At 54.1% G+C, this 68410-nt stretch overlaps 3 protein-coding genes across 5 annotated transcripts; 1 reads left to right on the top strand and 2 right to left on the bottom strand.

The window, feature by feature from the left end:
• Positions 1 to 20985: 20985 nt before the first annotated feature.
• CNTN2 (contactin 2) lies at positions 20986 to 41398 on the top strand. The gene is made up of 22 exons (XM_054396009.1): positions 20986 to 21040; positions 25779 to 25923; positions 26440 to 26615; positions 27143 to 27238; positions 27510 to 27719; positions 29000 to 29099; positions 29341 to 29516; positions 30141 to 30277; positions 30830 to 30959; positions 31799 to 31949; positions 32238 to 32365; positions 33102 to 33277; positions 33405 to 33525; positions 34349 to 34507; positions 34633 to 34782; positions 35713 to 35783; positions 37096 to 37330; positions 38701 to 38816; positions 39187 to 39373; positions 39970 to 40082; positions 40171 to 40339; positions 41289 to 41398. The coding sequence occupies exons 1-22, from the start codon at positions 20986 to 20988 to the stop codon at positions 41396 to 41398; spliced, it is 3111 nt and encodes a 1036-aa protein (XP_054251984.1).
• A 10127-nt stretch (positions 41399 to 51525) lies between these two features.
• On the bottom strand, positions 51526 to 52320 carry TMEM81 (transmembrane protein 81). Its single transcript, XM_054395787.1, has one exon. The coding sequence runs from the start codon at positions 52318 to 52320 to the stop codon at positions 51526 to 51528; it is 795 nt and encodes a 264-aa protein (XP_054251762.1).
• Positions 52321 to 55078: 2758 nt separating this feature from the next.
• On the bottom strand, positions 55079 to 67882 carry RBBP5 (RB binding protein 5, histone lysine methyltransferase complex subunit). 3 transcript variants are annotated; one of them, XM_054395983.1, is made up of 14 exons: positions 67864 to 67882; positions 67650 to 67675; positions 67353 to 67525; positions 66599 to 66739; positions 65563 to 65725; positions 64647 to 64756; positions 64386 to 64505; positions 63322 to 63475; positions 63136 to 63207; positions 62301 to 62418; positions 60510 to 60579; positions 60181 to 60410; positions 59244 to 59438; positions 55079 to 56830 (listed from the first exon to the last, which is right to left on the bottom strand). In XM_054395983.1, exons 1-14 carry the CDS (start codon positions 67880 to 67882, stop codon positions 56802 to 56804), a joined length of 1620 nt encoding a protein of 539 aa, XP_054251958.1. In that variant the 3' UTR covers positions 55079 to 56801. The 3 variants fall into 3 exon arrangements, with proteins under 3 accessions (XP_054251958.1, XP_054251959.1, XP_054251960.1); XM_054395984.1 differs by having other exon boundaries at positions 59361 to 59438; XM_054395985.1 differs by lacking the exons at positions 67353 to 67525; positions 67650 to 67675; positions 67864 to 67882 and having other exon boundaries at positions 55079 to 56827; positions 66599 to 66619.
• Between the last annotated feature and the right edge of the window lie 528 nt (positions 67883 to 68410).

Raw genomic sequence — 68410 nt, 5'->3', positions numbered from 1 at the left:
GGAGATGGGGAGGAAGGCACACGGTGGGAGCGCAGGACCTGAGGTCCACACCTCCCACAGGCACCAGGGATGAGCCAGCTCGACAGCATTTCCCACTGACCTCCCCTCCTCATTTCTGACAGTGGCCTTTCCCCCCCACACCCCCTCCAACCCTTCTCCATCAACCAGCCTGAGCAAGACCCTTCCGTGAGCGACCGCCTGCGCCGTGGGACCGCCCTGCCCTGCGCCGTCTTTCTTCACATATCAGGACACAGTGACTTCAGCCCACCCCTTCCCAGGCTGGAACAAAGCCTCTCAGCTAGGAGTGCTCCTTCACATGCCTTACACAGCTTGGAACTTCCCATGAAGTTTAACAAACTGATATTATTGCCCCCTCCTCCTCCTCTCCTCCCACCGCTTCCACACCCCTAACGCCACCATGGTCTCTTTCGATCCACCCAGCCCAGTAGGAGTAGGATGCTCGGGTGGCTCTCCCAGTGGAGCCAGCATGGATCACTGTAGAAGGTAGAGTTTTCTACTAGACCATAATTAGTGGCTAATGCCATGTTGTATTCTCCCACTTCCTGCACTTTTGAAACCAAAGGTACCTTCCCTGAGAGACTTGGGATGGCTCCAGACCCTTTCACCGACGTTGGGATGGAATTTTTTTTTTTGTTTTCCCTTTTTCTTTGCTTTAGATTTTGTATTTCCTTTTTTTTTTTTCCTTTTTCTTTTTTTTTTTCTTTCTTTTTTTTGCTCTAAGGAGGATGGTTTTGGTCAGCAGAACAAATGCAATAGGATGAATGCAGTTACTCTTTCAGCTTTCCAGCTGGGCTGGCTGTGAAGATAGGTTGCCAAGCGGAATACTTGGACTGACAGGGATTGTTCAGGTGGACTTTGCCACATCCTTTCAAGCTGCTAATGGCACAACTGTCCTGTGCTTTGGAGATGAGCCTGGACCTGCTCAGCACCTGCTGCTGCATCACATGGAGAGAATGGGACAGAGCTGGATGCAGAGAATGCAAGGGGTTGGAAGGGAGCTCAGGAGCGCATGGAGTCCAACCCCCCCTGCCAAGGCAGGGTCACCTAGAGAAGGTCACACAGAAACATGTCCAGGCAGGTTTTGAATGTCTCTGCAGATGGAGACTCCACCATCTCTCTAGGCAGCCTGGTTCAGTGCTCCATCACCCTTAAATTAAAGAAGTTCCTCCTCATGCAGGAGTTGCGAGCAAAGGAGCTGTGTGCACCACAGGAGCCAAGCCCTGGGCTGGTGTTAATGGGGTGAGCCTCATTCTAGAGCTGGGGGAGCTGCTGGTACCCCAGGGCAGTGCAGGGATGTTCCCTCTCCACACACAAAAATCCATCTGCTGAGGTCCTCCACCCATGCCACCTCATAGAGCAGGAGCTCTGGTACCATCACAACAAGCCTGTTTCTGCTGCTGTCACCCTCCACTGAGCTGCTCTAAGGAGAGCATCTCCCAGCCCATTCCCAGGACATGCAGGGATAATCACTTCCCAAGCCTCCAGCTGCCTTTACAATACTGAATTTGCTTAACTTGCCCAAACAGTGGTGGAAATGAGGAGAGGAAGTAACAACAGCCTCTGCCATGCCTCTGCCACCAGAGCTGGGCATCTTCACTCACCCCCCAGCACACCACATCCTCACTGCTTTGTGCCCCAATCACTAATGGGGACCACAAGACCCTTGGCTGCCACACAGCACCTGCAAACCCCAAGGCAGTTGGGCAGGCACAGGTGGCAGCAGGGCAGCCTGTGTGCCACTCACATCAGAGGCTGCCTTCATAGAATCATTGAATGCATCAGGTTGAGAAGGGACCTTTAAAGGTCATCCAGTCCAACCTCCCTGCAGCCAGCAGGGACACCTCCAACTCCATCAGGTTGCTCATAGCCCCCTCAAGCCTCACCTTGAATGTCTCCAGGGATGGGGCCTCCACCACCTCCCCGGGCAACCTGTTCCAGTGTTCCACCACCTCACAGTAAAGAGCTTCTTCAGCTGCCCCACCTAGATCTACCCTGCTGTAGTCTCTCTCCTGTCATTAAGCAGCAGTTCACTGAGCAAACCTCTCAGCATCCATCTGGAAATGGAAAAAATATCTCACCCTGGAGCTCTGCAGCGTGTGCCCCAGCAAGCAGGGAAGGAAGGAGCTGGCCTCAACCCAGCCAGGTCTATCCTTGCCCCCCAGAAAGTCTTCTAGAAACATTTAGAGTCCTACCACCAGGTTACTTGAAGTAACCAGAAAAGGAAGGAGCTGTCTGCAGAGGGCCCAGTGGACAGCTGGCTTGGTGTAAGTTACTTGTAGCCTTGTATTAACTGGGTGTAAAACTGACTCACAAATGATAAAGCTCTATTAAAAAACGTCAATATTTCTTGGAAACCTTCCTGAGAGTTTTGGAGCCCATAGAAAGTTCTCACTAAGCTCAAAACTCCTCCTGAGCTCAACAATTTTACTCCCTTTAGCAAAAGCTGAGCAGCTGTTTGAACGTGGGGAGCAAAGCTGTGCTGTGGGGAGTGAAGCCACTACAGCTCTGACCACCAAAGCCACCACAGCCCTGAGGGGGTGACCTCATGCCACCCCAAAGTGGCTTCACCCACATGGGCATCACAGCCATGCTGCTGCTGGGCAAGCATCCTCTGAGCACTAGGAGATGGATGGAGGTGAGGGGCATGAGGAGTGCTGGTGCTGAGGGCTCTTGTCCACCCATCTCTGCCTGTTCAAGGCTGGAGGTTGAGTCTGCCTGTCCCCAGTGTCACCCTGCAGGAGCTGCTTTGCTTCTCCATCCTCAGCTGTCCCTCTCTGGAGGGGCCAGAGCAGTCACCTCATCTCCCACTGCCTGGAGTGTAACCCCCAGCAGTAGGAGCTGCTCAGGAGGGCCCCAGATCAGCCTCCCTCTGCTCAAAGGGCAGGAGCCCTGGTTGGGTCCATCAGAGGGGGTGACCATTCCCATTAGGATCTGCACAGCCTCTCTGGAGCAGGGCACACCTTCACCTCTTCTTTTCCAGAAGAGAGATCTTCATATAAGGTTTAAATTAGAGGCCAACACAATAAATAAATAACTAAATAAATACCAAGAGAAAGAAGAGCCAGATCCAAACCCAAGTGCTCCCAGAAGCTGGAAAAAAGAGCTGGGGTCCAACTCCCAACTTGGTAATTCAAGCCTGTTCCTAAAAGAGCCTGAGCCAAACTCTCATCCGTGTTGTGGAGAAGGATCCAGAATCCAAGTGCAGGACATATCCTGGCTCCCTGGAGAAGGATCCAGACTCTGCTGGCTGCATCCAAGCCCAGGACTCATCCTGCCCCTCCTGGATACTCAGCCTTTGTGCTGTTTGGAGCCCTGCACTTGTCCAAGAGCTGACACAAGCCACAGGAGCACAGGTGTGGGCTACAAGAGGACATCTGCTGCGTTTCCATGGTCTGGAGGCTGCTCCTCTTCTCCTCAAGTGGTGTTGCAGTAAGGGACAGAAAAGCATCGAGGAGGAAACAATGGAGTTTTGGCACAACCCTGAAACCCTGCTCACAGAAACCCCAACTGTCTGTCCTGCCTGGACACCCCATCAGGGTGTCCTCACCACACCTCTCCTGCCAGCTTTGCCTTCTCACAGGTGACAGTCCCCAGGTCCATGGCTTGTGGTCACCTCCAATCCAAGAGCTCAATCCGGATCAAAGAGGAGCCACGGCTCCTGCTGCCACCACAGAGCCAAGAACAGAGCCACACAGCAGCAATCCCCTGCCCCTTGCCATGCCTTAGCTGGCACACAGCACCATCCATCCCCCCATCCTGGCACATGCCAGCAGCTCTCCTCAGCAGGCAGGTCCCAGCAGAGCTGTGAGCTCCACCTGCACCTCTCCGTCGGTCGTGCCAGGCTCAGCCTCGGGCGAGCAGCAAACTTTTCAGTTAAGCAATAAAAAAAAAAAAAAACAAAAACAAACCCCAACTCTTAAAAACCAACAAAACACCAAACCAAACCCCACCTTCCATTTCTTGCACTGAGACCTCTTATTAATGACAAGAACAAAAGCTTTTCTGCTCCTAACCACACTAACCCCCTGCATCAGTATCTCCCCTGGCCCGGCAGCTCCGGTGCCTCCCGAGCCAGCACCAGGCTTTGGTTGCCACACGCAGCCTGAACCCCATCTCAGCCCCCACACAACCTGCTCCTGCCTTCACAGCACACAGTGCAAAACCTTTGTCCCTCCTGCTCACAGCAGAGAGAAAGTGTTGGGCTGGTTTGGTTTGGTTTCCCTTTGGTTTGTAAATATATCCCCAGCCAGCTGTCCTCTCTGGAAGACCTCCTGGTTGTCCGTCTGTCCGCTCTGTATAATCTCCTGGTTGCCCATGAATCCTTCTATCCTCCACCCACCCATCCCTCCATCCTCTGGCCCTTCTGTCTACCCATCCTCCTATCCTTCATCCATCCTTTCTCTCTGTAAAACCTCCTGGTTATCTGTCTGTCCACTCTGTAAAATCTCCCTGTTGGCTATTCATCCTTCCAGCCCACATCCATCCATCCTTCTGTCCTTCATCCACCCTTTCTCTCTGTAAAACCTCCTGGTTATCCATCCATCCATCCTCTATAAAACTTCTGGTTGTCTATCCATCCATCCATTCTTCCATCCTGTCTGTAAAGCCTCCTGGTTGCCCATCTGTCTATCCATCCATTCCTCCCTCTCTCCCTCTATCCTTCATTCGTCTTTCCATTCTCTCCGTAAAGCCTCCTGGTTGCCCATCTGTCTATCCATCCCTCCCTCTATCCTTCCTCCATCCTTCCATCCTCTGTTAAACCTTCTGGTTGCCCACCCATCCTTCTATCCCCTCATCCATCCATCCCCTCTGTAAAGCCTCCTGGTTGCCCACCCATCCTTCTATCCCTAATCCATCCATCCCCTCTGTAAAACCTCCTGGTTGCCCATCCATCCATCCATCCATCCATCCATCCATCCATCCACTCTGTAAAGCCTCCTGGTTGTCCTCAAATATTCTATGCATTTATTTGCCCCCATCTCTTATTTGTTTCCTTTTGTGGTTGTTGTCAAGCAAACCCCTCCAAGCTTTGTGCTTAAGCCACTTGTCCCCATGAGAAACATAGAGCTGAGGCTGTCAGGTTCACAGTTTACAGCCAGAAGATTTATGGACTACAGAAGGGAAAAGAAAAGAGGGGGGGAAAAAAGTTCAATATAAGGACTTATATTTAAAAAAAAAATGACTGCATGAGAGATGAAAGAAGGCCAAAATTACTCAGATTTCTTTTTCTTTTTTGAATCACTGTAAAAAAAAAAAAAAAGATTTTTTTTTTTGTATAGAGAACACTAAACATATAATAAAACATTGTTCAAAACTCATCCTCAGCCTGCAATTCATCTCCAGCAGCTTCTAGAAGGTGAGAGCTGCTCAGCACCAGTAACCCCCCCCCCCAAACCCAGCTCCCCCTCTCCCAGCACAGCACATCCTGGGGAGTGCTGCCTCCCCCTAGGACCAACCCTACCCCTCCCCACCCCCTCCAGTCCTTCCTGCCCCCGAGGCTCTGAAGTGCTCTTGAGGAGAGTCCCTGGTGCAAAGAACGGGCTGGAGGAGGGGGGAAGGCAGCAGAGCTGCTGGCTAATGAAGATGTAATTGCTGTGGTCCTCCCTAATGGAGGTCTGAGTGCTTCCTACTCCGGTGCTGCAGGGGGGGCTTCAGCTGCCCCCTCCCCAACCACTTAACAGCACTAAGAAGGAAAAGAAAAAGCACCTCTTGCCCAGTATAGAGGTTCCCAGTGCAGACTGGGGCAGTGGAGGCACCAACCACCCTTGGTCCCTGCTCCAAGGGTGAAGAATCCATACCTGTGGCCATGGATTCATAGAAGGGTTTGGGTTGGAAGGGACCTCAAAGCTCATCCAGTTCCAACCCCCTGCCGTGGGCAGGGACACCTCCCACCAGCCCAGGCTGCTCAAGGCTTCATCCAGCCTGACCTTGAACACCTCCAGGGAGGAGACAGCCACAACCTCCCTGGGCAACCTCTTTCAGTGTCTCCCCACCCTCACTGGGAAGAATTTCTTCCTAATCTCCAATCTCAATCTCTCCTCCTCCAGCTCAAAGCCCTTGGCCCTCATCCTGCCACTACAAGCTCTTGTCAAAAGCAAAAGTGAGATGAAATCTCATTCCATGCTGAAATCCAAGCCAGATAAACCCTCACGACCCCTCCCCTCCCCCAGCCCCACACACCTCACAACAACAGGCAGCAGGAGGTGCATGGTCTCAGTCATACCAAGAGCTGTGCTTCCATCATTCCCATGGGACACAAACAGCATCTTCATCATCCCAGAGAGAGTAGCAATGGACTCATCCTCACAATCGATGCCAGGGCAGACACAGAGCCATTAGCACTCATCCCTTTTTGATGGCACAATAATGGCACCCACTTCTGCCCTGACCTCTGCCTGCCCCCTGGGACAGCAGGGTTGGGTTGATGTCAGCAGGCTGCCTCCAATTAGCTTCTTTCTGCTCCCCAGAGAGGCAGCTGCAGCCTGTTGCCCATTAGTGCAGCTGAGAGCCATCCACTGCCAGATTGGGAATACCCCAGTGAGGCCCCCCCCAAGAGCTGCTTCCTGCCCCAGCTGTGGTCTTGGTACATGTCTGCACCAGGACAAACAGCCAAGAGGTCACCAAGGTCCTTGTCACCATCAGAGAGACCCTCAGGGAGCTGTTGGTGGCAGATACATGGAGGAGGAAGGGTAGAGGCAGGTCCCTCTCCCTCCACTGGCTTCATCACTTCTTCTGGGTTTCCAGCTCTGGAGCTGGCTGCCCAGAGAGCTTGTGGAGTCTCCTTCTCTGGAGGGCTTCCAAACCCACCTGGGCAAGCTGCTGGGGGAGGCTGGACTGGATGATCTCCAGAGGTCCCTTCCCACATCTACCATTCTGTGATTCTTTTGCTGGAGGCCAGGATCCAGCCCTGTCCTTCCTTTCTGTCCCAGGAGAGGTCTGTGGGGAGGGCTGTGGCCAGTTTCTCCCAGTCTCCCTCCAAAAATCCCAGTGGAGAGCTAAGAAAAGAGCAAACCAGGGAAAGGAGATGGGACCAGTAACATCCCTCACTGCCCCCCAGGCACTCCCCTGCCCACACCCATTCACTGGAGGAGCCTGGACCTTTGCCGATCAATAGAGACACTAAAGCCTTAATTACTCCTCTCTAATTGCAGATCATTAACCTGTGGCCAGCCCCAGTGCCCACTGATCCCCCTGACATCATTAAGAGGTCTGGGCTGGGGCTGGAAGGGCTGGAAACCACAGAGAGGATGGTTCCTGCCACCCTCTCCCCACTGCTCCCCACTTTGCTATGCACAGCCTGGCAGTGACCTACCCACCAGTAAAACCCCACACTGGCGGGGGGTCCCTTGCACCCCAACTTGCTCAGCAGCGATGGGATCAGCAGCATCTCTGTCCTCCAAACCTCAGTGCCTGCAGGCTGTCACGGAAGAGGTTCTGGAGTGTCCCTGTCACATCTCATAGCATCACTCCACCGGGACAGACCTTGCCCCAGCAGTTAGAAACCAGCAAAGATCTCCTGGCTGCAGATCCTCACTGGGAAGGGCTCTGGGTGCAGCTTCATGGGGGGGGCACAGCCACCCTCCAGTCACCAGAGTGTTACCAAACCTTTGATTTTGGTAAGGGAAAAGCTGATTTAGAGTCACAGAACCATGGGACTGTTTTTTAGTGGCCAAAGCCCTTTAAGTTCATTCAGTCCAACCAGTCTCTAACCCTACCAAGTCTGGTGCTAAACCACATCCCTCAACAGCTCATCTCTGAGGCTTTTCAGCACCTCCAGGGAAGGGGATTCAATCACCTCCCTGGGGAACCTATTATGTCGTCTTTAAACAAGGATTATTTCCCCCCTGCCCCTCCTCCCCTTCCCTCAGGACACTGGTGGTCAGCAGCCTGCTTTCCTGCTGGGAAGCTGTGGGATTGCTTTGGCCACTGAAGTTTGTCTGAAAGGGCTTCCAAAATAAATGAATAAATAAAAACCAAACCCAAAAGAGGAAATTGTGCAGTTTAAAGGTTAGATTTGTAATGCCCTCATTTGCAGAGTGCTGGCAACCCAGGCAAACCCAGCCCTGAGCACTCTGGGCCACAGCAACAACCAAAGGTGGGTCTGGAAGACCCAAAAAAACCCAAAGGTAACTCTGGAAGACCCCAAAATGAACCTCCAAAAGTGGCTCTGGAAGACTGAACATCTCCCACCCACCCCAAATCCTCTAAGGTGGCTCTGGCAGACAAGAAACCCAAAACTCCCAAAGGTGGTTCTGGCAGAACCCAAAAAAACCCAAAGCCCCCCAAAGGTGGCTCTGACAGACCCCCCCAAAAAACCCAAAACCCTTCAAAGGTGGTTCTGACAGACCCCAAAATCCCCACAAACCTCCTAAGGTGACTCTGGCAGACCTCAAAAAAAAAAACCCCAAAACCCCCAAAGGTGGCTCAGCAAGACCTAAAAACCCCCAAACTCCCCAAAAGGTGGGCAGACCCCCCAAAAAAACCAAAATCCCCCAAAGGTGGCTCTGGCAGAATCAAACCCCCCACAAACCCCTCAAAGCTTCTCCCCTCCCCTCCCCTCCCCTTCCAGGCTGAGCTGAACACCAAGCAGTGAGCAGAGCCCCCAGCTTGGTCACACACTGCAACCCCTGCTGTGAGGAAACTCCATCCTCCCCAGCAGCTCTGCTCAGGTACCCCCTCCAGCAGCCACCCTTGGCTTGATGGAGCTTCCCCAAATCCTTCTAGGAACAATCTCCACAGCCTGGCTACGAAGTGCAGCTCTACACAGAGATACCTGTAGGGAGACAGAGACTTAGGAACAATTTCTGTCCTGCAAGAGTGGTCAGGGTTTGGAAGTCCCTGGAAGGAGGTTGGAGCCAGGTGGGTGTTGGTCTCTTCTCCCAAGTAACAAGGGAGAGGATGAGAGGAAATGGCCTGAAATTGTGCCAGGGAAGGCTTAGGTTGGACATGAGGAGCAATTTCTTGGCTGCCAGAGTGGTCAGGCACTGGAAGAGGCTGCCCAGGGAGGTGGTGGAGTCCCCACCCCTGGAGGGGTACAAGAAATATGTGGCCATGGCATGTGGGGATGTGGTTTGGTGGCCATGGAAGGGTTGGGTTGATGGTTGGACTCAATGATCTCCTGCAACCCAAACCATTCCTTGATTCCATATCCAAGCACAGCTTCCCTACACAAACACACTGTGCAGAGGTGGATGTCTCTGCTCAGACACCTCCTTCCCAGCTGGGCTTAATCCTTTTCCTCCTTCCACTCCACAGACACAGCCTTGGATCCCCCCCACCTCCCATCTCACCCCCCACCAGCCTTACACCTGCTCCAGCCCCAGGGATGGGGCGAGCCGGCGGCGATCGGTGCCTTCGTTTTGTTTTTTTTTTTTTTTTTCCTGCTGGAGGAGCGGTTGGAGCAGGAGGTTTGAGGAAGAGGATGAATTATGCATGATGCTGCGAGTCACTCTGCCTCCCTGACTGGTCCTTGGACCGTGGCAAGTGAGGTAAAAGGCAGAAGAGAGGAGGGAGGGGAGGGGGGGGGTAAATTAAAGGAAAATAATAAATAAATCCAAATTGTCCTCTCCAGGGAGCGGGGTGGTGGCTGGCGGCGAGCGAGGGAGCGCGCACGCAAGGAGGGAGGAGAGGGAGGAGCACATCCTAATGCAGAGATGCTGCAGTGGCTCCGGGCACACACATCCCCGCTCGGGCAGCCACCAGCCCAGCTCTGCCTCGCAGCCGAGCCTCCAGCACTGCTGGGGCCTTGCTGCTCCCCGCTTGGTGCCCACGCGTCCGTCCCACGCCAGGTAAGAGCCTTCCCTTTCCTTCCTTCAGCCGAGAGGGGAGCAGAGAGGCTCCGGGTTTCAGGGCACCGTTCCCCCGAGCTGAGCCAACTTGCTGCTGCCTTCGGCTTTGCTCCGGTGAGGAGGGACCTGCCGGACCCCGCTCGGCCCAGGTGGGGATGGGGGGGCAGAGAGCAGGGGGTTGGTTTGGGTATTTTGGGGTGGGTGATGGCTCTGCAGGCTCCGCTTGCGCTGGAGAGGAGCCGGAGGTGGAGGTGGGAGGATGGAGGGGGGTGGGGGGGGTGCCATGGATCTGTCACTTGTGGCAGGGGCTGAGCGGCCGCGGCTGGCAGCAGGAATGTCTCTGGTGGAATAACTCCGGGAATTTCTGTGGTGTTTGTCGCTGTTAGGATTTTGCTGCTGCTTTCTGCTGCGGGGGGAAGGGGCGAGGGGCACTTTGAGAGCCCTCTCGTGGGGTCGGGCATCCCAAACGTGGTGTCTGGGAGGGGCTCACAGAGCTTTTTTCTACACAGAACTACTTCAGCATCCCCAGCACGAGCTGGCAGAGCCCAAAACAGCCCAAGGGACCTCGGTTTCCTCTCCAGGAGGATGAGGAAGACCATCGTGTCCCATATTCTAAACAGCACCCACATTTTGTTAGATTCCTAGTTGTCTTTATTTATAACTATACTTCGATTAAAATATAATTACCTTAAATCCTCATCATTTTTTACTTTCCTATTTTCTCTCTTTTCATATTACATACATTCCCTCAATCACCTATCCCTTTCCTTTCTTCTCTTCTTTATATTTAACCCACACACACCAAATCATCATACATAACCAACAAAAAAAAAACAAAACAAACAAAACCCAAACCACCACCCCCACCCACACACCACACCCCCCCCCACACACTCCCCTCCCCACATCCCTCAACCCCATCTCCCCATCTATACATAATAAAATATACAAAAATACACATCACCAAGACAAAACCCCTACCTTATACACATTTTCCAGACCACAACACCTCCCCACACCAACCCCCCACACCAACCACCAACCCTACAACAAAGTTCTTTGTACTTAGTCCTTACTATATTGCTCACTCCCTCCACCAACATACACCCGTTTTACAATGTCATCCATACTCAACCTCCCTACATCCATACCATCACATCATCGCACACCCCCCACTTGTCTCTCCCACCTCACCCCCCTCTATCTACTCTCTACTCACTTGAGTGTGATACCCCTTCCACCCCCCCCCTGTCCCCCCACCTACCATATTATTGTCTCGCTTTACCCTTCATCCCCCCCTCTCCCCCCTCCAAATTCTTCCTCTAAATATATTGCTCCTTAAATCACACTTATCTAATGTCACTCACTCCCCCCCACTCTCCCACCCCACCCCATACCCCCCACATCCTCTCATGTTCTCCCCCTTCCTCCCTCCTCACCCCCCCAGTGTGTGTGTCTAAGATAATCACACTTCCACGCGCACCGCACTCACCCCCACACTCACCCATCCACTAACCCCCCCCCTTTCCTCCCCCCTCACCCCCCAACCCTTACTCTAACACTACCTATTCTCTCGCTCCCCTCTCCCCTTAATACTATATCCTATCACTTGTCTACCCCCCACTTCCTACTCTTAATTCCCATTTGTCAATCTACCAACACACCCCACCCCTCCCCTCCACTCGCCCACCCCCTCCCCCCCACCCTCTAACCCCAAACCCCACAACACCCCCCCCCTCCTTCCCTAACCCATCCCAACCCCCTACTACAGATAGTGTGTGGCTCAGGATAGCATCGCCCTTTTCGCTCACTCTAGTGACAATCCCAGCCCCCACCGCCCCCCCCCCGCCTCCCCCCCTCCGTTCCCCCCGCCCCACCCATGTGAGAGAATCCCCCCCCCCATCCTGCCCCACGCATATCCCCCCCTCCCCCCCCCCAAGCAACACTGCTCGCGCCCCCCTCGCTCTCCCCCCCCCCCCAAAGGTCACACAGAGAGAGATAGATGGAGGTGTTTCCCAGACAGGTACCTGAGTGTGGTGTGTGGAGGCTTTGGTCCACGTGGAGGCTGAGCTGGTGTGGAGGAAAGCCTGAGCCAGCAGTTCAGCCACCTGCATGCCTTGTGCATGGCCAAAGCCCAAAGGATCCATGGGATGGATAATGAGAGGCAGACATCTCCCCACATTCCTCAGCTCCTCCTCCCCTCTGCAAGCCCCAAGAGCACTTTGTCTCCTTGCAGTGACTGTGCCCCCACCCCAGCCTTTGAGCTGCTCCCTTGAAGGTGCTGGGCACAAAGCAAAGCCAAGCAGCCACCTGGAGCACATCACCTCCCGAGGGACTCTCCTGACAGCTTCCCAGTCCAGAAGCTCCCTGCTCAGTGGAGCAGAGCTGTGGGAGCTGGTGAGCCCCAGGCTCAGTGGCCTCGGGGCTGGCTCCCAGCAGCAGCCAGCTCAGAGCTGCCCCAGGGAGGGGGATCCACAACCTCCCTGGGCAGCCTCTTCCAGTGTTCAACACGAGCACGAGAGAGAGGTGCCAAGAGCTGAGGGAGCATGAGGAGCATTGCCACCCACTGAACCCAGCCCCACCAGCAGCCTAGGTCCCCAGTGGTCTCCTGTGCTCTTTACTGGGCAGCCTGTGGAGCTGGCAGTCCCAGACAGACATAGAACAGGGAGCCTGCACTGGAGGAGGGACAAGGCATGGATGCTGTGTGCTGGTTCTTGCACCTTCTTGTGAAGAAGAGAGCAGCTTGGCACTATTTGGAGAACTGAGTACTCAAAACCACTTTGCCAAAGACAGGTGAGAAGGTCAGACAGGAGGATCATGCCTTCCAAGGAGCAAAATAAACCTGACACCTTTGTGGGAGGTACCCAAACCTTCTCCTAGGAAGGAAAGGATTTCAGCAGGGCTTCACCAAGGTCCCCTCTGCTGAGGATACTGCAGATCTCCAGCATCCCAGTGCCCATCTCCCCTCCAGCACAGCCCAGCACAACACCCAGCAGTGCCAAGGGGAAGGCTGAGGAGCTCTGAGAGGCTGGGGCAGATGCTCAGTGCTGTGCATGGGCCTCATTCACACCAGGAAGGCTCTGTGAGGCTGTGCAAGGTGCCCAGTGCCATGCACAGACCCCATCCACACCAGGAAGGCTCTGAGAGGCTGTGCAAGGTGCCCAGTGCCATGCATGGACCCCATCCACACCAGGAAGGCTCTGAGAGGCTGTGCAAGGTGTCCAGTGCCATGCACAGACCCCATCCACACCAGGAAGGCTCTGAGAGGCTGTGCAAGGTGCCCAGTGCCATGCACAGACCCCATCCACACCAGGAAGGCTCTGAGAGGCTGTGCAAGGTGCCCAGTGCCATGCACAGACCCCATCCACACCAGGAAGGCTCTGAGAGGCTGTGCAAGGTGCCCAGTGCCATGCACAGACCCCATCCACACCAGGAAGGCTCTGTGAGGCTGTGCAAGGTGCCCAGTGCCATGCACAGACCCCATCCACACCAGGAAGGCTCTGTGAGGCTGGGGCAGGTGCCCAGTGCCATGCATGGACCCCATCCACACCAGGAAGGCTCTGAGAGGCTGGGGCAGGTGTCCAGTGCCATGCCTGGACCCCATCCACACCAGGAAGGCTCTGTGAGGCTGGGGCAGGTGTCCAGTGCCATGCACAGACCCCATCCACACCAGGAAGGCTCTGTGAGGCTGGGGCAGGTGCCCAGTGCCATGCATGGACCCCATCCACACCAGGAAGGCTCTGTGAGGCTGTGCAAGGTGCCCAGTGCCATGCCTGGACCCCATCCACACCAGGAAGGCTCTGTGAGGCTGTGCAAGGTGCCCAGTGCCATGCACAGACCCCATCCACACCAGGAAGGCTCTGTGAGGCTGTGCAAGGTGCCCAGTGCCATGCACAGACCCCATCCACACCAGGAAGGCTCTGTGAGGCTGTGCAAGGTGTCCAGTGCCATGCCTGGACCCCATCCACACCAGGAAGGCTCTGTGAGGCTGGGGCAGGTGCCCAGTGCCATGCACAGATCCCCACCACATGGGAAGGACCTTACCCAGTGGCACACAGAGGGCAGGCAGCAGCAGTGCTGGTAGCTGTCAGGGCTTCCCCATACCACACACCACCTGCCTGGGGCTGTGTCATTCAGGTTTCCCAAGCTCCACACTTGGTTCTCCTCACTTCAGCCTCTCCCTGGGACTGGCTGCTGCCAAGTGATTTCCCAGGCAGGGGAGGGGCTGGAGCTGAGCTCTGTGGCAGGTATGGAGCTATTTATACTGGTGCCACATCAAAGAGCTCCTGCTGCTGACGCCACAGCAGCACTACCAGCAGGAGGTGGGAGGGTGTGCAGGGCTGGCAGTGCTGTGGAGGTCCCAGGCTATGGGCAGAGCTCCCCATGCTCAGTGCACGGAGCTGTGCTGCCAGAGGAATGGAGAAATCTGCTCTGTGAGGCTTGAGTTTGGAGTTTGGGGCAGCAGGAGCAGCCAGATCCCAGATCCCTCCTTCTGCCAGCCCCTCTGGGACATCCAGCCTGGCTCAGCAGCCCCTTCCCTGCAAGCCCAGATGAAGGACCTGCATTTCCCAGGCAAAGAGGCTGCAAGATCGTCCTCAGAGAGTGGTTTGCTGCAGGGTGGATTTGCAGGAGAGTGTCCATAGGAGGGGCACAACAGTTGGAATTTCAGCAGCTGTAAGCAGGGTGCTAAAGAGGATTTGGGACAGGCAGCAGCTCCTCCATCCTCCTGTGCTCAACTGGAGGCACTTGTGGCCTTGTTTCCAAAGACTTTAAGCATCCTTCCAGCTGCTATTGACTGGGGCTATCGATTGAAACACCTCTTCAGGGAGAGCTTAGGAGCTGCCTGCTGTGCTGGCAGCCTCAGGCAAGCTGTGCCCGGTCTGGGAGGCTGCAGGCAGGTCGTGGGGAAACCTTCTCCTGAGCAAAACAATGTTCACTCCAAGAAGGACTTGTCTGGTGCCCTGAGCAAGCTGCTGTAGTTGCAGCTGTCCCTGCTGACTGCAGGGAGATTGGACTGGGTGACCTTTAAGGGTCCCTTCCCACCCAAACCAGTTTGATTCTCTGCTCCTGCACCCATTTCAGACACCAAACCCTACAGCATGCTGCACCCTCCCTCCCCCCCCCACCCCCCTCAATTAATTAGGGCCCATGCAGACACTTTGAGCCCCAGGTCTGCTCTGCAGGGGAGCAGCATGGCTCAGGATGCTCTGTGTCAACAGGAGCAGCACATCAGTTTCCATGGATATGGTGATTCAGGATTGCTCCAGATGTAATTGGTTTGCAGCACACAGTGAGGGAGCCTGCAGCATCCTGCCCAGCCCCACAGCTCCATAAGCAACAGGATCAGAGCCAGATCCAAACCAAACCCAACCTCATCCCAAGTAAAATCCCACCCCTGAGCTTTGGAGGTGGCTCTGCAAACACAACTGACTTCTAGAGCAAGCAAAGCTGAGTTGAGTGGAGCATTGCCACTGGGTTGGTCTTTTGCTGCTTGACATCACAGAATCACAGATGATTAAGGTTGGAAAAGGCCTCTGAGATCATCAGGTCCAACATCAACCCAAGCCCCCCATGGCCACTAAACCCTGGCCCCAAGTGCCATGGCCACAGGTTTCTTGAACCCCTTCAGGGGTGGGGACTCCACCACCTCCCTGGGCAGCCTCTTCCAATCCCTGACCACTCTGGCAGCAAATAAATTGTTCCTAATGTCCAACCTCACCCTCCCCTGGCACAATTTCAGGCCATTTCCTCTCACCCTCTCCCTTGTTACTTAGGAGAGAAGACCAACACCTACCTGGCTCCAACCTCCTTTAAGGGAGTTGTAGAGTGTGAGGTCTCCCTTCAGGCTCTTCTCCTCCAGGCTGAGTCTCACTCAGCTGCTCCTCCCCAGCCCTGCTCCCCAGATCCTTCCCCAGCTTTGCTGCCCTTCTCTGGACCTGCTCCAGCCCCTCAATGTCCTTCTTGGAGTGAGGGGCCCAAAACTGAACCCAGATCTCTGCCCCTGGCTGTGCTCACACAGGAGGGGCTGAGACTGGTTCAGGATGCTTAAAGCCTCCATCCCAGAGCTGCAGGAGCAGATGGTGCTCACAGCCAGAGCTCCTTCCCTGCCATGATGCTACCCACAGCTGGGGCTCTGCTGTCTGGGCTCATTTGTGGCTGCCTGATGGGCTGGGGCTCAGCACACAGGAAGGGACAAACTCCCTCTGCCCCAGGGTCCTGCCTGGCAGGGGGTTTTGCTATGCTGGGGGTGATGGAGGCACCTGAGGATGGGAAGCTTGCACCCAGGTGGGGTGGATTAAAGCAGAGTGTTTCAATCTGTCCTCTGAAAGGAGGTTGGAGCCAGGTGAGAGTTGGTCTCTTCTCCCAAGAAACAAGCAACAGAATGGAAGGAAATGGCTTCAAGTTGCACCAGGGGGGGGTTAGGTTGGACATGAGGAAGAATTTCTTCCCCAGAAGGGTTGTCAAGGCCTGTCCCAGGCTGCCCAGGGCAAGAGTCCCCATCCCTGGAGGGGTTTAAAAGCTGTAGAGATGTGGTGCTGAGGGCCATGGTTTGGTGGTGACCTGGCAGTGCTGGGTCAAGGGTTGGACTCCATAATCTTAAAGGTCTTTTCCAACCAAACCAATTCTCTGGTTCTAGGATTTCTCCTTCAAGCCCCCACTCTATCTCCTCCCTCTGTCCCACAGCCTCATTTGGACCTTGAAGACTTCCCTGCTGTGGATGGGGTTTGGGTGGCCTGAGGGTTTCTGCAGCAGCTGCTGCTGTAAGTCCTGGAACCAGCAACAGAGCCAAGCCCCTAAAAAGTTCAGGAAAGGCTGAATTCAGAGCTTGCAGCTAAATGAACCTTCCCTGAGCACAGGGAGGAGAGACACATCAGAACAAACCCCTTTGGATCTCCTTGAAGCACACTGCTCTGGAGATGGACAGAATGTACCCAACCTTGAAAAGGTTTTTGCAAGCCAGAAATCCAGCAAAGATCAAAAGCTTTGCCCTTGGCTGCCTGAGGGATGATCCTCAAGAAAAGAGTCCCTCACAGGACAGGACAAATCCCTGCATCAGCCACCCTCAGGAGCAGCCCTTCCCTGGGGAAAGTTCTGCACAATGAGAGTGGTGAGACCCTGGAACAGGCTGCCCAGGGATGTGGTTGCAGGCTCCATCCCTGGAGACATTCAAGACCAGCTTAGATGTGAGCAGCCTGCTCTAGTTGGAAGTGTCCCTGATGACTGCAGGGGGGGTGGACAAGGTGACCTTTGAGGGTCCCTCCCAACCCAGTGCAGTCTGTGAAACCTGGGAGTGCTGCAGCTGAAGGAGCTGCCCCACTTCCACACAGCTCCCCACAGGAGACTGAGTCACAGCCCCTGTGTCCTGCTGGCAGACAGCCCTTTGCCTGCACTGCCCAAGGCAAAGCTCCCACCAAGAGCCACTTCTGCTCCCCCCAACACCCAGAGTCCTGCTGGAGTTGCCTCCTCCACAGGATGCTGCCCCACAGTCAGAGCTGGAGCTGCAGGTGCTGGAGCTGCAGGTGCTGGAGCTGCAGGTGCTGGAGTTGCAGGTGCTGGAGTTGCAGATGCTGGAGTTGCAGGTGCTGGAGCTGCAGGTGCTGGAGTTGCAGGTGCTGGAGCTGCAGATGCTGGAGCTGCAGGTGCTGGAGCAGGCAACCTCTCCTCTTCCAGAGGCTCAGGAGGACTCACAACCTCTCTGCAGCTCTTTAGCTCTGCCCTCACCACAGTGGCTGATGCCAGGGCCTCCAGAGGGCAGGGCTAATGCACGTGTTCCCCAGTGTGCCCAAGCCTCCCTTGCTACTGCAAGTATTAATGACAGCATCCATTAGCAGGGCTGACAGATCCCCTTTCAGCAGAGCAGAAGGCTCTCCAGTCACTGTCAAAACACTCCCAATGAAGAGGGGAAAGAACAGGTCCCCAAGGTCCCTCTCCTAATTAAGGAGGGAGAGCAGCTCTCACTCTCAGATGCAAAGCTCACACCCACGCTCTGGAGAAGTTCAGAGTCAGATGCAGGATCCACAGCTCGGGGTGGGGGCTTTAAGATCCCCCCACACCCACCCACCACACTCCCCAGGGTCCCAGCACAGCCCCAGGTGCAGGTTCAGGCCCTCAGGCACAATTTGATCACAGCACTTAGGTGATAAGGCAATCTGGGAGCACACCAAGCAGCATCCCAGAGGATTATTTCATCCAGGCTCTAATTGCAAACAAATGAGAGTGTCAGCACTTGCAGAGATGACTCTGTCCCTGTCTTCCACCTTCACTTGATGTGGGCCATACCTGGAGCTCTCCCTGCTAGCACCTTCCCAAGGTTTGACAAAGGAATTAAAGCAGGGGCTGGGCTGAGGCTGGGTTCCAAAGAGCAAAGCAGCAGCAGCTCCTCCCTGTGTGCCTTTGGAAAGAGCATCCCCATGCCCCCACCCTGGGCCTGCAGAGCAGCAGCACATCCCACACACATCCCACCTTTGGAAAGGGCTCTGAGTGTTTCAGCAGCAAACCCACAGCTGTGTGCATGAAGGGGATCCTGGGGAGATGGAGGGAGAGCCACAAGGAAGTGAGAAGAGAGGAGAGAAGGAAGGGACCACTAGGGATCAGAGTACACAGGGGGCAGGGTGGGAAGAGCCAGAGCCAGCAGCAGGGTTGGTGGTCCAAATAGGAGTTTAAAGCATAAACAATGAATCAACAGCTAATTAAATCAATGAAAGCAACTTCATTCCTACAAGCAACCAGCTTGGCTTGGCTGCAGGCAAGGGAGCTGAAGGGAGATGCTGCTAGAAGTAGTTCCAGAGCAGGACACTGCTGCTCACCCTCCTCTTCCTCAGGAGCACAGCTTTAGGGGAAAGCACCCAGTGGTGCCCAGTGGCAGGACAAGGGGCAAGGGGAACAAACTGGAACCCAGGAGGTTCCATCTGAACAGGAGGAGTGTGTGAGGGTGCTGGAGGCATGGAGCAGGCTGCCCAGAGAGGTTGTGGAGTCTCCTTCTGTGGAGAGATTCCAAACCCCCCTGGCCACTGTGATCCTGGGCAAGCTGCTGTGGGTTGGGCTGGACTTCCAGAGGTCCCTTCCAACCTCACCAGGCTGGGATTCTGGGCTTCTGTGACAGCCTCAGTGATGGAGCAAGACTCTCCCACTTCCCCTTGCTGCTGCTGGGTGCAGGACAGCCTCAACACTTGCTGCCTTTCACAAACCCTGAGCACTGCACCACGCTGGTGAGGAAACCAAACTGCAGAGACTTGGGAAAAGTCAACTTCTGAATTAGTGCAGAGCTGGCACGGCCTGAGAGCCCCCAGCACAGCAAAACAGCTCCAGCTAAAAGCTGGTCCTTGTCCCAAAGTGCTGACTTTGTGAGCACAAGGCACATGAGGGCAAAGCAGGCAGAGGCTGAAGGCAGGGGAACAATGGGGCAGTGTTAGCTGAAAGGCTGTGGGTTCAGGACACCATTTGGGGCATGATGCTCGTTGACATCAAGAGATCTCATGTGACTGCATCCCTTCAGGGCTGCTGGGACAACCGGCAGGGAGCAGCTTTCATCCCAGCGGCTCTCACGCCCTTCCCCACACCTCCTGTCTGGAGCAGGGCTCAGCCCCCTCCTCCTTAGAGCAGGGGGTCCCTCCTGCCCCAGCCACGCAGCGCAATCAGCCCCCCCCAGCCTCATTTAGGGGGCAGTAATGACGCAGGGCTTGGGCTAGCCGAGGGCAGGCAGCGAGCTCCGGAGCTCCAGCCGAGCTCCAGCCCAACCACCCGAGCAAGATACAAATCAAGGAGGATCTGGGATGGGGCTGGGAGCAAAATCATCTCTTCTGGGTGAGGACACGGAGGCCAGGTGGCTTCTCCAGCCAGCCAGGGTCCCCAGAGGCAGGACACGAAGCAAACTCAGGCTATCGCTGTTTGCTCAGGAGCCTTCCAGGGCTGCTCTTAATGAGCTGAGCACCGCAGCCTTTAAAGCATCACGGCATGGGGGGGAGCTGCATCCCGTGGGCTAGAAAGCTAATCCCTGCTCAGAGGGGCTTAGGAGCAGCACTGGGGGCTCGGGCAGACAGATGGGCAGGGAGAGGAGTGGAAGCAGGACCAGCTGGAGCAGAGGGATAAAGCAGCACTCGCAGCCCAGGGTTGGCAGCACCTTCAGCAGCACTCGCTGGGCTGTGTGGGGGGGAGGGCACCGGGGCACACACGGCTCTGCCAGGCTGGGGGGCTGCTGGGGGCTTTGTTTCAAAAGCATTTGTTAACGAAGAGGGGGGAACCTCCCACCCATCCCCTCCCCATGGAGGTACAAGGGGGGGGGGGGGGTGCTGAAGCTGGCACCAAGAGCTCAGTGTTTTGTTTGGGTTCTGCTTTTTCTGAGAGGTTCTGGAAGTCTGGAGTCCACAGAGGGGCTGGAAATCATCTCTCTGCCTCCCAGCATGTCTCACAGCATCAGGAAATGCCTGAGTGCTCCTTTAGCCCTTGACTAACTGTTCCCCATGCATTACACTGAGAGGAAAAGCAGGAAAGGAGCCAGCCCTGCACAGCCACTTTGTGCCACTCACTCACTTTCCACAGGACCTACTTGCAGAGATGCTCTCCAAGTGCATGGTGATGAGCTGGGTTCCCCACAACCTCTCCAGACCAAGGGATCTGGGGCTGGCACCAGCAGCACACCAGCAGTCACTGCCTGCCTGAGGAGTTTTGATTAAAGATCCTTTTGCCACCAAAGAACAAATGATTCCTCCCTTGCTACCAATATCCTGCCTGCTTCTGGCTTTGTGTGCTTTTAAGGCTAGGGAGGAAGTGTTCTTTCTGGAGAAGGGAGGAAGAAAGGCAGATAAAGGAGGAGGAAGAAGAGTAGATAAAGGAGGAGGAAGAAAGGCAAATAAAGGAGGAGGAAGAAGGGCAGATAAAGGAGGAGGAAGAAGAGCAGATAATGGAGGAAGAAGAGGAACAATTTCCCAACCAGATCTGTAGAGTCAGAAGGAAAAAGAGCTCCTTCAAAGCCCTGGGTGCTCCTCCCTGGGCAGATGGCTGTTTGCTGTCACCCTGGGCCTGTGGCCAGCAGGGACAGGCAGCTGGATGCCAGTGCCTCGAGCAGAGCCAGAGGAATGCTGCAGCTAACTCCTCTCTCTGTCCCTTGCAGGGCTGCTGTCCCCACTCCTCTGCAGAGGCTCAGCTGTGGAGGCCATAACCTGGTTGGAGGCAGAGGATGGGAGGCTCAGCTGGACTCACTCACACCTCCCTGACTGTCCTCACCTTGCTGGGTAAGAGCAGCAACCTCTGGAGGGCTCCATGGCAGAGCTGAGAGGGGGCTGTGGGGGGACCAAGCAGGACAGCACCCAGGGGTGAAACACAGGGCTTGGGTTGTTCAGCCAGGACAAAGCTCTCCGTGCTCCCTGGCTGCAGTGGTGCTGAAGCTCCTTCTCCTGGGTGCTTTAGACACCAGGGGGATGTGTTTGTGCAGTGCCCAACCTCCCTCCTCTTGGATTGCTCAAGAAGGAGACAAAGGTCTCCCCCTTGCCAATTTAAAAAAAAAAAAAGAGTAAAAGGTGGCTACAAGAAAGCTGGGGAGGACTTCTGGCAAGGGCTTGGAGTGACAGGAGGAGGTGCAATGGGTTTGAGCCAGAAGAGGGGAGATTGAGGCTGGAGATGAGGAAGAAATTCTTTAGAGTGAGGGTGGGGAGGCACTGGCACAGGCTGCCCAGGGGGGCTGTGGCTGTCCCCTCCCTGGAGGTGTTCAAGACCAGGCTGGATGAGGCCTTGAGCAAGCTGGGCTGGTGGGAGGTGTCCCTGCCCATGGCAAGGAGTTGGAACTGGATGAGCTTTGAGGCCCCTTCTGACCCAAACCATGCAATGGTTCTGTGAAGCCTGGGTGAAAAGCAGGAGGTGCAGGACCAAGGTCCTTCTGCAGCCCAGCAGGACTGGCTCAGGACAAAGCCACTTCCCATCCTGTTTTTTTTTCCTAGGGATGTCTTTCTGACCATACTCTGCAAAGATCCCATCCTGCCCTCCCTCCCCTCACTCATTTGGGACCATTTCTGGATCTCAGGGAGTCTCAGGCTGCACTCTGAAAGTCTCTTTTCAGCAGGGAGACATTGGACTTCAGACCCCTGAGAACTGGATAATGTCTTCAAGCTAATTCATCATCCCAGGCAGAGGCTGCTTGCCTGTCCTTATAAATATCTAACTACCTTTTAATGTTCTCTGGATCCCCAAGGAGGCAGAGGGAAGGGTGGCTGCCCTAGATTGGGAGGCAATTAGCCTGTTTGGAAATTGGTCTGACCCAAATCTGGGAGAGGCAATGAGATGGAGTTGGGTTCTCCCATTAACCAGCTGAGTTCCTGCAACTTGCTGCCCATCCAAGCTGAGCCCAGGAGAAAAAAAAAATAAATAAATGACTCAGTGTAAAGCCTGGGAGGGTTGTTTTCTCCTGACCTTTGGCTGATGATGCAATCCATCTCAGGAGCCAGCTGGGACAGAGAGAAATCCTCACTGGGAACATGAGCAAGGGACAAAACAGCTCTGGAGGAGGCTCAGGGAAATGCTCCAGAGCTGGTGAAGGCACAAAGCCTCTAGGTCTGTGATGGCAGCTCCACAGATTGCATTAGGTTGGAAGGGACCCTCAAAGGTCATCTTGTCCAACCCCCCCGGGACACCTCCAGCTAGATCAGGCTGTCCAGGGCCACATTGAGTCTGACCTTGAATGTCTCCAGGGATGGGGCAATCTCTTCCAGTTTTTCACCACCCTCATTGGGAAGAACTTCCTCCTGATGCCCAACTTAGATCTGCCCTGCTGCAGCCCTGGGTTGGCAACTGCCCCCCTCCCTTGGTCCTCGCACCCAAAGGATGACTTCCCAGCACTGCATCTTGTGAAGCCCACAGAGAGGACTCTCCCATGACCAAGAGCTGCCTGAAAAGTCTGAAAAAAAATCTCTCTGGCCTCTCTCCATTCTGTTTGGTAACCTTCAAAATGAGAGCTCTGGGGTGCCAGGAGATGCTCAGCCCCAGAGCTACTGAGGTTTACTCTCAGCTCTTAGCTCTCACCAGACCCTGATCTTCTAACTGCTTAATTATCACTTCCATCTAACTGCTGTGTTGTTTCATGAGTGAGATGCAGGCATTTCACCCCCAGCACCAGCCAGACACCTTGGAACTGGAGCTGAAAACTCACCCAGAGCTCTGGCATTGATTACACTCCAGCAAATCAATGCCTGATAGTTGTAGCCCTTAACCTTGGCAGGGAGGAAGGGACAGCAGAGGAAAGCAAAGGGGTGCAGGGGATCCTGGATGGAATCAAAAGGGCTGATCAGTGCAGCTTGGGCTTGGCTGGGAAGGAGAATCCCAGGAGGAAAGGGATGGGAGTGTTAGCAGTGGATATTTGCTTTGGGAACTAGCTGGGAATTATTCACCATGTGCCACCTATTAACCTCGACATGGAAAGCTGCTAAACCTTCAGCCACTCACTCCCCTCTAGCAGCCCACAATTAATCCACCACTTCCTGATTAATTCTCCTCTAACTCCTGATTATGCTCAGCAGAATTCTTTCCAGCTGAGACTTGCTCAGCACAGCCACTGCTGACCTGACTAGGAGAAGGTTTCCAGCTTGCACAACCTGCTCCCTTGTGAAGGTAGCTCTTGGAGATGACAAATGGCAACTACCCTGATCTGGGGGCTGGAGCTCCTCTCCTGTGAGGACAGACTGAAGGAGTTGGGGTTGTTCAGTCTGGAGAAGAGAAGGCTCCCAGGAGACCTTCTTGTGGCCTTCCAGTATCTGCAGGGGGCTACAAGAAAGCTGGGGAGGGACTTCTGTGGGTGTCAGGGAGTGACAGGACTGGGGGGAATGGAGCAAAACTAGAAGTGGGGAGATTCAGATTGGATGTTAGGTGAGACACTGGAATAGGTTGCCCAGGGAGGAGGTGGAAGCCTCATCCCTGGCTGGCCAGGGCTGGATGTGGCTGTGAGCAACCTGCTCTGGTGTGAGGTGTCCCTGGCCATGGCAGGGGGGTTGGAATTGGATGATCCTTGAGGTCCCTTCCAACTCTAACAATTCTATGAACAGGACCCTCCAAAAGCTGCTTCTCTCTTCTCCCAGAGCAGCAGACACAAGCTGTGGTCCCTCTCTGCTGTGTGGCACCAGGGGCTGTCAGGCTCCTGCTCCTTTGCAGCAGCACATCCTGGCTGCTGGAGCTGAGGGTTGGGGTAATTGCCTGATGCTTGGACACAGCCAACAGCTGCTCCAAACCCACTGAGCCAATTAGTGGAGCCCCTCACCCATCTCCTCCTCCATCTCCACATGCAAGAGCAGCTGGAACATGAGACAAACCCCAGGAGCTACAGGTAAAGGGCTGCTTCCCCCAGGCCCCAGAGAGCTGAGCTGCCCATTCCCTGCTGGAAGTGACTCCTGCATAAAACATCAGACCCACAGGAGTAGCTTCATTTAACTGGTGCCCATGCTGAGTGCTGGGGGGGGCAGGGAAAGGAAACAGATTGCTGGCTGGCATGGCAGGCTGAAGACAGTTATGAATTCACTTACAAAGCAAGGAAGGATCCTGGGGCTAACCAAGCATCTCTGAGCTTATCACTGCAGAAGCAGAAGGGGGACAGTGCTGGGAGCAGGCTGCCTTCAGTAGCTCCAGCCCTGACAGGGGACAGGCATTTCTCAGGGTGACAGGGACAGAGCAGCCTTGCTGGTGATCATTATCCCACCAGCTGCTTCTGCACAGAAGAGGTTTCCAGGCAGCTTCTGCTTTGTCCTGACTTATTTGCACTGCCACCTCCAGACAGGCTGTGTCCAAAGAGGAGCAAGGAGGCTGGGGAAGGGTCTGGAGAGCAGGGCTGGGGAGGAGCAGCTGAGGGAGCTGGGGGTGTTTAGTGGGGAGAAAAGGAGGCTGTGGGGAGACCTCATTGCTCTCTGCAACTCCCTGAAAGGAGGCTGGAGCCAGGTGGGAGTTGGTCTCTTGTCCCTGGTAACAAGGGATAGGACAAGAGGAAATGGCCTCAAGTTGCAGCAGGGGAGGTTTAGGTTGGACATGAGGAACAATTCCTTCCCCAAAAGGGTTCTCAAACCCTGCACCAGGCTACCCAGGGCAGTGGTGGAGTCCCCACACCTGGAGGGATTAAAAAGCTGTGGAGCTGTGGTGCTGAGGGCCATGCTTTGGTGGTGACCTGGCAGTGCTGGGTTAAGGGTTGGACTGGATGATCTGAAAAGGCTTTTCCCACCAAAACAATTCTGTGAATCTCTGAGGGAGGTCTGCTGGCATCTGCCATCTACCTGGGACACAGAGTCCCTGCAGAGAGCTGGCACTTTGCAGTGAAACACCAAAGGGTGGCCCAGGCACAGGAGAAGCCAGGGGGGGTCTGAAGTTCCTCTTATGCCTATGCCTGAGCCATGCTCCTGACAGCAAGAGCAGAATCAAACCCACGTCCAAACACCACACAGAAAGCTTCAGGCTTCATCTCTTAGTCCAAAAGTGGAGTTGATACCTGCAGAGTTGGTTTGCACAGCAGCAAGCAGCAGGTTTGAGCTGTCAAGAGCTGCTGCTGGTGCAGATGCAGGGCTGGAGGGGATCTGCCAGGAGTCTGCAGGGAGGCAGAGGCAGATCTGCAATGATCTAAGTTCTCCTCTCTCCTCTTCTCCTGGAGATGGGTTAGGAGGAGCCAACCAGCCAAAGTTTGTAGAGACAGAGGAGGAACCTTCCTGGCAGGGTCAAGGAGGGTATCCAGGGCTTGTCTGTGCAGGTTTTCCAGGAGGTGTGTGTCCAGCATTCCTTCATCTGGCTGTCTGTCCCGCTGGCACAGCAGGGATGGTGTGAGGTGCTCAGCAGAGAGCACACAGGCTCTGCCCAGAGCCATGGCTGGGGCTGGGCTGTGGGGACAGATGGGTTCTGGTTGTCAGCTTGCTCCTACTCTTGTTGCAGGCTCTGCCAGGGACACCCCTACAGAACTGAAAAGGAGAAGATTCAGAGAAAGCCAAACAGCTATTTTTTTCCCTTCTCTTGCAGTTTGGTGCCAAGCACAGAGCAGCACAAGGAGCTATGGGCCAGTGTTTGAAGAGCAGCCTGCCCACACCCTCTTCCCTGAGGGCTCAGCAGAGGAGAAGGTCACTTTGGCTTGCAGAGCACGAGCCAGTCCCCCTGCCACCTACAGGTGAGCCTGGTCTGCCCCCCCCCCCTTGCAGCAGGACACAACCAGCAAGAGCTCTGCTGTCTGTTCTCCACTTTAAAGAGCACCACCCACGGGGGATGATGCCTCCTGGTCCATGTGTGGTGCTCCATCCCTCCCAGCTCACAGAGCAGATGCAAACCGAACTCAAATCCCAACTCACCACAGCTGGAGAAACAGAGCAGGGGAGGTTTAGCTTGGACATTAGGAACAATTCCTGTCCTGCAAGAGTGGTCAGGGATTGGCACAGGCTGCCCAGGGAGGTGCTGGAGTCTCCATCCCTGGAGGGGTTCAGGAAAGGTGTGGCCATGGCCCTTGGGTCCATGGTTCAGTGGCCGTGGTGGGGTTGGGTTGATGGTTGGACCTGATGATCTTAGAGGCTGGTTTTTTTTTTTTCCAACCCAAACAATTCTGTGATCCTAAGCAAGAGCCTCCTGAGAGGCCCCAGGAGTGCTGCAGTGAGGATCTACCTCTCTCTCTCCTCACACTTGCTCTTGGCAGGTGGAAGATGAACGGCACAGAGCTCAAGATGGAGCCAGACTCCCGCTACAGGCTGGTGGCAGGGGACCTGGTGATCAGCCACCCAGTGAAGGCCAAGGATGCAGGCTCCTACCAGTGTGTGGCATCCAACTCCAGGGGCACAGTGGTCAGCAGGGAAGCTTCCCTCCGCTTTGGGTGTAAGTTTGTCTCCACAAGGTAAATGAAATGCAGCCAGAGTCATGCTGGGGGTGAGCTGAACCCCCCCTGCTCACACACCAAGAGAAGCTCTCCTGTGCATGGCACCCAACAGCATCACTTGAAGGAATCCCCTGGTGCTTGATGCCACTGTGGCAGGGGCCTTGGACCTTTAAGGTCCTTTCCAACCCAAAGCAGTCTGTGGGAGGTTTAGGCTGGAGACTGGGAAACATTTCTTTGCTGCAAGAGTGGTCAGGGATTGGCTCAGGCTGCCCAGGGAGGAGTCCCCATCCCTGGAGGGATTCAGGAAAGCTGTGGCCATGGCCCTTGTGGCCATGGTTTGATGCCACAGTGGTGCTGGGTTTCTGGTTGGACTGCATGACCTTCCCCAACCTTAACAATTCTATGCTCTTTGGACCTCCTCCTGTACAACCACCAAAACCCAGCCTGTGGAGCAGGAGGTAAGAAGCCACAGGTCCCTGGAGCAGGTGCTTGTGGTCCCTGGAGAGGTTTGACTCTGCCTGTTCAGTTCTGCAGGAATTCTCAGCAGAGGAGAGAGACCCTGTGAAGATCACTGAGGGCTGGGGAGTGATGTTCACCTGCAGCCCCCCTCCCCACTACCCAGGTAAGAGTTTCCAGTGCAGCATCAGCACTAGGAGGGATCAGCAGCACTGCTGGGGGATTCCCAGAGGGGTGAAGCACTCCTTGCTTTCCTTTGGGAATTTTAGGTTAAATCTGGGGTTGATTCACAAAGGAACAAACCAGAGGCAGGGCTTAGCACATGGAGAAGGACCAGCTTCAGCCTGGGCTGGCCTAGAGGACAGCCTGCTGGGCTTGGTGTCGGCTCAGAGGGCAGAGGCAGCTGGTGCAGCAGTTCCTTTTTGCCTTCCCCCCAGGGTTGTCCTACCGATGGCTCCTGAATGAGTTTCCCAACTTCATCCCAGCCGATGGGAGGCGTTTTGTGTCCCAGGCCACAGGAAACCTCTACATTGCCAAGACAGAGGCTTCTGACCTGGGCAACTACTCCTGCTTTGCCACCAGCCACATTGACTTCATCACCAAGAGTGTTTTCAGCAAGTTCTCCAGGCTCAGCCTCGCTGCAGAGGGTCAGTGCCCTTGGGTTGCCATAAGGGAACAGGAGGAGGAACTTTTGGTGTGAGGCTGCTGGAGCCCTGCAGCAGGCTGCCCAGAGAGGTTGTGGAATCTCTGCACAGCTTCCAACCTCCCCCCTGGCCATTGTGATCCTGGGCAAGCTGCTGTGGGTGCCCTGATTTAGTAGGGGGGTTGGAGTGGATGATGTCCAGAGGTCCCTTTCCAACCCCTACCATGCTGGGATGTGTGACTAGGAAAAATGCAAAGTTAAGAATCCACCACAAAGCTCCCATGCTCCAAAGGACACCAGCAGTGCACAGATCACTCACTCTCCAGCACCTCAGGGGAGCTTAAGAGCTTACAAAAAACAACTTATTTGGCTGGATCCTGGGGGAAACAGCTCTGTCTCCAGGTTTCATTGCTTCTGCAGCTACAATCCCCATCAGTGAGGCTGCCTTGCTTGGGAGAGAACCATGGCACAAGGTGCAGCCTGTGAGGGCTCACGTAATATATCAGAGGATGGGTTGGGTTGGAAGGAACCTTAAAGATCATCCAGTTCCAACCTCCCTGCCATGGGCAGGGACACCTCACACTAGATCAGGTTGCTCAAGGCCTCATCCAGCCTGGCTTTCAACACTTCCAGGCTTGAAGCCTGCACAACCTCTCTGGGTGACCTCTCCCAGTGCCTCACCACCTCCAGGGGGAAGAATTTCTTTCTAATGTCTCATCTCAGTCCAGCTTCTTCCAGTCTGAAGCCATCACCCCTTGTCCTGTCACCCCATGCCTTTGTCAAAAGTCCCTCTCCAGCTCTCCTGTAGTTCTTCCCTGCTCTAAGGTGCCCCCAGAGCCTTCTGTTCTCCAGGCTGAACAATTCCAACCCTCTCAGCCTGTCCTACAGGGGAGGTGCTCCAGCCCTTGGATCATCTTTGTGGCCTCCCCTGGACCCACTCTAACAGGTTCAGTACTCCAGGTGGGAAGGGTCCACAATGACTCTCCTCTGCCTTTGGTCACCTTGCAGAGGTGCACCTAAAGATACTTCTTGGGCACAGAAAAGGAAGTTCAGCAGTTAGGAAATGAAGGAGAAATGGTCCTGAGAAGCTGCAAAGAGATTTTGAGAGACTTCAGCAAGAGCTGGTTTGAAGGAGAAAAGGAAACTTGGCCTCTGTTGCCTTATCCAAACAGAGCAAGGTTTTGGGAAGTGGTGAAGCCTTGCAGGTACCTGTGCCCTTTGAGAGCTCAGGAGTGACATTCTGAAGCCATCCAGGCCTCCTCAGTGGTGCTTTCCTTTTAACAGATGCCAGGCAGTATGCACCCAGCATAAAGGCCAGGTTCCCTGCAGACACCTACGCTCTGGCTGGGCAGGTGGTGACCCTGGAGTGCTTTGCCTTTGGAAAGTGAGTGAAGTGTCCCTGCCCCTCAGGCTTGGGATGGGGAGGGCATCCCAGAACCTGCCACTTTTACAAGCCCTCTCTGTAGACCAGAGATGGAGTTGGACAGGAGGAGGGAGGAACTGGCTAAAGCCATCTGGGTGGCCCAGCTGGGATGGGACCTGGGGGGGCTGAGTGGGGGCTGAGCTATGCTGCAGTGCAGCACAGGCTGCCCAGGAGCTGGCCTTCACCAGGTGGACTTTTCCAGCCCTGTTCCTCAGATCAAGTGGAGGAAACTGGATGGCTCCCAGTCCTCCAAGTGGATCGGCAGTGAGCCCCTCCTGCAGATCCAGGACGTTGGCTTTGAGGATGAAGGCACCTATGAGTGTGAGGCTGAAAACATCAAAGGGAGGGACACCTACCAGGGCCGCATCATCATTCAAGGTAACACATTCTGGTGCCTTCTGCAGGGCACAGCAAGATGCCCCAGGCCATGCACTGAGCCTTTGGGAGTCAAACCACCTCCTCTGATCCTGCCTCCTACCAGCCCCAATTAAACCCCTGCAGAGATCCCTGATTCCTGTGGCTGGGGAGTAGAGAGACTCCTCCTAACTTGCTTTAAAATGATGCTAGCAAAACTGATGTAATGAGGGAAGGAAGCCCAGAGGGAAAAAAGCCAAATTTGCTTTTCAACCAAGATCCTCTCCAAGCTTTGAGGAGCTCCCACAAGGGCTAATGCTTGGAGCTATTAACCACAGGATCAGAACTGGCCAAGTTCCAAAACTTAAACCTGGTTCTCTCAGTCTGAATCCTGTCTTCCCTGAAGTCCAGGAATGACTCTTCAGGAGAGAAACCACAATGCTCTTGCCCTCATTTCGTACAGCCCGGGTGCACAGCCAGCCCCACCCAGGGCTCAGCCTGCTGTGGCTGCACCAAAGGCAGAGGCTGTTCCTGCGCTGGCACTGCCAGCAGAGCTGACACGAGGAGCATCCTTCTGCCTGCCTGGCACAACAAACCTTCTCTCACCTGCTCTTCTGGTGCTCTGCCACCACTCTTGTTCCTCTGCAGCTCAGCCAGAGTGGCTGAAGGTGATCACAGACACAGAGGCTGACATCGGCTCCGACCTGCGCTGGAGCTGCGCCGCTGCCGGCAAGCCCAGACCCGCGGTGCGGTGGCTTCGGGACGGGCAGCCCCTGACCTCCCAGGTACCGCCAGCAGGGCAAGTCTGACAGCCAGAGCAGCTCAGCCAGGGCACAGCACCCCCTGCAGTGCTCAACCTGCTAACTCCAGACTCAGAGCCTCTTCCTGCCTCGCTGCAAACGCATCTCAACCCCCTTTTTCCTCACCCCACATCCCCCTATGCCATGTGTCCCCCACGAGGCTGCAAAGCCATCATGCTGCAGCCCTTAGCACCAGCAAGGTCCTTCTCCCACCACTGCCATCCCAGCCATTGCTTCATGCAACTACAGGAACTCACAGCCAGTTACCAGGGTGGATAAAGAGCACCTTGTACCTGTCTCTGCACGACCTGCACGTTGCTGCTCAGGAGTCTCAGCAAACAGAGCACAGTGATGTGGGGACAGACTGGAAATGAAACCACGAAAAATAAAGAGGTCCTGTGTTTTCTCCCATGGAAAACCAGGCTGGCTTCAAACTGACATAAAGAGTCTGCTGTGAAATTCAACCCAGAACACACGAGGCTTGAATTCCATCTCTGTCTTTCTCCTCTAATTGGGTTCATCCTCTTGTTTGCACAGAACCGCATCGAAGTGAGCGGTGGAGAGCTGAGGTTTTCCAAGCTAGTCCTGGAGGACTCTGGCATGTATCAGTGTGTGGCTGAGAACAAGCATGGCACAGTGTATGCAAGTGCTGAATTAACAGTGCAAGGTAATTCCTCATTCCCCAGTGCTCTGGGTTTCGATGGGACACTGAAGAATTTCAGATCTCTTCCCAATATCCTGTGCTGGTGATCTCTTAAGGCAAAGAGCAGGCAAAAAAACTGCTTCATTCACCACTCAAAGGTTGTTGCTGGCTCAACAAGGCCTTCTACAAGCCCTCGAAGTTTAATTCTTGTGTAAATCCAGAGCAAGGGCCTCTCTTTAGCCTACAGAGAGTGTGCAGGACAGGGAGCAGCAGCAGGAAGCTCCCCTGCACCACACAGCCCTCCTCTTTTTGGAGGAAAGAGGCCAAAGAGTTCAGTGCCCATCCAGCCTGCTTTGCTGGATGGTGACTGCCACTGGATTGATGCCAAACTCACTCCACATTAGTCTAAAATGTTATCTCCTGGTGGTCAGGAGATGCCAGAGAGAAATGAAGAGCTGTAAGCATCAGCTGTTCACTGTGCCTTTTGTGAGGGCACCCAGATAACCCAATTCTGTCTCCGCAGTTCCAGGAGGACTTTTAGGCAAGCTGGATGTCTGCACTGGTGACTTTGAGCAGGATATTGAAGAGAACATCCTCTCCATGTCCCCAGGCAGCTGTTCTTGTGTCCCTCAAAGGCCTTGCACTTGCTAGGGTCATCCCCATTGCTACGTGCTCTGCTCCTGCCCCTGCAGGCGATGGAAACCAACCAGCAGCAGAAGCCCTCCCTCATCCTGCTCACCAGACACTGCCATGCTGCTCTTACCAAGCCATCAACAGCTCCTTGGGTGGCAGTGCTCACAGGGCAGAGGTTTCTAATCACTCCTTAACCCTCTTTTTTTCTTTTTTATTCCCCCATCCTGTAGCCCTAGCACCAGATTTTAGACTAAGCCCAGTGAAGCGCCTGATACCTGCAGCCCGAAGTGGGAAGGTGATCATCCCATGCCAGCCAAGAGCAGCACCAAAAGCCACTGTGCTCTGGACCAAAGGGACTGAACTCCTCATCAACAGTAGCAGGTAGCAGCACACAGTCAGCTTCTACCTAGAAACCATAACTAAAACCACCACAAGGGTTTTGCCTTGCCAGAGGACTGGACTTGCTGAGCAAAGGTGCTGCTCCCCCCCTGCCCATAAGCACTTTGTGACCCTCTCTCTTTCTTCTTCAGAAAGCTCCTCCATAATACTTTGCAGCCCTCTCTTTGCCACCAGCTTCTCTGAAATCAGCCAGTGCTGGCAATTGTCAGGTGTGCAGAGTGAGCAGAGGTTCTTAACCTTCCTCCTGTATGGTGTCTTCTTCCTTCCCAGGGTGACTATTACCCCAGATGGTACCTTGATCCTCCAGAACATCAGCAAATCTGATGAGGGGAAGTACACCTGCTTTGCTGAGAACTTCATGGGCAAAGCCAACAGCACTGGAATCCTCTCTGTGCGAGGTAGAGATGTTTGCCTTCATCTGGGGGTCAGGAAACAGCTAAGGATGCCCTGATGTGGAGTTGCTCCCCTCCTCACACTCCCAAAAGCAACACAGGACTCAGGGAATTGGAGACATTCCAGCCTGTGGAGCAGGAAACCTTCTGCCTGACCAACCAAATCCAGTCCTTGAGAAAAGCCTTTCCTTTTTCTAACCACTGCAACCCCCCCTGTAAAGCCACAGCTGTTAGAGAGGGGTTGTCAACCCTCCAAGCTGGAGAGAGTCGCTTGGATGCTCTGCAGCATTGGAACACTGCAACAGGTTGCCCAGAGAGGTGGTTGAGGCTCCATCCCTGGAGATATTCAAGGTCAGGCTCCACAAGGCTCTGCACAACCTGATCTAGTGGAGGATGTTCCTGCTGATTGCAGAGGGGTTGGATTGAATGAGCTTTGGAGGTCCCTTCCAACCCAACCCATTCTATGCTTCACACCCTCCTGGGCTCTGGCACCTAACAGCTCCACATGAGGAGGAACTTCTCCACTGTGAGGGTCACAGAGCACTGGAGCAGGCTGCCCAGGGAGGTCATGGAGTCTCCTTCTCTGGAGGCTGACAAGACCCATCTGGATGTGTTCCTGAGTGACCTGTGCTGGATTCTATGGTCCTGCTCTGGCAGGGAGGGTTTGCACTTGACGATCTTCGAAGGTCCCTTCCAGCCCCTAACATCCTATGATCCTAACAGCTCTCCTCTCTCTCTGCAGATGCCACCAAGATCACATTGGCACCATCTAGTGCTGACATCAACGTAGGTGAGAACCTCACCCTCCAGTGCCATGCATCCCACGACCCAACCATGGACCTGACCTTCACCTGGTCACTGGATGACTTCCCCATTGACCTTGACAAGGCTGAGGGACACTACCGGCGAGCCAGCGCGGTGAGCGGGACGGGCAGGGAGGTGCCCCCAGAGGGAGGGCAGAAAACTACTGACAGCCTCTCTTGTTTGCATGCTGGATGCTGGCTTGGGATCAGGAGCTCTCCTGACTGGCTTTCCCTCCCTGCAGAAGGAAGCTATCGGAGACCTCAGCATCTTCAACACGCAGCTGAGGCACTCGGGGAGGTACACCTGCACAGCCCAGACCGTGGTGGACAGCGCCTCCGAGTCAGCCACACTGACTGTCAGAGGTAAGCTCTCTGTCCTCAAGTCCCCTGCTCTTTAAAAGCCTGAAGGGATGGCATGGTCCTTGCCAGGGATGAGCTCCCTCACCCCTTGTGACCACCTCACCAGCCAATAGTTGAACTGGATGAGCTTTAACAGAGGGTTCAGTTGGAGACGAGGCTCCCGGAAAGGAAAGGCCCAGATTTGAATTCATTATTTGCACAATGGAAACACAGGCAGAGAATCATTAAGCTTGCAAAAGCCCTCTGAGATCATTGAGTCCAACCTTCCACCCATGGCTGGAGCTCCTCTCCTATGAACACAGCCTGAGAGAGTTGGGGTTGTTCAGTCTGGAGAGGAGAAGGCTCCCAGGAGACCTTCTTGTGGCCTTCCAGGATCTGAAGGGGGCTATGAGAAATGTGGGGAGGGACTTTCTAGGGTGTCAGGGAGTGATAGGACTGGGGGGATGGAGCAAAACTAGAAATGGGGAGATTCAGATTGGATGTGAGGAAGAAATTCTTCCCCAGGAGGGTGGTGTGAGACTGGCACAGGTTTCCCAGGGAGGTGGTGGAAGCCTCACCCCTGGAGGTTTTTGCAGCCAGGCTGGATGTGACTGTGAGCAACCTGCTGTGGTGTGAGGTGTCCCTGGGCATGGCAGGGGGGTTGGAACTGGATGAGCCTTGAGGTCCCTTGACAATTCTATGATTCTATGTCCCAAAGTGCCACATCTGCTCATCCTTCTGAACACCTCCAGGGACGGTGACTCCTCCACCTCCCTGGGCAATGACAGCAAGAAGCCTCCAAAGCTTTCATTTTAATCAGCTGTCCATCTGTCTCCCACCAACCCAGGCCCCCCAGGCCCCCCAGGAGGTGTGGTGGTGAGGGACATCAGTGACACCAGTGTGCAGCTGAGCTGGAGCCGTGGCTTTGATAACCACAGTCCCATTGCCAGGTACCTCGTGGAGGCTCGGACCCTCCTCTCCAGCAACTGGAAGCAAATGAGGACCAGTAAGTGTCTTGATGGCAGCAGGGGGGGCTTCAGGTCACCAACCTGAGCACAAGTTCTTGCTCTGAGCTCCCACACCTGCTGCCACTCGCTCTGTTTGCTCTCCTCTCGTGTTATTGGATTATAGACCCTGTCAATATCGAAGGCAATGCAGAGACAGCCCAGGTGGTGAACCTCATTCCTTGGATGGATTACGAGTTTCGGGTCTTGGCCAGCAACATCCTTGGAATTGGGGAGCCCAGTTTGCCCTCCAGCAAAATCCGGACCAAAGAAGCAGGTATGTGTGGGTACAGGGGGAGGGAAGGGGCACCAGGGGGAGGGAAGGGGCACCAGGGGGAGGGAAGGGGCACCAGGGGGTGGGAAGGAGCAACAGATGTAGGAAGGGAAGCAGGGAAGGAGCACTAGAGGTAGGGAAGGGGCATCAGGGGTAGGGAAGGGGCATCAGGGGTAGGAAAGGGGCATCAGGGGTAGGAAAGGGGCATCAGGGGTAGGTAGGAAGGGGCATCCGGGGTAGGTAGGAAGGGGCATCAGAGATAGGGAAGGGGCACCAGAGATAGGGAAGGAGCACCAGAGGTAGGGAAGGGGCATCAGAGGTAGGTGGGAAGGGGCATCAGAGGTAGGTAGGAAGGGGCATCAGGGGTAGGAAAGGGGCATCAGAGGTAGGTAGGAAGGGGCATCAGGGGTAGGAAAGGGGCATCAGAGGTAGGTAGGAAGGGGCATCAGGGGTAGGAAAGGGGCATTAGAGGTAGGTAGGAAGGGACATCAGGGGTAGGGAAGGGGCACTAGAGGTAGAGAAGGGGCACCAAAGGTACCTGTCCCTACATGCTGGAGAGGGAAGGTTGGCTTGCAGCATGCCTTGGGCCCAAACAAGCAATCATCTCCTTGAGTGCTCCTGGAGGTGAAGCCATCAGAACATTTTCTGCCTTTTTGCCCATTTCAGTGTCAAAGACAAAGCAGGAGCAGAGCTGGCAGCTAAACCTCCCCACATGCTGCCCCCAGACCAGCTGGTCAGGCCCTAGCCAGTATTCCAGACCTGATTTCCACAAACCCCTGAAACACTGAGGGCTGAAAACACAGAGCCCAGCACTTCCCCACGAGCTGTCAAAGCCTGGCTGCCCCCAGCCCTTGTGCTGGTGGTGCTCATCTTCATCACCATCAATTCCTTAACCCAACCTGTGCTGTCTGCTTTTGTTTGGGGACCCTACAGCTCCTACTGTGGCACCATCTGGGCTTGGTGGAGGTGGAGGAGCTCCCAACGAGCTGATCATCAACTGGACGGTGAGTGAGCAGCAGGGCACCAGCTGGGGGTGCTGGGAGAGGGCCAAGGGGAGGTGCAGGTTCCAGCTCCTTCTGGCAGTCACTGCAGCAGTCACAGCTTTGATATGGCCAAACGTGTGCTTAGTCCAAAGTTTTGCTCCTTGAATGGCCCAGGTCTGGGCTCCCCAGTTCAAGAGGGACAGGGAACTGCTGGAGAGGGCACAGCAAAGGGCTGGGAAGATGCTGAGGGGCCTGGAACATCTCTGTGAGGAGGGAAGGGTGAGAGACTTGGGGTTTTTAGCTTGGAGAAGAGAAGACTGAGGGGGGATGTGATCAGTGCTGATCAATACTTCAAGGGTGGGTGGCAGGAGGATGGAGCCAGGCTTTGTTCAGTGGTGTCACAGGATCACAGGGGCTGGAAGGGACCCAAACAGATCAATGAGTCCCCCCTGCCAGAGCAGGACCATACAGTCTAGCTCAGGTCACACAGGAACACATCCAGACAGGATGTGTTGAAAGTCTCCAGAGAAGGAATCTCCACAACCTCTCTGGGGAGCCTGTTCCAGTGCTCTATGACCCTTACAGTAAAGAACTTCCCCCTTGTGTTGAGGTGGAGCCTCCTGTGCTGCAGCTGGCATCCATTGCTCCTTGTCCTATTACAGGGAGCAAGTGAGCAGAGCCTGTCCCCTCCCTCCTGACCCCCAGCCCTCAGATATTTATAAACATTTATTAAATCCCCTCTCAGTCTTCTCTTTTCCAGACTGAACAGCCCCAGGTCCCTCAGCCTCTCCTCACTAGGCAGTGCTCCAGTCCCCTAATCATCCTCACAGCCCCTCTGCTGGACCCTCTCCAGCAGGTCCCTGTCCCTCCTAAACTGAGGAGCCCAAGACAGAAGGCAGTACTCAAGGTGAGGTGTCAGCAGGGCAGAGCAGAGGGGGAGGAGACCCTCCCTGGCTCTGCTGGACACACTGCTCTTAATGCACCCCAGGATCCCATTGGCCTTCTTGGCCACCAGGGCACATTGCTGTCCCATGCAGACCTTGGTATCCACCAGCACTGCCAGGTCCCTCTCCAGGGACAGGCACAAACTTGAGCATAGAACACAAGGAGGAGTTTCTTTAATTTAAGGGTGGTGGAGCACAGGTCCAGGCTGCCCAGGTTGGTGTTGGAGTCTCCAGCTCTGGAGTCACCCAAAGGCCACCTGGGCACTGCTCTCTGCAGCCTGCTCTCGGTGACCTTCCCTGGCAGGGCGCTCTCGATGACCTCCAGAGGTCTCTTTGAACCTTCATTGCTCTGCGACCAAAGCTCTTCTCTCTGCCCACCCCCTTCACAGCCGACCCTGAGGGACTATCAGAACGGGGATGGCTTTGGCTACATCCTGTCCTTCCGCAAGAAGGGCAGCCAGGGGTGGCTGACAGCCAGGGTGCCGCACGCAGAGTCGCTGCACTACGTCTACCGCAACGACAGCATCGGACCCTACACCCCCTTCGAGGTGAAGATCAAAGCATACAACAGGAAGGGAGAGGGACCAGAGAGCCTCACTGCCATCGTGTACTCTGCAGAAGAAGGTGAATCATACAAGCATAGAAGCATAGAATCAGTCAGGGTTGGAAGGGACCACAAGGATCAGCCAGTTCCAACCCCCTGCCATGGGCAGGGACACCTCACACTAGATCAGGCTGGCCAGAGCCTCATCCAGCCTGGCCTGAAACACCTCCAGGCTTGGGGCCTCAACCACCTCCCTGGACAACCCATTCCAGGCTCTCACCACTCTCATGGGGAAGAACTTCTTCCTCACATCCAGTCTGAATCTCCCCACTTCCAGCTTTATTCCATTCCCCCCAGTCCTATCACTCCCTGACACCCTAAACAGTCCCTCCCCAGCTTTCTTGGAGCCCCCTTCAGATACTGAAGGCCACAAGAAGGTCTCCTTTGAGCCTTCTCTTCTCCAGACTGAACAGCCCCAACTCTCTCAGTCTGTCCTCATAGGAGAGGTGCTCCAGCCCTCTGCTCATCCTCATGGCCCTTCTCTGGACACCTTCCAGCATGTCCATAGCCCTCTTGTAACAGAGGCTCCAGAACTGGATGCAGTACTCCAGGTGTGGTCTCACCAGAGCTGAGCAGAGGGGCAGAATCACCTCCCTGGCCCTGCTGGCCACATTTCTCCAGATGCAGCCCAGGCTCTGCTTGGCTCTCTGGGCTGCAAGTGCTCACTGCTGGCTCCTGCTGAGCTTCTCATCCCCCAGCACCCCCAAGTCCCTCTCCTCAGGGCTGCTTTCCAGCCAGTCCCTGCCCAGCCTGGATTTGTGCTTGGGATTGCCCAGACCCAGCTGCAGGACCTTGCCCTTGGTCTTGTTGAACCTCCTGAGGTTGGCTTGTGCCCAGCTCTGCAGCCTGTCCAGGTCCCTTGAAGGGCTGCAGACTTTGCACTCCTCCTGCTTTGTCCAACCACAGAGCCACAGATTGCACTGGGTTGGAAGGGACCCTCAGAGCTCATCCTGTCCAACCACCCTCCTGCAGCCAGCAGGGACACCTCCAACCAGAGCAGGTTGCCCAAGGCCACAGCAAGTCTGAAGCAGCCAACACCACCTCCCTGCTGAGCTCTGTCTGGCTGGGAGCTCAGTTCCTTTGACTCAAAGAAGAGCTGACAGTGATGGCAGCAGACCATTTCTACTTCGAATACACAGAGAGATGTTTCCCTAAGCCCAGCCACCACTGCACACCCAGAGCTTCAGAGCAGACACAGATCCTCCCAGCACACAGCCGGGGCCCTGCTTGTCCTCCTAAGTCCCTAAATCCATTGCTTTGCTCCCACACATCACACCAGCTGGCTGCAGAGGTCCTGCAGGAGAGCTCTTTGTTACAGCACAGTCATTATGCTGCCCAGGGCTAGGGAAAGGATTTTGATTCCCTTTTCTTGGCGTTTTGCTCTTTTCAGAACCTAAAGTGGCTCCTTTCAGAGTTCTAGCCAAGTCTGTTCTGGCCTCAGAAATGGATGTGTCCTGGGAGCCTGTGGAGCAGGGAGACATGACTGGGGTGCTTCTGGGCTATGAGGTATGAGCCTGCCATGGGGATGGGAGGCATTGGAGAGCCCAGCAAAGAAAATTCCCCCAGGCTAAGTGAGGTGAAGGGAAACAGAGTTTTGTTTCCAAAGAGGGAGGGTAATGGACAGCACAGCACCAGGTCCCAGTGGGGCCAGTGTGGGGCTCCAGTGGGGCCAGTAGTGCTGCTCATGAGAGGGATCAGTGAGGGACAAACATCCCTTTCTTGCTGCTTGTCTTCCCACACAGCCTGTGGCCTTATTCCTGGGCACATGAAGACACAGAGAGCAGGAGGGCTCCAGCACTGGCTGTGGAGGGGCTGAGCCTGGCTGGTGCACCTGCCTCCCTCCTGACTAAACCCTTCCCTGCTCTCCTCCACTCAGATTCGGTACTGGAAGGATGGTGACAAGGAGGAGGCAGCTGACAGAGTGAGAACAGCAGGGCTGGTGCCATCAGCTCACGTCACAGGGCTGAACCCCAACACCAACTACCATGTGTCAGTCAGAGCCTACAACCGGGCTGGAACCGGTCCCCCCAGCCCCTCCACCAACGTCACCACAACCAAACCACGTGAGTGAGGACCTGACCCTCTCTGCTGTGCACATGGTGGCCCCTGGCTGCATCCTCCAGAGGATCCCCCCTGACCAACTCACTCATCAGCCCTTTCATCTCAGTGCTCTCTTGGCCCTTCAAGTGCTCCATAACCACTGCCCTGAACTTCCCTCAGGTCATCCTCTGAGCTGTTTCTGCCTTCTCTGGGAAGATCTGTCCTCAGGATAATGTCTGGTGGGCTGCTTGCCTTTAAACCAACCATCCTGGTGCCATGGATTCATTCACAGAGTCCTAGAATGGGTTGGGTTGGAAGGGTCCTTGAAGGTCATTCAATTCCAACCCCCCTGCCATGGGCAGGGACACCTCCCACCAGGTCTGCTCAAGGCCTCATCCAGCCTGGCCTTGAACACCTCCATGGAGGAGGCATCCACAACCTGTTCCAGTGTCTCATCACCCTCACTGGAAAGAATTTCCTCCTAATCTCCAGTCTAAATCCCCCCTCCTCATCCACCAGCCCCTGTCAACCAGTGGTAGTGTCCCAGGAGATGGTTGTGACCAGCACAACCTCCTCATGGGTCTCTCACTGAATCTTTGTCTTGTTTTGTATCTCTCAGCACCAAAGAGGCCACCTGGCAACATCTCCTGGACTTTTTCTGGGTCTACAGTCAGCATCAAGTGGGACCCAGTGGTGGCCAAAGCAGACGAGTCTGCAGTTACAGGGTACAAGGTACAGGCAGCATGCAGCTGAGCCCCTCTCAGGGGTGACCCTGAGGAGATCCCAGTGAACACCAACTCAAACTCTCTTCTTCCAACAGATGCTTTACAGGCAGGATTCCCACTCTGCTCCCACGCTCTACCTGGCCAGCAAGAGCAGGATTGACATCCCTGTCCCTGAAGACTTCACTCATGCCTTTGTCCAGATCAGGGTGACAGGTCCTGGGGGAGATGGAACCCCAGCAGAGGTCCACATCCTGCGGAACAGTGGTACGTGGGACCCTCTGCCTCTGCTCAGCCCCTGCTCAGGCCCCCAGCCACAGGATGCTCCACAGAGCACTGCTCAACCACCCCAGAGAGAGGAGCTCACAGGCAGGACCCCAGAGCTGAGACTCTTTGGCTCCCTTGTGCTGTGGACTCAAAGGAACTTCTGATGTGCTCCCCTCCGGCAGCAAAGCTCTGCCCAGGCTCTGAGCAGCCTTTGTCTAATTTGAACTCAGCTTTAGAATTGGAAGCTCAACTCCCTAACCTACACTCACCAGGAGTGAAATCCTGACCCTGTGGGGCCTCAACCCCCAACTCCAGCAGGTTCCCTTGAGTCAAGGGAGAAGTTCTCAGGGCCCACCTCCAAATTCCTGTTTCAGATAGAAGTGCTCCTGGGAGACCACCAGCACAGAAGCATCCAGAACCCCAAACTTTACCAACCCTCCCAACTCTTTCTTTGGGGCATTTGGTTGTGTCTGCACAGCAAGATAGTTGCTCCTGGCCCATGCAGAGAATCATAGAATTGCTTTGGTTGGAAAAAACCTCTAAGAGCATCCAGTCTAACCAGCAACCCAACCCCACTATGGCCATCAAACCATGGCCCCAAGTGCCATGGCCACAGGTTTCTTGAGCACCTCCAGGGATGGGGACTCCCTGGGCAGCCTGTTCCAATCCCTGACCACTCTTGCAGCAAAGAAATTGTTCCTAATCTCCAACCTGGACCTCCCCAGGTGCAACTTGAGGTTGTTTCCTCTCACCCTATCCTTGTTACCCTGGGCAGCCTGTTCCAACCCCTGACCACTCTTGCAGCAAAGAAATTGTTCCTAATCTCCAACCTGGACCTCCCCAGGTGCAACTTGAGGTTGTTTCCTCTCATCCTGTCCTTGTTACCCTGGGCAGCCTGTTCCAATCCCTGAGCACTCAAGAAATTCCTCCTCCCCTCCCTCTCTTTCAGGGACAAGCATGATGGTGGAAGACTCTGTGACGAGGCCAGTGCCACACCTTGTCATCATCACAACTCACTCTCTACTTATGGTGGCCCTGATCAGCTACCTGGAGCTCTGACAACAGCCAGCCCAGCAGAGGACTCCTGGACACCTTTCCTCCCCAAGCCAGCAGTGGAACTGCTCAACACTTGGCTGCTTCCAGCTTCAAGTGGCTCCCACAGCAGCCCCACGGAGGAAGGATTTGCTGATCTTGTTCCAAGGGAGGGAAGAAACAAAGAGCTTTTTGTTGTGGTTGTTGTTTGGGGGGAGGATGGAAGACTTTGACCACCAGATGTGGGTCTCCAACCAATTCAACAATTTTTTGGTTTTTTTTTTTTTTTTTTTTTAAAGCAACTTGGCAAAGGGAAAAGAATTCTACAGGACTCCTGCCAGCCCAGCTGCCCCAACACCACCACCTCCACTCTCTCCAGTAGGTTTTCTGCCTTATGAAGCCATGTACTAAAAGAACCAGACTGCTACATTCCATTATTTTTTTTTTCTGGGGGGGGAAGGGGCTTAAAAAAACAGCAACAAAAAATATCTGTACAGAAAAACACACACAAAAAAAAAAAAAAAAGTACAGTGACTTTGGGGAGGGGGTGGGGGATGAAAAATGGGAGGATGGGGACTGAAGATCTCACAGTGATCAGCATGTTCCAGAGCAACCCCAGCCCCAGCCAGCCCTCAACAATGAAGGGACAGAAATCTGCCTGGGGGTTTCGGGGGGGGTGGGGGGGGGGAGGGGGTTCCCCTCCTCTAACACAAGCCAAATCCTGCAGCAAAGCAGCCCAAGGAGACAAAGCCACAAGAGAAATTCCCTCTCTGCCCCATCCTGCAGCTGGGTGAGGGCAGAGGTTAGGTTGTGAAAAAGCTTTTTTTACAACACTGCTGTTAACTTGCAACTCCCAGCCTCAGCCCCAGCCCCAGCCCCAGCCCCAGCTCATTGTTTTGTATCAACTTGTGAGGTGCAAAGCTGAATGTGATCCACAGCCCACAGGCTTTCATTTAGTTTATTTTTTTTGGGGGGGTGGTGGATTTGTTAATCTGTTTGCTTCTTTTGTTTTTGGGTTGTGGGGGGAGGAGAAGGGGGAAGTGAGAAGGAGATTCTTTTCTGGCATCCTCTAGTTGGGAGAGGCAGCTCTGCCTGGCCTGGCTGGAGCCAGGGGTCCTTAAAGGAGGAAGGAAAAGGGATGTGGCAGAATTGAACCAAGGGCTGGAGGCTCGAGGGAGCCAGCACTGAGGCACCAAGGAGGATCTAGGCTCAGATTCACCTCTCCCCCAGCCAAAATGCAACTCTCAGCTTGGGACTGTGAGGCTGAGAGCAGCCTGGTTCCCAGCTGCAAAGTTCACACTGTGAGGAGGGCTGAGACCCCAAAGAGCAGAGAACCATAGGCTGGGTTGGGTTGGAAGGGACCTCCAAAGGTCACCCAGTCCAACCCCCTGCACTCAGCAGGGACATCCTCCCCCAGAGCAGGTTGCTCAGAGCCCTGTCCAGCCTCACCTTGAGTATCTCCAGGGATGGAGCCTCAACCACCTCCCTGGGCAACCTGCTGCAGTGTTCCAGCAGCCTCCTGGATGTGCAGGGATGTTGAGGTGCAGCACTGGCCATGAGGGTTGGAAGGAGAAGTTGGGCACTAAAAACCTGGCTCCTGGTGAAGCAATTAACCAAAGTTAATGAGGAGCTGAGTTACCTTGCTTGCTGCTCAGGAGCCAAGTGTGCTTTTGGGGACCTGCCTGCACCTTCCTCCTTCCCAGCAGACAGCACTGCTGGCCTGAGCCACCCCAGTCCCACAGCCACCTGGCACAGGGCTCTGCTTGCAGGTTTGTGTGAGGGCAAGGGGCTGACACTGCTTCTCCACCAGTTCCTTGGCCTGGCTACCCATTTGTAACTCCTGTGTCCAAGGCCTTAGGGAGCAGTTGAGAGATCACCCCCACAAATCCCTGGAACCCCAAAGTTATGCCTGCTGGACATATCCATAGCATCCCAGCCCAATCCTTTTAGCATCTGGCCCTACCTTGGAAGCAAGAATCCCAAGCATGGTAGGGGTTGGAAGGAACCTCTGGAGATGATGGAGTCCAACCCCCCCTGCCAAGGCAGGATGGTCACACAGGTGCTGGTAGGTTCTGGGCTGAGGGAGAGGAGAAGGAGGAGAAGGAGGAGAAGGAGGAGAAGGAGGAGAAGGAGGAGAAGGAGGAGAAGGAGGAGAAGGAGGAGAAGGAGGAGAAGGAGGAGAAGGAGGAGAAGGAGGAGAAGGAGGAGAAGGAGGAGAAGGAGGAGAAGGAGGAGAAGGAGGAGAAGGAGGAGAGGAGAAGGAGGAGAAGGAGGAGAAGGAGGAGAAGGAGGAGAAGGAGGAGAAGAGAGAGGAGAAAGAGGAGAAGGAGGAGAGGAGAAAGAGGAGAAAGAGGAGAAAGAGGAGGAGGAGGAGGAGGAGGAGGAGGAGACTCCTTCCTTGTGTTCAGCAAACGGGGAATGTTTTAAGCAAGAGGCAAAGACAAATACACTTGAAGGAAAGAATCTAAACACAGAGCACAGCTGCAGCAAAAAGGGAGGGCACCTCCCTGTGGCCATCCCAAAAACCAGGGATCAAGAGGGGGAAAAATGATGCCAGCAGCTCCCACTGATCCATGGCAGACTGGAGCAGGCAGCAAAGGCAGGGAAGCAGCATCCCAGAGCCTGTCCTGAGCTTCCTCCAGGTTTCTCCACAGCTCTCCATGGATGACCTCTTGAGCAAGCTCCAATTCTCCTGTCAGAAGGACCAACAGTGACATAGAAATTCTATTTTTGTATTATTTCTGTCCTGGAAGACTTTGAAATATTTCTATTGCTGCCTGGGAGCTTTGTTTGGCAGGATGGTTTTGGTTGTGGATTCAGGATTTTTGTTCTCACCTCCACCTTGCTGAGCCTCCAATTTTCCTCCCACACAAGAGGGGATGAAAGGAAATTTAGGAATTCAGTGTTAGCTCTAAAGGAAAGGAAATCAAGGCTTGGGCAACAGGGACCTGGTCCATGTGCAGTCCTAGCAACAGCCACGTTTAGGAGGCATGAACTGGAGCTATGGAGCTTCTGAGTGCTGCTGGATGATGCCCACTGCAGCCCTGCAGAAGCAAGAGCCCAAGTCAGGAGAGGAGCAGACCAAAGCAGCAAGGTTTGTGCTTTCACTGTGTGGGGATGCAGACCCTGGAGGCACTCACCTGGTGAGCAGCCAGCACTCAGCAGAGCTGGACCAGAAGAAAATCAGAGATCCATTAAGGCTGGAAAAGACCTCCAAGATCATCCAACCATCAACCCAACACTGCCAAGTGCCCTACCAAACTGTGGTCCTGATGAGATCCTTCCTGCTGAAGAAGATTGCTCCTCAGGAGTCACTGAGCAGGAGGGAGCAGCTCTGGTGCATGGATGAGCTGCAGCCACCAGGCTCTCACTGGCTGCAGACTGTGTGGAAGGACAGAGATGGTGGGGAGGGAGGGAAGGAGGGAGGGAGACAGACAGAAAGGATTTTCCACAAGGTGAGAAAGGCCAAGTTTGGGCTCAGGGTGGTGCCAGGCTAAACGCCACTGCAGACAAAACAGCTCCACTTTTGTACACAGCCACAAGCCATGCTAAGACTAAAAACCTCCTTGTGTCTGAGGCAGCCTCTTCTACCATTTTATTTATGAGGGCTTAGGTGACCTCCTTGCAAAACCCCCACAACACTCACTTCAACCTGATCCAGGCTCCCAAAAACCCACACAAAGCCCAGCCAGAGCCACTGGCAGGAGAAAAAGATGTGGCAGGAACCTGCTGTAAAGGCAGTCTGAGCTTCCTACAGCACAGCCCAGGGCTTACAAGGAGTTGAGTGCCAGGGGAGAGAAGATTTCCTCACCTTAACTGAGTTTATTGGCTTTCCACTGCTGCATTAAGTTGCAAATCAATTTCCTGTCTCATTAAGAGCCTCCCTGGTTGTCATGGCTTTGAGCATTTGCTTTAGGGATTAGCTCAGAGGGATGAGTTAAGATGCTGGGTTTTGTTCTCAGCATTGTCAGGGCTCCCCCCCAGGGAGGCATCATCCCATTTCACAGGGTCCCTCTGACTTGGCAGCAGGACAAAAAAAGAACCAACCTGACAAGGCTGCTGTAAGGTGTATGCAGCAAAGGTGGAACTCTGTGAGACTCTCAAATGAGAGGAGCTTTGCAGCTCAGAGTTATTCATATTCACCAGAAAATCATCAGGGGGAAAAAGCTCAGGCTGGAAGGGACCTCAGAGCTCATCTCCAACCTCCCCACCATGCCCAGGGACACTTCTCAGCTAGACTCAGCTGCTCAAGGCCTCATCCAGCCTGGCCTTGAACACCCCCAGGCAGGAGGCAGCCACAACTTCCCTGGGCAGCCTGTGCCAGAGTCTCACCACCCTCCTGCTGCAGAACTTCTTCCTCAGCTCCACTCTAACCCTGCTCTGCCTCAGCTTCAAACCATTCCCCCTTGGCCTGTCTCAGACACCCTCAGCAAAAGTCTCTCTGCAGCCTTCCTGCAGGATCCCTTCAGGTCCTGGCAGGCAGCTCTAAGGTCTGTCTCCTCCTGTCCTCTTTCTTCCTGATCCTACTGAATTTAGGGACTGAAGTTTGCACTCCTGGGTTTTAGGTTGGTTGGGCTCAAATCCAGCCCTCAGCTGTGGTCTGAAGCAGGAGGAGCTCACATCTGCAGCAGGGCAGATGAAGTGGAGGGGGTGTGAACAGGAGACACTCATCTCTTGCCCCAAGGAACCAGCTGGATAATGCAGGCATCCCATTTGCACAGTGCCTGGAGGGGGCTAGAATCCCATCTGCTCTGAACCTCCAAAGCTGTTCCCTGCTCCCTCCACAGAGAACCTCTGCTGTGAGGAGTTCCAGCCAGCTTCACTACACCAAGGGGGCAGTTTCCCTCTCAGTCACTTTGTTGTTCACTGATTTGTTTTTCTTCTTCAGCAGACCAAATGGCAAAGGTTGTTTGCACCCTGCCCTTGCTGGCATTGCAGTTATTTGTTGGCTACAGTAGCAGACAGGTCATAAATAAAGATCTTCAGAGACTTTAGACAACTACAGGAGTCTGGAGTGCTTCTGTCCACCTTTAAATGCAATCAGCACCTTGCTTGCTCAAGAGCCTCATGGCCCAGGACTGTGTTGTTCCTGACTGCCAACTCCACACAAAGAAGGAGCCCTGCAAGGACCCAAATGCATGGAGCAGGACCCCTCTGCCAGACTTCAGCCTACCTCAGAATCCCAACATGGCTTGGGTTGGAAGGGGCCTCTGGAGATCATCCAACCCCCTGCTCCAGCAGGGCACCCACAGCAGCTTGCCCAGGAGCACAATGGCCAGGGGGGGTTGGCAGCTCTGCAGAGGAGGAGACTCCACAACCTCTCTGGGCAGCCTGCTCCAGGCCTCCAGCACCCTCACACCAAAGAAGGTCCTGTCCAGCCCAAACCATCCTATGACCTGCCCCTAAGGACAGAAGGATGGACAGAAGGAAGCAGCCTCTCCTCCTCCTCCTCTTCCCAAGAGCCACAGCCACCCACAGCTTAAGGTGACCAAAGTGTCTGGTTGCCAGAGGACACTGCCCAGCCCCTGGTGCTGATGGCAAAGGAGAGCCAACAAAGGGCCCAAGGAGGTTGGGCTCAGCTGTGCTCAGAGCCCAGGCAGCCTCCTGCCCCTTTGCCCCAGGCTCTGCAGAGCTGCAGGTGAGGCTGGGGCTGTAATGAGCTGAGGGATTTATGCTGCAAAGGGCTTTGTGAAGCTGAGGGCAACATCATTAAAGGACCCAGCAGGGAGCAGCCAAGGCTGAGATGAATCCCTCCCCAGCTCACCCCACACAAGGGCTCCCCATCATTAAAAGCTGCTGCTCATGGTATCAATCAAGGAGACAAATGGAGCAGGACCCAAGGTGGCTGTGCTGGGGGAAAGCCAACAAAAGGCAGGGGGAGAGGCAGCTCTGCATCATTCCAGGGACTTGGGAAACGCTCACTGGCAAAGGAGTGGCACAGGGTGGGAGAGAGCTGAGGCTGTCCCTGGTCTGGGAGGTGCATCACACAGCCAGGGTTCTCCTGCATTTCTTAGCCATCAGCAACACATTTCCCTCTTTAGAGCCTCAAAACCTCTCTCTGGAGGTTCTTTGGCAAACGTCTCTCCTACCATGGCCCTCAGCACCACATCCCTGCAGCCCTGAAACACCTCCAGGGATGGGGATTCAGCCACCTCCCCGGGCAGCCTGTGCCAGTGCTTCAGAGCCCTCCCGGGGAAGAAGTTTCTTCTCATATCCAACCCAAACCTCCCCTGGTGCAACCTGAGGCCATTTCCTCTTGTCCTATCACTTCTTACTAGGGAGAAGAGACCAGCCCCTACCTGGCTCCAACCTCCTTTCAGGGAGCTGTAGAGAGCAATAAGGTCTCCCCTGAGCCTCTTATTCTCCAGAAACACTCTGAAGTCCCTGACCATGGAAGATGTTTCACAAACCCACAGCTCCTTAAAGACAAGTACCACATTCCTGGTTAATTCCTTTATCCTGTGTGAGGCCTGGGGAATGCCTGCAGTGAACAAGTCCCTGAATAAATGAGCCAAAGGCAGAGGAAAAGCAGCAGAAATGAGTGGGAAAGGAGGGGACAGGAAAACAACAGCCCCAGAGCTGCACTCTTCCCTACAACCCAGCAGAGCCCTGAACTGCTGCAGGCAACCAGAGGAACAAGGCCAAGAAGAAGAGGAGGAGAAGGCTCTGGGGAGAGCTTAGAGCAGCCTTCCAGTACCTGAAGAGGCTACAGGAGAGCTGGGGAGGGACTTGTGACAGGGGCTGGGAGTGATAGAATGAGAGGGAATGGATTGAAGCTGGAACAGGGGAGAGTGAGGCTGGAGATGAGGAAGGAATTCTTTGCAGTGAGGGTGGGGAGACCCTGGAACAGGCTGCCCAGGGAGGCTGTGGCTGCCCAGGGAGGCTTTGGCTGCCTCCTCCCTGGAGGTGCTCAGGACCAGGTTGCATGAGGCCTTGAGCAAGCTGTGCTGGTGGGAGGTGTCCCTGCTAGGTGTCCCTGTCAGATCCCCCCAGCCCAGTGCAAAGGCAGCAGATGGGTTTTGTTTTGCTCTCTGCTGCCATTCAAGTTGCAGCAGTCAAGACAATCTCCTCACTCAATTTGATTAAGCCTCAGCAGCCACCAACAGCACTGGAAGCAGCTGCCTGTGCCTCACCCTTCTGCTCTCCCTCCTCTTTTCCAAGTGCTTAATGCCATTAGCAAATTGACTTCCTCCCTCCCACAATCTGTCTGCCCTTAGCACCTCCAACACTAATTGCTTCCTAATACTCAGGGCCAGCAGTAGGCAGCACAAGTTGGGACCACAGGAAAACCTCCAGCTGGCAACTGGCAGCAAGCAAGGGCTTGCAGGCAGACCCTGCCACCTTCTCCTCCAGGTGAGGCAGAGGAGAAGTTTGGGCTCCACATTCATAGATGGTTTGGGTTGGAAGGTTCCTGAAAGGTCATCTAGTTCCAACCCTTCTACCATGGGCAGGGTCATCACCAGTTTTGATCAGAGAGAGACACTTCTGGCTGCAATTCTGATTCAGTCTCCTTGCAGGAGAAGGGAACTCCAGAGAAGGGCCACAAGGATGAGCAGAGGGCTGGAGCTCCTCTGCTCTGAGGACAGACTGAAAGAGTTGGGGCTGTTCAGTCTGGAGAAGAGAAGGCTCCAAGGAGACCTTCTTGTGGCCTTCCAGGATCTGAAGGGAGCTACAAGAAAGCTGGGGAGGGACTTTTTAGGGTGTCAGGGAGTGATAGGACTGGGGGGAATGGAGCAAAACTATAAATGGGGAGATTCAGATTGGATGTTAGGAAGAAATTCTTCCCCATGAGGGTGGTGAGAGACTGGCAGAGGTTGCCCAGGGAGGTGGTGGAAGCCTCAACCCTGGAGGTTTTTGCAGCCAGGCTGGAGGTGGCTGTGAGCAACCTGCTGTGGTGTGAGGTGTCCCTGCCCATGGCAGGGGCTTGGAACTGGCTGAGCCTTGAGGTCCCTTCCAACCCTGACAATTCTCTGATTCTATGAACTCAACAGAACTCCAAAGTGGGAACTGCAGCCTGCTGACAGCTTTGCTTCTCCCCTCAAACACAGCAAGCCAAGCCCAGGGTCCAGGGAGCAGTGCCTTGCTGCACTCATTAGCTGCTTCACTGCACAGCAAGATTTGGCTCACTCCCTTCCCAGCCTGACTTCTCACACAGGAGTCCCTGCAAATAAACTCTTTTGCTTCCCTAGGCAACTCTTCGTTAAAGCTTTTTCTTCTGTTCTGGTAAAAAAAAAAAAAAAAAAAAAAAAAAAAAAAAAAAAAAAAAAAAGAAAAAGAAATAATAATAACAATATGCTTCAGACTTCAATGTCAGAGAGGGATCATCATCATTGCCCCCCAGAATGGGGTGGGTTGCATTCCTGTGGTTTAGTTCACAAGAGAAAAAAAAAAAGAAATGGCAACAGACAGTAAATAAAAGTTGTTTACTGTTAAAATAAGAGGAGGGAAGGCACTTCACAGGTCCCTGTGTGGATTCTGCTACCAAGAGGGAGAGAACCCTCCCCACAGAGCTGCTGCCTGCTTTGTACTCCTTAATCACCAGGGAAAAAATGAAAGATCCACAAGGCCACTGAACCCTTCCCTTCCTCCTCCTTCAAAGATTTTAGGGATGAGCTCAGTTGTAAGTCAGGATTCCAAATACTCAGTTAAGTTCCTAAGCAGCAGCACTCGAATTGAAGAGCTGCCTGTGCTTCCCTGCTCTCCCCAGTGCTCCCCTGTGCTCTCCAATGCTCCTCTGTGCTTCCCTGCTCTCCCCAGTGCTCCCCTGTGCTCTCCAATGCTCCTCTGTGCTTCCCTGCTCTCCCCAGTGCTTCCCAGTGCTCCCCAGTGCTTCCTTGCTCTCCCCACTGCCCCACTGTGCTTCCCAGTGCTTCCCTGCACTCCCCAGTGCCCCCCTGTTCTTCCCAGTGCTCCCCAATGCTTCTCTGTGCTTCCCTGCTCTCCCCAGTGCCCCACTGTGCTTCCCAGTGCTTCCCTGCACTCCCCAGTGCCCCACTGTGCTCCTCAGTGCTCCCCAATGCTCCTCTGTGCTTCCCTGCTCTCCCCAGTGCTTCCCAGTGCTCCCCAGTGCTTCCTTGCTCTCTCCACTGCCCCACTGTGCTTCCCTGCCCTCCCCAGTGCCCCCCTGTTCTTCCCAGTGCTCCCCAATGCTTCTCTGTGCTTCCTTGCTCTCCACAGTGCTTTCCTGCTCTTCCCAGTGCTTCCCAGTGCTCCCCTGAGCTCCCAGCCTCCCTCTTCTGCACCACAAAGGAAACAAGACAAGTTCCAAGCTATTGCTTGAAGACACTTCACAGTTCCCCAGGCTCGCTCTAAAGGAAGCAGGAGGTGGTGATCCACTCCTCATCCCCACAGCCACTGGGATCAGACCACCTGGATCTGATGGAAAGGCCACCAGCCAGCCAGGAACCCTGCTTGGTAAGCCCAACTCAGCAGCATCCTCTCTTCTTTGGACCTCTTGCTGGACAAACACCATCCACCCAGCAGCCACCTGTGGCAGCTCTCATCCCCACAGAGCTCTTGGCAAGGCAGAGGAGCTTGAAGGAAAGAAGACAGGAATAAGGATCTCAAGGTGTTAGCTAGATTAACCCTCCCTCAAAACACCTGGAGGTGAAATAAGAACCCATCAGCAAGGAGGACAGTGAGCAGTAGGCACTCTGCTGTGCCTCAATGTCCTCCAAGTGCAGTCTGGACCATTCCAGACCATCCCTCACACAATCATAGAACCACAGAATGCTAGGGGCTGGAAGGGACCTCCAGAGATCAAAAGTCCAACTCCCTGGAAAGCAGAACCACTTTGGTCAGGTCCCCCAGGAACATGTCCAGGTGGGTTTTGAAGCTCTCCAGAGAAGGAGACTCCACAACCTCTCTGGGCAGCCTGCTCCAGGGCTTGCTCACCCTCACACCAAAGAAGTTCTTTCCTCAACCTAGAGGCAAACTACCTTGGCTCCACCTTGCTCCTGCTGTCTGCACTTCTCCACTGAGACTCAAGCTCTGCTTCTCCAGTCCTGTGCTGACTCAGAGGACTCAGAGCTGAAGGAAATATTTGGCAATAACAAATTGTGCCAAGCAGAAAACCAAACCAAGCAATCAGAACCACCCCCAGGAGATTCTGCATCAGTAAAGAGACAGGGCCAAGGAACTGCATCAGCTTCACTTCATTGCTTTGCAGCTCTGCTTCTCCAAAGCTTCCTGAAGAGGCAGCTGGCCACCAAGCTCACCAAGACACCTCCTATCACCCCACTTCCAAGTCCTACCCAGTACACATCCAAAAACTTCCCTTGCCAGAAGGGCTTCTGCCTTTGCACCTCTTCCTTGGTGCTGTTCTCTGTGGCTCTTTCCGGCTTCTTCGCTGCTAACTTCTGTTCCCAAGTCAAGGATTTGTAGAAGTCCAGGTCTGCCAAGTCATCCTGGATCATTCTGAGCCCAAAGTAGATCCTCTTGATGACTTCCAAGGTCTTCAGCATCTGCACATCACACTGGTAAGTCCCTGAGTCAGCCTCTCTGGTAGTGGCAAACCTGAGGACGGGATCGGTGCTGCGGAAAGGTTTCAGCAGCAATTTGTTTGTGGTGATGAGGCCTGGGGCAAACCTCCACCTGTACCTATAGGCTCCACTGCCAAAGGCAACCACATCTGAGTCCAGGCAGGTGAGCTGGAAGGGTTTGCCCACAGAGACAGTGAAGTGGAGTAAGCCACACATGGAGTTGCTCAGGCAGCTGGACCTCTGCAGGGTACAATTCCTCCTCTCGCCAGCACCTGTGACCTCACACAGCTCCTCCAGCTTGATGCCCACCCCACAGGTGACACTGCAGGAGGTGGCATTGACAGCAACTTTGAAGACAGCTGTCTTCAGCTCCTCTGGGATGGTGACAGGCCAAAAGCAAAGCACCAAGGGGAGGGAGAAAGCACCGAGCCATATCCCACCAGTGTGGCTGCTCCCCAGGGTCTTCATTTGAGGGTTCCCAATCAGACACACAACTTCCTAAAGAGACACAAAGTCAGGAGGCAAAAAAAAAAACCAAACCAAAGCCACAAAAAATCAGTCTTCAAACTCACTGTTTTGGGGTTCCCACCAGCATCATCTTCAAGACCTCATCCTTCAAGTGGGAAAAATCCTTCAACAAGAGAGTCCTGAAGCACAACAGTGCTGCGGAAGATGCAAGACATTAATTACAGCATCAGCCAGGATGGGAGTAGTGAATTCTGCCTCTTGGAGCAGGGCAACAGAATGGTCTTGTCCATAGTATTCCAACAAATGGGAGCTACTTGACAGCTGGGGAAAAAAATTCAGCCCTCCCTTCTCTGTAAGGTTTTGTATGGATTTCTGCTGTGTTTTTCCGCTTACAGGGATTTTACCATTTCCTTGGATTTCCACAGATTTCAGAAGGATTTGAGCTGATCTCAGCTGGATTTGAGCTGATTTCAGATGGACTTCCACAGATTTCAGAGGGATTTGAGCTGATCTCAGAAGGATTCGAGCTGATCTCAGAAGGATTTGAGCTGATCTCAGCTGGATTCGAGCTGATCTCAGAAGGATTTGAGCTGATCTCAGAAGGATTTGAGCTGATCTCAGCTGGATTCGAGCTGATCTCAGAAGGATTTGAGCTGATCTCAGCTGGATTCGAGCTGATCTCAGCTGGATTCGAGCTGATCTCAGCTGGATTCGAGCTGATCTCAGCTGGATTTGAGCTGATTTCAGCTGGATTTGAGCTGATTTCAACTGGATGGCTGCTGATGGCTGATTTCAGCTGGATTGGAGCTGATTTCAGCTGGATTGGAGCTGATTTCAACTGGATTGGAGCTGATTTCAACTGGATTGGAGCTGATTTCAGCTGGATTGGAGCTGATTTCAGCTGGATTGGAGCTGATTTCAACTGGATTGGAGCTGATTTCAGCTGGATTGGAGCTGATTTCAGCTGGACTGCCCCAGCAAAGGAGCACTGTTCCAGTTCAGTTTCCCCACCAATCTATAAAGCATTGCTGGAACCTTTAGAGCAATGCTGCTGAGCACCAGGAAACCATCACTCTGCAGGCAGCATCTGGACAGCTCTGCCTCACACACGGTGCCCAGAAGTACTTCCAAGGTCATCAAAAGCCAGTTCCAACCTCAGGACAGCCTGAGAGCACTGAGATCAGAGGCAGCCTGGCCAGTGCTTTCTCACTGCTGATGTCCATCTCTACTCAGCCAGGTCACTGATGTCTCCAGGACTCTCTGTTCCCATGGCAGCAGTGCTGATGTCACAGTCAGGTCAGGATGCAGCCCCAGCCCTTCCCATGCAGAACAGAGAACTCCTCAAACTGTGGAGCCAAAAAGAATCCCCTGAGGACTCAGCATAAAAGCATCAGATCAGGTCTTTGACAGCCATCAGCAGGGATTCAACAGCAGGAATTGCTCTGAGCCTGAGCCTTTTCCTCTGCACCATGCAGAGCCACCAGCTCCAGAGAGGGCTGAGCCAAAATCTCCACATCTGTAGAGCAGAAACCACTCACAAGCTGCCACTGCAGCAAAGTGCTTGCAGAGGAGGCACCCCAGGGCAGTTCACTCACTGCTGAAGAGTCCCCAGAGAGTAACACTGCTGCTGAAGCTCTCCTTGCTCTTTCTGAGGGAGTCACAGCTGCACTGTGCTCCAAAATCAGCCTCTTCACAGCAACTGAGCTATGGATTGCAGAAAGGGTTTGGATTGCCAAGGCCTGGAACAGCTCTGCTAGTGAGTATCACAGAATCCTGGAATGGGTTGGGTTGGAAGGGACCTCCAAAGCTCATCCAGCCCAAGGCCCCTGCAGTCAGCAGGGACTTCCTCCCCCACATCAGGCTGCTCAGAGCCCTGTCCAGCCTCACCTTGAGTATCTCCAGGGATGGAGCCTCAACCACCTCCCTGGACAACCTGTTGCAGTGTTCCAGCAGCCTCCTGGTGCAGAACTTGTTCCTAAATCTGCTCTGCTCTCATTTCAAACCATTGCTCCTGGTCCTGTCCCTGCAGGCCTTTGCAAACAGTCCTTCTGCAGCCTTCTTGTAGCTCCCTTTAGGTACTGGAGGGTTGCTCTAAGGTCTGCCTGGAGCCTTCTCTTCTCCAGGTTGAACAATCCCAGCTCCCTCAGCCTACCAGGGATGGGAAGGGACCTCTGGAGATCTTTGCAGCAGAGGTGCTCCAGCTCCCTGATCATCTCTGTAGCCCTCCTCTGGACCTGCTCCATCAGCTCCATGTCCTTGCTGTGCTGAGAGCCCCAGAGCTGGATGCAGTGCTCCAGGTGAGCTCTCCCCAGAGCAGAGCAAAGTGGCAGAATCCTCTCTCTCCACCTGCTGGCCAGGCTGCTTTTGATGCACATCCATGGATATCATCCAGGATTCTCTTCCTAACACCCCTTCAAGTTAGCAAAATGAGGACTTGGTGAATGCATTTGCCACACTCCCCTGCAGCAGCACAAGTTCTGTTCTCCTTTGCATGATCTGAGTGCCTCAAGTTTTTAGACTCCAGGTTTCCTCCTCTCTCTTGAAATGAGACCATGAAATAAACACCCCAAAAAAACCCCACCCCAACAACCCCAACCACCAGCACAGCAGCTGTGGTGAAGGCACAGAGTGTTTGTTTTAGCACTGGAGCTGGATTGGAGGATCCCTCCAGCCTGGCAAAATAAAAACAATCCCAAGTGGGATGGGAAAGCCAAAAGTGAAGGCATTGACTTCAGGAAATAAAACATAACCTCTTTATTTACAAACACAAAACCTAACAGCACTGCTCTATGCTACCAGCAAGTCAGTATCCAACAAATATTGTACAAAACTACCCCCCCAAGGAAAAAAATAATAATAAAATAGGTGGTGGAAGAAAATAACCCAAGGACATCTACACTGTACAGAGAAGATTGAGCAGAGGAAAGGCAAATCAGCTGCTTTAAAATGATCCAGGGAAGCATTGCCTGTGCAGCTCTTAAAGCTTCTGGGCTTCAGCCACACCACACAAGGGTAGGTTTCACCTAACAGTGCCCCAGCAAAGATGTGAGAAGCAGAAGGAAGCAAGAAAACCAACCCTGGGCACAGAGGAATGAATTCCCTCCATGGAGCAGGCCCCTAGCCCCAGAGCAGAAATGAACAGAGCAGTTCAAAGCCCTTCTGATTTCCAGCAGCTCCTCTCAGTCCCATGCTGGCATCCTCAGGTAACTGCTGCACGCTCTGACTGACTCCTCCTCCTCTTTCTGGGGTTCTGCAGGATACTTGGGAGATCTAAACACCTGTGATAAGCTCAACAACGACCTCTGGGGGGAAAACCTGGCAGGAATTGCATAGGAATCATGAAAGTCTCCAAAAGCAAGGGGCATGAGGAATGAAAACTTTCTTTCCACAGCTGGTTGCTTTAGTGCAGGTGTTGGATTGTGTCTCTTCCCATTATCCACACAAGGAGCAGGAACAAAAGGTTAAAGGCTGAGGGGAAGGAGCTGTTAGCAGTCATCTTCCTTCCATTCTTGATCCAGAAGTGGGAAAAAAAAGCAAACCACAAACCCTGGAAAACTGTTTCAGTGCTAGTAGTTCTGCCTTGACTCTAACTGCCAGCTAAGGTAGAAAGGAAATCAACTCTTCCTGATAAGGACACCTCAGAGGAAGGAGGCAAAATAAAAACACTTGCAGGGACAGAAGGGAAGTGCCAGCAGAGCTCTGCACATCCCAGCCTAGAGGCAAGCACTTGTCTGAGCTGAGCACTGCCTCCAGAGCTACTTTCACCTGCTCCTTCTGCCACCAGCAGCCACCCTTCACATCTAAAACCTTCACCAGATGAAGATTCATTCTGTGCAGCCTTCAGAGGGTGTCTTGATTCTTCAACCATTAGAGCTCTATCCACTTGGAGATGAAATCCAACCTGGCACACGAGCAGCAGCAGTGGTGGCTTCAGCAAGCCTGTCAGCACAGAAGGCATCACACTGAGCTAAGAGAAGAGCTGGGGAGGCTCACCCCAGCTGGCACCACAGGGGGAGTGAGTGGAGTCACAACCCCGTGGCATGAAAACAAACAGCAAAGAAAAGGGAGAGTCTGCAGGACACACAGCAGTCAGGAATAAAACTGGCACCCCTGGGGGGCATGCTTCCATCCAGGAATGAGATAAAAAAAAACAACCCCAATGGCTGACAAGCTCTGGAGTGGCAGGGGGGTGGGCACCAGCTCACTTTAGAAGTAGTCATCCCAACACCAAGTCAGTCCAGCTTAAGTCTCTTTTGCAAATGGCATGACCTGAGAGTCAGCAGCTTGCACACTGTCCACTGAAGAGGCAGGGAAGGAGCAGGGGAAGCTGTTTCCTCTTCCACATTCTTACAAAAGTCACTCCCTGAAGCCACGAGCAGCCTGCTGCTTGAGTCAGTCCACTCTGACTGAGCATTTAAGCTATTTTCCCATGTTAGGGTGCCAATAAAGGAAAGAAGACAGCAAGATACAGAAGGGAGTCTTCATAACAGTTCTGAGATTGCACCACCTGCTAAAGAGACCAGAGACAGGGGAAAAATAAGTAACCAGCCTCAAACAGATGTCACCAGAGACCACTAAACAGGGCAGCATCTCCAGAACCTCAATGAAAACAAAAAAGAACCAAGATTCCCCCAAGAGAAACTTTGCAGAACAGGATAGCACCAACAGGACACTGCCTGGGACAACAGAAGGTCCCCAGGGTTGCTGCCCTTGTACCTGAGCTGTGGCTTAAGGAACTCTGAGCTGTTGCTCCACTGAGCTGCAGGCACTTACCTGGTGTAATCCCAAACTCTCCAGAGCAAAAATACACCAGGAAACCCAAAAATCCTACCTAAGCTTGGGTTCAACCAGACTGATGGGGGCTGAGCTGTTGGAGAGCAGCTCTGGGGGTGGCCAACAAGATGCCCATGAGCCAGCAATGTGGCCTGGTGGCCAAGAAGGCCAAGGGCATCCTGGGGTGGATTAGAAGGGCTGTGGTGAGTAGGTCAGAGAGGTTCTCCTGCCCTGCTGAGGCCACATCTGGAACATTGTGTCCAGTTCTGGGCCCCTCAGGTCAAGAGGGACCTCAGGGAACTGCTTGAGAGAGTGCAGCACAGAGGCACAGAGCTGCTGCAGGCAGTGGAAGATCTCCCTGTGAGGAACAGGCTGAGGGAGCCTGGAGCAGAGCAGCCTGAGGGTGTCCTCATTGCTGGGGATAAAGATGTGCAGGGCAGTGCCAGGAGGATGGAGCCAGGCTCTGCTCAGGGGTGTCCAAGGACAGCACAAAGGGCACTGGGGGTGGAGCAGAGGAGGTGCCACAGGAACAGAAGGGAAAACTTTTTCCCTGTGAGGATGGCAGAGCCCTGGGGAGGCTGCCCAGAGAGGTTGGGGAGTCTCCTTCTCTGCAGAGATTCCAAACCTGCCTGGATGTGCTCCTGGGTGACCTGTTCTAGGTGGTCCTGCTCTGGCAGGGGGGGTTGGACTGGATGATCTCCAGAGGTCCCTTCCAGCCCCTCATGTTCTGTGGCTCTGATTTCATTCCAAAGCTACAAAACTGGGTTGGGCTTCTCAGTTTTACACTGATTGGGACCTCTGAACATCAGAGATGCAGTGCAGGACTGCACAGCAGTGACACAGACACAGCTTGCAGCAGGCTCCAAGCCTCAGCCATGCAGTTTGCAGAGACACTGTGGCATGGCAGAGCAGCAGCTGGCAGAGGAGAAACAGCTGCTTGGGTGACTGAGTAGTTAACCTCAGAAAGCCACAGCACAAGGAGCTAGCAGAATGAACAGCTTCATGCACAAGAGACAGAAGGCAGCCTGGCTTCAGGATGCCAGGCAGGTGACTGCCTGAATTTGGTGGTGGAATCCCAGCAAACACCAGAACAAAACTTCCTGCCCCCAATGGGAATCCTGAGTGCAAGGAGACCTCAGCTGCAGTGCTGTGTCCAGCTCTAGGGCCCCCAACACAAGAGAGAGATGGACCTGCTCCAGCAGAGGAGAGCCACAAAGATGAGCAGAGGGCTGCAGAACCTCTGCTATGGGGACAGGCTGAAAGAATTGAGGTTGTTCAGCCTGGAGGAGAGGGCTCCAGGGAGACCTTGGAGCTGCATTTCAGTATCTGAAGGGGACCTACAGGGAGGCTGGGGAGGGACTGTTCAGAAGGGGCTGTGGGGATAGGATGAGGGCAATGGTTTGAAACTGGAGCAGGGATTTAGGCTGGACATCAGGAGGAAGTTCTGCACAATGAGGGTAGTGAGACACTGGAACAGGTTGCCCAGGGAGGTGGTTGAGGCCCCATCCATGGAGACATTCAAGACCAGATTTGATGTGGCCCTGGGCAGCCTGACCTAGCTGGAGATGTCCCTGTTGAGTGCAGGGGGATTGGACAAGCTGAGCTGTGAGGATCCCTTCCAACCCAATGCAACCTGTGACTCATGGACCAAAAGGCACTGTGAGTTTGGAAAGGCCCAAGGGACATTTTGTTGTGGTGGCCAAGCTGCTGCTTCCTTACATGACTCACACAGACACCTCCAACACTGCCTGCACAGATCTGTTAGATCCTAAATCAACTGTGAGAAGAACAACAGGCAGCTTGTAATGAGAGACAGAACCTATCACAACAACACTACCACAACATGAACCCCTCCCTGCAGGTGGTCAAGGCCAGGTTGGATGGAACCTTCAGCAACCTGGGCTAGTGGAGGTGTCCCTGCCCACAGCAGGGGGGTTGCAACTGGATGATTTTTTTTCCCTATCATTGCTTTATTACAAATATTGAAAGCATTTCGACTTCAAAAATAAAAAAATTCCCTCTCCTTGCCAGCAGCAAAATATGTAGTGAGCAAAAGCCAGCTGGGAAGGCAAACTGCCAGGGCTACATGAAGCCTGTACAAAAGCAAGGCCACCAAGCAAGGCAATGAGGCTGACACTTGGGTTCCTTACCTGTCAAGGGCTGTCCCAGCTCCGCCTGCACTTTACCCTTCGCTGCTCCTTCCAGAGGTAAAGAACCTCTGTCCCCTTTGTAGAGTTTCGGTTTAAATGGAGAATCTTTGTCTTTACCTTTTGATCCTTTAGGCCTGCCTGCTTGCTTCTTCTTGGATTTACCATCTCCCTTCACACCCAGCAGCGGATGGACCTCTGTGGAGGGACAGGAAGTTGTTACCCACCGGGAAATGATCCTCCGGGCTCCTCCCAACAGGATGGCTCCCAGGGAAGGGCTTGGGGTGGAAGGGACCTCAAAGAGCACCCACTGCAACCCCCTGCCATGGGCAGGGACCCCTCCCACCAGCCCAGCTTGCTCATCCAGCCTGGCCTTCAACACCTCCAGGGAGAGGGCAGCCACAACCTCCCTGGGCAACCTGTGCCAGCGCCTCCCCACCCTCACTGGAAAGAATTGCTTCCTAATCTCCAGCCTAAATCTCCCCTCCTCAAGCTTCAATCCCTTCCCTCTCACCCTATCACTCCCAGTCCTTGTCAAAAGTCCCTCCCCAGCTCTCCTGTAGCTCCCTTCAGGCACTGGAAGGTTGCTCTAAGATCTCCCTGGAGCCTTCTCTCCTCCATGCAGAACAATCCCAAATCTCTCTGACTGTCCCCACAGCTACTCCAGCCCTCTGATCTTCTTTGTGGCTTCCCCTGGACCCATTCCAGCAGTGTGATGTCCTACTTATGCTGGGGCACCAGTTTTCAGGTGCTCTTACTCATTCCTGGCTTGAAAACCACCAGCAGATTGGAAGAGTTGGTGGTTATGAACTGTTCCAAGAAGTGACTTCAAAGGGAGGGGCAATTAAGGAGTCAGCTTCTCAACTTCTGGTCTCCAGACAAAGCTAAAAACCACCTCAGGTGCAGAACTGGCACTAAACCCACAGCAGTTTCCACCTACCATCATTAGGAACTCCTTGGAGTTCAACATTGGTGGTTTTGGGCTTCTTCTTTGGTGCCTGAGGTCCATCAGAGGAGGACTGCCTCTTCTTCTCAGAACCTATTCCTTCATCAGCCAAAGAGCTCTGAACTGCATCTGGTGGAGGTCCATAAGGGTTTTCTTCTGGATCTTCCACTTCAGGAGCAATGGGTAAGTAAAGCAGAGCTTTGGAGTCCTCCAGTTCTTCATCACTGTGAGGGAAGAATTGTTTTGAGTGAAAAAGGAGATGATCCAGGGGATGGCAGTGAGGCATCTGCTGCTCATGCTTCAAACCCAAAAGATTCTTTCACCTGCTACAGAAGGCAGCTATGGGATCCACACTTGTTACATCCACTTCTTCATCTTCTGCAGCATCAGCACCTGAGAACCAGGGCAAACAAAAACCAAAAACAAACCACAAAACAACACAGTAAGGAAAAGACCAAACTGCCTAGAAAGAATCAGCCTGGCTGTGCTTCAACATCTCAGCATGCAGAGTGAGAACTAAAGCAGAAACCAAAGTGGAAGTATTTCCTCTTAGATCCATCAGGGTTTTATTTCAGTTTGCTATGTTCTAAATCACAGAAAGGGTTGGGTTGGAAGGGACTTCAAAGATCATCCAGTTCCAACCCCCCTGCCATGGGCAGGGACATCTCCTACTAGATCAGGTTGCTCAAGGCCCCATCCAACCTGGCTCTGAACACTTCCAGGCTTGAAGCCTCCAATAACTTCTCAGGATAACCTAATACAGATCCCAGCAAGCTAAAAGAACTTTAAACCTTCTCAATGTTTTGTTGCTTTTCATTCCATTAGTTCTAAAGCTAATGAAAGATACTTTAATGCTTCATCCCCAGGAGCCAACAATGCATTTGACCATTAGAAACTGCTCAACAACCATTAATCTACCCCTGGTAATGAGAAGAGCTCTGTGCTATGTTGGGAAGCAGCTTCCTTTCTTTCCCTGTTTATCCATAGCTTTTATTCCATCATTTTTTGGCACCACCAAGTGGCCAGGCTGCCTGCTACTGATTCAGAGCCAGTGGTGCTGCAGCTGCAGCAAGCTGTGGCTGTTTCCTCCTGCTTTCTGCCTAAGGATGTGTTGGAGAGGGGAGACATTGCCAAAAATAAGGCTAGAACAGGGAGAGGAAGAGAAGAGAGACAGAGGAAAGATTCAGAGTCACAGAATAACTCCAGATCCCTGAGCATCATCTCATAGGATCCCTGAGCTGCATCCCAGCACCTGAAAGCATCCTAACAGGAAGGCTGCAGAGGGACTTTTCCTGAGGGTGTCTAGAGACAGGCCAAGGGGAATGGTTTGAAGCTGAGGCAGAGCAGGGCTAGACTGGAGCTGAGGAAGAAGTTCTTCAGCAGGAGGGTGGTGAGACTCTGGCACAGGCTGCCCAGGGAGGTGCCTCCTGCCTGGGGGTGCTGAAGGCCAGGTTGGATGAGGCCTTGAGCAGCTGAGTCTGGCTGAGAGGTGTCCCTGGGCATGGTGGGGAGCTTGGAGGAGTCTCTCAGGTCCCTTCCAAGCTGAGCCATTCCAGGATTCTCTGCTCTTTTGTCTCTCTCTTGCTCAGGGCAGGCTGAACCAGAGGAGCTTGCTCAAGGGCTCCTCCCAGTGTGGCTTCACCAACAAAGGAGCTGGAAGTGCCTTTTGTCCCAGCAGACAGGGGGACAATGAAGACAGCAGCAGCCTGCATGCAGGTTCCAGTGCTGGTTGCATGCTGACTGGCAGGAATCATACTGATTGTGTCAGCTCATGCTCCTCGGTTTCACAGACTGGTTTGGGTTGGAAGGGACCTTAAAGGTCATCCAGCCCCAGCCCCCCTGCCACAGGCAGGGACACCTCTTACCAGAGCAGCTTGCTCAAGGCCCCATCCAAGCTGGCTTCCAGCCTTGGAACCTCCACAACTTCTCTGGGCAGCCTGTTCCAGTGCCTCACCACCTTCATGGGGGAGAATTTCCTGCTAAGGTCTGATCTAAATCCAGCTTCTTCACTCCCCTCCTGTCATTTCCCAGCCCTGTAATGTTTTAGTTTTTACCAGAGTCCTGCAGTCAGACTACAAACTGTCTGCAACCCAGAAACACAGCTCACACAGTACCTGTCTGCTCTGGTTCACTCTTATCTTCATCTTCAATGTCAAACTCTGATTCTCTCTCTTCATATTCCACATTTTCATCCAGCTCTTTGAAGTCAGGTGCAAAGGCACTCCAGTTTTCCTGAACCACAAATTCAAAAGGATTTTTTTCCCCTTACACAGGAGAACAGGCACCACAGAGAGAACTCTTGCAGCTACAGTCTCATTCTGCATCAAAATCCCCCAAGAGCATAAAATAGACATTAAAAAAAAAAAAAATCAAGGCTGGTTGGCAAAGGTTGAGGGCTGGGCCAGCCACTAATCAAGTGACAGACAACTCTCCATTAACCACTCTCCCATCCCAATGGGAAAGGGAAAGGGAATTAGAGAGGAAACTGATGGATTGGCCATGTGGTAAATCAGGAACTGCATAACTTAGCTCCAGCATTGAAATATTCCTTCAATATTGCAGTGAATGGCAGACAGCAGAGCTGTATGTTCACATGTAACCACTTCACTCTTGGCTCACACACTCCAGATTTGCTGGACTTCAAAAAGATCAGCACTCAGAAGGTCACCTGATTCAGAAGGTCACCCATTCCCACAGGAATCATGTCCCTGGGATGATGTTTAAAGCTCAATCTGTTGAGCAGCTGGAGTGCTGAGTCCCTTCCTCACGTTCAGGTCAGGGCAGGTGAAGCCAAAACAAAAAACCAAAAGCTTGGATGGAGATTTATTGAAGGGTCTCAACATGCAGCTGGGGAGTCTGCTGGGATGGAGAGCACTGGAGGAGGATCCAGAAGGAGGCAATGTGAAACAAACCCTCACCACTTGCTTCTGAGCAACGTGAGACACTCACCACTTGGTTCTGAGCCCATATGGACACCACACCACTGGAAATTGAAGCTATGATGGGGCGGACAGGATGCCACTAGATGGTTGGGAGAGAAAAGAGGAAGAGCTCAGACTGCTCAAGGGGATGGAGAAAGGTTGGCTTGCAAACTACCAACAAAAAAAACACAGTAAGAGCAGATGGTTTCCTTACTGCAACATCCAAGAGCAGCTCTCCTCTGGTCCCATGGAGGATTTTCACCAGATTTCCAATGCTCTTCTCCCAGATGTAGAGGGCATGCTGGCGGGCTGAGCCTGCCACGATGTATTCACCGTCCCCAGAGAAGCAGCACTTCTTCCAGGGTGTCCTGAGTGCCAAGAGAGCATCACACAGGTCAAGACCAGCACAGCAGGGAGGGTGGAGGAGTGTGGAGAGGGCTTGTTCTTCACATTGAGGTCATACAGGCAACGATCCACATTTACATCTCAAATCAAATTGGGACAGATAGGTTTGAGAGGAGAAGGATTTGGAGGTGCTGAGAAACTCAACATGAGCCAACAACAGGCATTGCCAGCCCAGGGCCAGCCCTGTCCTGGGCTGATCCCCAGCAGCATGGGCAGCAGGGGGAGGGAGGGGATTCTGCCCCTTTGCTCTGCTCTGCTGAGACCCCCCCTGCAGTGCTGGGGCAGCTCTGGAGTCCTCAGCACAGACAGCGACCTGTTGGAGTGGGGCCAGAAGCCCACAGAGATGATGAGAGGGATGAAGAACCTCTGCTATGAAGACAGGCTGGGAGAGTTGGAGCTGTTCAGCCTAGAGAAGGCTCCAGAGAGACTTCAGAGCAGCCTTCCAGGGTTTGAAGTGGGCTGCAGGAGAGCTGGGGAGGGACTTGTTACAAAAGCATGGAATGAGAGGACAAGAAGTGACAGCTTCAAACTGAAAGGAGCTGGATTGAGATTAAGAAGAAATTCTTGTCTGGAAGGTGGTGAGGCAATGAAACAGGTTGGCAAGAGAAGTTCTGGAGGCTCCAAGCCTGGAAGTGTTGAATGCCAGGCTGGGTGGGACCTTGAACAAGCTGAATTCATGGAAGGTGTCTCTTCCTATGGCAAGGGGGTTGGAACTGGATGATCTTTAAGCTCCTTTCCAACCCAACCCATTCTTTGGTTCCAGGAAATGAAACCCCCTGTCTGTTACACTGAGTCAGACACTCAACTACCCTTCATCCAGCAGCTGCCATGGGTGCTGAGCACACAAACCTCCCCTTGCCCAGCTCCTCTTACCTGTTCACTAAATCCTGCAGCTTCTGCATGGGCTCAGGCTCCCCATCCCGGCCGCAGGTGAGGATCTCCCTGCCATCGTACACCCTGATGATCCTGTCTGCTGTGTTGATCAAAAAGCAGCTGCAGGGAGGAGGGACACAGAGATCAAGGAGAGAATCAAAACACAGTCCATGGAAAGAACTAGGGAGGGTTTAAGACCTTGTATGCTCTGCCAATCTACCCCAGAGCTTGCAGTTCCTCTTTGCAAGCGAGGGGACTCACCTTCCCTTCCGAGCAAACTCGATGGATTTGATGGCTGTGGTGTTGCTGGTGCCAGTTGTCACTCTGAAGGAAGCAACAAGATCCTGAGTTTCTGTTTTTAAGACCAAGATCTGAAGATTAAGGAGACAGAAAGCAGTCAGTGTCTTCACTGTAACTCAGTTCCCTTGTGGTTCCTTTCCTATCAGCTCCTAAGCCTGCCCACAGAAGCCTCAGGAGCTAGGCAGGAGTCGTTGGGATTCTGCAGCTGGGGCTGTGCTGCAGTTCTGTGATACAAACAGGGTTGATTTACAGTTCAAGAGGGTCACAGCCCACAGCAACACAAAGAGGAAACCTGTCTGGAAGCAGGGCATTACAGATTCACAGATTGCACTGGGTTGGAAGGGACCCTCAAAGCTCATCTTGTCCAACCCCCCTGCAGTCACCGGGGATACCTCCAGCTACAGCAGGCTGCCCAGGGCCACATTGAGTCTGATCTTGACTGTCTCCAGGGATAGGGCCTCAACCACATCCCTGGACACCTTGTTCCAGCATTTCACCACCCTCATTGTACAAAACTTGCTCCTGATGTCCAACCTAAACCTGCCCTGCTCCAGTTTCAAACCATCGCCCCTCAACCTATCACTCCAAGCCCTTCTAAACAGCCCCTCCCCAGGCTTCCTGCAGGTCTCCTTCCACATCCACAGAAGGAAAAACTTTTTCACTGTGAGGGTGGCAGAGCCCTGGAGGAGGCTGCCCAGAGAGCTTGTGGAGTCTCCTTCTCTGGAGGCTTTCAAGACCCACCTGGATGTGTCCCTGTGTGACCTGCCCTGGATGATGTTGCTTTAGCAGCGGGATTGGACTAGGTGATCCCTGGAGGTCCCTTCCAACCTTTACCATTCTGTGACACTGCACCCAGTGCTGCCTGCTGAAGCCTCACCTTCCCCTTGGCATTGCCTGTGTAAATGTATTCCCCTCTCCTGTCAAAGGAGGCCACAACATTGAGATCAGAATCATCATCCACAGGCAGCACAACGTGCTTGGAGTCCGACAGCGTCAGCATCACCGGCGCAGACTTCATGGGGCACACCAAGACTCTGTTCCTGCAGAGCAGAAAGAGAACAGAGATTCTTCCAGAAAAAAGAATTTCTGCTTTTACAAGCAGGTGAACAAAAGAAAAAAAAAGAAAATCTCATTTTACATCAAGAAATAAGAGAACATCTCTGTGGTTTTGTTTGCTGTATTTCCTCCTTGGCGGTTTAATCACAAAAGAGCATTGAGTTGGTGGCTGTGATGCACAGAATCACAGGAAGGGACCTCAGAGATCATCTGCTCCAACCTCCCCATCATGGGCAGGGACACCTCTCAGCTAGACTCAGCTGCTCAAGGTCTCATCCAACCTGGCCTTCAACATTCCCAGCGAGGAGGCAGCCACAGCTTCCCTGTGCAGCCTGTGCCAGAGTCTCACCACTCTCCTACTGAAGAACTTCCTCATCTCCAGTCTAACCCTGCTCTGCCTCAGCTTCAAACCATTCCCCCTTGTCCAGTCTCTAGACACCTTGATGAGAAGTCCCCCTGCAGCCTTCCTATAGGATCCCTTCATATACTACAAGACAGCTCTAAGGTCCCCCCAAAGCCTTCATCTCTCCAGGCTGAACCCCAGCTCCCTCTTCTTTCCCCAGGAGCTTCTCCAAGTTTATGCAGCAATTTGTAAACTCAACCAGAGGATTGTACCCAAGTTTCCAAACATTCTTCCCTTGTTTACCCTCCTGCTGGGCTGCTCTTTTCATAATAAAAGGAATCACAACAAACCCAGGCAGGGTACCCAAGACAAACACAGCCCTAAAAAAATCACTTTCCAAAGCGCAGCGAAAGCAATTTACTAATCATTAGTTTGAACAAAAAGAGACTGGTTTGAGCAAACTGGGGGCAGTTTGAGCAAAACCAGGATTTAACTCTTCCTTCCCAGCACTTACTGGTCTCGAGGGTGGTACTGAACTTTCAAGATAGGTGATGGAAACCGAAACCTCTGGTCACAATCTCCAGAGAGGACATCCCACTGTGACACGATGTTATCAGTCGAAGCACTCACCAGTTTGTGGCCATCTCGACTCCAGCTGCAGCAGAGAGAAGCAGCCTGAGTCAGAGTCACTCTTTAAAAGCAGAAAACACCCTCTCCATCCCCTCTCCCCCCAGTTTGGAGATATCAAATTATCAACCTCAGAGGGAAAGTCATCAGCGTGAAAAAGAATCTAACCTCCAATAACTCAACAGGGCAAATGCATTTCCCAGCACTCTTCAAGGAACCTGCCCTGCAATGAGGCTGAGTGTCCTGCAGCTGGGGAGCATTTCAGCAACCAACACACCCAGGACCCCAAGCTGTTCGGTGTCAGCACATCTGAAGCTCAGCAAACATGGGCATGGGAAGCTGACAGAAATTAACACAGCTGACATAGGCTCAGACAGGTTTGGGTGGGAAGGGACCTTCAAAGCTCATCCACTCCAACCCCCCTGCAGTCAGCAGAGACAGCTGTGACTGGAGCAGGTTGCTCAGAGCCCCAAACAACCTGACCTGGGATGGCTCCAGGGATGGGCTAGCTCCCACCTCTCAGGGCAACCTGGGCCAGGCTGTCACCACCCTCACTTTCATACCTAGTTCTCAGGAGATGAGCTTAACTACACCTAAGCCCTGAATTCAGCTGTTCCGGGAGGAACCAAGCCTCTTCTCACCAGAGCGAGCAGACGGGGTGGATGTGAGCACTTATGATTTTGGCGATGCCCCTGGTCAGGAAGTCCCAGATGACGATGCGCCCATCGTTGCAGCCCACGGCGAGCAGCGTGCCCCACCGGTTGAAGGTGCAGGTCAGGGCCATGCTGATGCAGTCCAGTGTGCCATCGGCCTCCTGCGGGGAAAGGGCACCGGAGGAAGGGGCGGTCAGCCCGCCGCCACCGCCCCGCCTGGCCGCCCTGTCGCTCGCAGCAGCCGGCGGGCCGGAGGCAGCCCCGCGGGGCGGGGAGAACCGTTACCTCGGGGTAGTTCTGGCCGAAGGACTCTGCAACGAAACGCAAAGACACCGCTTAAGTCAGGCGCGCCCGCCGCCCCCGCGGCCCGCTCTGGCTGACCGCGCCGCGCAGCTCTCCGCCGGCAGGGCGGCGGCTCCGGACCCGCCTACACACAGTCCCCGGCTCGGCCCTGCCGCCTCCCCCTGTCTCCGGCTCGGTCCCCGCACCCCGCACCCACCGAGCAGCTCCAGGTTCATCGCGGCTGCCGTCCCGCTCCCTCCGTCCCCGTCGCCGAAGGACCCCGCCGGGGGCCTGCGTTGTGCTGCCCCTCCGTTCGCCTGACGAATTTGCGCTCCCCTCTTCTTCTCGCCCCGTGGCCCACCGGCACCTCACAGCTCGTTTCGTCCCGACCCACGGCCGCCGAAGCCAGCACCGTCCATTCCCGGTGCGGTGGCGACGCTCGCAGCACGCCGCGGATCAGGCAGCGCTGCGGGCAGCCCGGCGCCTGCCTGCGGACGGTTCCGGGCGGGCCCCAGGGCCGCTCGTCAAAGGTTCCGGGGAGCGAAAGGCTCCGCTCACACCGCGCAGCCGCTCTCCCGCGGTTCCGGGGCGCGGCGGGGGAGGGCGGAAGAACCGTCAGCAAAAAAAAAAAAAAAAAAAAAAAACACAATACACCGAGAGCAGCGGGGAGCGGCCGTTGACAGCAGCTTTATTGTGCAGCGCCCGGTAGGCGAAGGCTGAACTCACAGTCGCGTCTCTTACAACACAGGGAGTGCGGGGAGGGG

Source organism: Indicator indicator, chromosome 35 (assembly GCF_027791375.1).
Source record: "Indicator indicator isolate 239-I01 chromosome 35, UM_Iind_1.1, whole genome shotgun sequence".
In the NCBI taxonomy this organism is placed as follows: Eukaryota; Metazoa; Chordata; class Aves; order Piciformes; family Indicatoridae; genus Indicator; species Indicator indicator.
Note: the sequence above shows the minus strand (reverse complement) of the source record. Positions and strands in the feature narration are given on the sequence as shown.

What these genes read in the sequence shown, in the direction of transcription:
- TMEM81 (XM_054395787.1), bottom strand. Translation starts at nt 52,320, where the DNA reads ATGAAGACCCTGGGGAGCAGCCACACTGGTGGGATATGGCTCGGTGCT.
- RBBP5 (XM_054395983.1), bottom strand. An exon ending in TCGGCCAGAACTACCCCGAG is followed by an intron (nt 67,526 to 67,649) that starts GTAACGGTTCTC and finishes CTTTCCCCGCAG; the next exon opens with GAGGCCGATGGCACACTGGA. An exon ending in ATAGCTGCCTTCTGTAGCAG is followed by an intron (nt 60,411 to 60,509) that starts GTGAAAGAATCT and finishes CTTCCCTCACAG; the next exon opens with TGATGAAGAACTGGAGGACT.
- CNTN2 (XM_054396009.1), top strand. Translation starts at nt 20,986, where the DNA reads ATGGGAGGCTCAGCTGGACTCACTCACACCTCCCTGACTGTCCTCACC. An exon ending in GACTGTCCTCACCTTGCTGG is followed by an intron (nt 21,041 to 25,778) that starts GTAAGAGCAGCA and finishes CTTCTCTTGCAG; the next exon opens with TTTGGTGCCAAGCACAGAGC. An exon ending in AGCCACACTGACTGTCAGAG is followed by an intron (nt 33,526 to 34,348) that starts GTAAGCTCTCTG and finishes CCACCAACCCAG; the next exon opens with GCCCCCCAGGCCCCCCAGGA.